We start from the raw sequence: 68,112 nt of genomic DNA, 5'->3' as shown, positions 1-68,112 counted from the left end.
CTGCCGATGTGACGGAAGCACGCCAGGGTGCTATGCATGGTACCTCATTTTACATTGCACGCATACGCATTGGCCTGGCCGGCCACCGGATGGCTGAAATATGACGATGGGACCTGGAGAGGCACCGATTTCGAGTGGGGTCAATGGGAGTGATCACGCTGGAGAGTGGAGCCAGTCCATCGGGTGAAATGTCGATCACAATGATTCCGGCGAGGCGGGAGGACGGCCGAAACCGCATTGGAAAACGACGGGGAGCAGGGAGGGTTCGAGTGGTGGCAGGAAGATGGAAATAGCACCGCACGTGGATGCCTGCTCAGACTGACCGTCCTAGTACAATCGAGGCAGAGCTCCCGCACGAGAGGAAATGCCCTCCCAATCAGCTGCTACCCGTTGGATTGGAGGAACTCGGGGTTATTTGACCAAATGATCTATATAAGCAAAAAAAAAAATCTGTAACATAATGCACCAAAAAATCGGTATTTATCAGGAGGCCGGGCATTGTGCAAGCTGAGGTAGGTGTGCGGATAGCAATGCTCGCAAACATCTGCAGCATCAATCGAACGGGACGGGAAGATTCGGCCCTTGCCTGCTCTGCGCCTGACATGGAGATGGAGGCGCTAAAGCGAGGAGACCCATCGTGCTGTCCACGTACGCTGCTCTCGGTACGCTTCCAAAATCATGGCCGAGGTAAGAGGATCTCCACCGGTAGCCCTAAATAGAAGCCGGCACCTCCATTTGGGGCGATCAGCAGATCATTTATTTGGAGAGGCTGCTCCCACACCGATGCCTCCTAAACAACGGTCCTCAATTTTTTTCTTTTTACAATATTTTGAAACAACATATCAATCACATTTTATTCATACAATCACACAAATAAATTTAAAATATTCATACAATCAATTAAACAAATATAATTAAAATTTTCATACAATCAATCAAATAAATAATACTTCAATTATTCATACAATCCAACAAACAAATAATACTTAAATTATTCATAGAGGCAAACAAATAGAAATAAAATCATGCATTGTTGGCTGCTCCTCTCCTCGCCCATAAATGCGCAACTAGATCCGCCTTCAGTTGTGCATGGACACCTGCATCTCGAATTTCATTGTGCATATGAAGAAAAGCAGCAAATTCTTGGGGTACATGCTCTACCTCAGCTAGTGGCCCTTGATAATCAAATGGATGATCATCCTGCACAGGTGCGTCGCGCTCGCTCTCAATGATCATGTTGTGAATGATCAAACAGACGTTCGTCACCTCTCACATCTGTGCCTCAGACCAAGTGAGAGCAGGTACCTGACAATGGCGAATAGCTGCTGAAGCACCCCAAAAGCACGCTCAACATCCTTGCGTGCTGCTTCCTGGCATGTTGCAAAATAGGCTTTCATATCGTTTGATGGAGAGGGAATTGTCTTCATAAATGCAGCATGCGTCTGGTAGATACTGATACGCGTACAACACGCGTCCGTTGGGAACCCCAAGAGGAAGGTGTGATGCGTACAGCGGCAAGTTTTCCCTCAGTAAGAAACCAAGGTTTATCGAACCAGTAGGAGCCAAGAAGCACGTTGAAGGTTGATGGCGGCGAGATGTAGTGCGGCGCAACACCAGGGATTCCGGCGCCAACGTGGAACCTGCACAACACAAACCAAGTACTTTGCCCCAACGAAACAGTGAGGTTGTCAATCTCACCGGCTTGCTGTAACAAAGGATTAGATGTATAGTGTGGATGATGATTGTTTGCAGAGAACAGTAGAACAAGTATTGCAGTAGATTGTATTTCAGATGTAAAGAATTGGACCGGGGTCCACAGTTCACTAGCGGTGTCTCTCCCATAAGATAAATAGCATGTTGGGTGAACAAATTACAGTTGGGCAATTGACAAATAGAGAGGGCATGACCATGCACATAGATGATATGATGAGTATTGTGAGATTTAATTGGACATTACGACAAAGTACATAGACCGCTATCCAGCATGCATCTATGCCTAAAAAGTCCACCTTCAGGTTATCATCCGAACCCCCTCCAGTATTAAGTTGCTAACAACAGACAATTGCATTAAGTATTGCGCGTAATGTAATCAATAACTACATCCTCGGACATAGCATCAATGTTTTATCCCTAGTGGCAACAGTACATCCATAACCTTAGAGGTTTCTGTCACTCCCCCAGATTCACGGAGACATGAACCCACTATCGAGCATAAATACTCCCTCTTGGAGTTACTAGCAAAAACTTGGCCAGAGCCTCTACTAATAACGGAGAGCATGCAAGATCATAAACAACACATAGATATAAATTGATAATCAACATAACATAGTATTCTCTATTCATCGGATCCCAACAAACACAACATATAGCATTACAGATAGATGATCTTGATCATGTTCGGCAGCTCACAAGATCCGACAATGAAGCACATAAGGAGAAGACAACCATCTAGCTACTGCTATAGACCCATAGTCCAGGGGTGAACTACTCACTCATCACTCCGGAGGCGACCATGGCGGTGTAGAGTCCTCCGGGAGATGATTCCCCTCTCCGGCAGGGTGCCGGAGGCGATCTCCTGAATCCCCCGAGATGGGATTGGCGGCGGCGGCGTCTCTGGAAGGTTTTCCGTATCGTGGCTCTCGGTACTGGGGGTTTCGCGATGAAGGCTATTTGTAGGCGGAAGGGCAGGTCAAGGGGCGTCACGAGGGGCCCAGGAGACAGGTCGGCGCGGCCAAGACCTGGGCCGCGCCACCCTACCTCCTGGCCACCTCGTGGCCCCACTTCGTTGACTCTTCGGTCTTCTGGAAGCTTCGTGTGAAAATAGGCTCCTGGGCGTTGATTTCGTCCAATTCCGAGAATATTTCCTTACTAGGATTTCTGAAACCAAAAACAGCAGAAAACAGCAACTGGCTCTTCGGCATCTTATTAATAGGTTAGTTCCAAAAAAATGCATAAATATGATGTAAAGTACGCATAAAACATGTAGATATCATCAATAATGTGGCATGGAACATAAGAAATTATCGATACGTCGGAGACGTATCAGCATCCCCAAGCTTAGTTTCTGCTCGTCCCGAGCAGGTAAACGATAAAAAAGATAATTTCTGGGGTGACATGCCATCATAATCTTGATCATACTATTGTAAGCATATGTAATGAATGCAGCGATCAAAACAATGTAAATGACATGAGTAAACAACTGAATCATATAGCAAAGACTTTTCATGAATAGTACTTCAAGACAAGCATCAATAAGTCTTGCATAAGAGTTAACTCATAAAGCAATAATTCATAGTAGAGGTATTGAAGCAACACAAAGGAAGATGAAGTTTCAGCGGTTGCTTTCAACTTATAACATGTATATCTCTTGGATATTGTCAACATAGAGTAATATAACAAGTGCAATATGCAAGTATGTAGGAATCAATGCACAGTTCACACAAGTGTTTGCTTCTTGAGGTGGAGAGAGATAGGTGAACTGACTCAACATAAAAGTAAAAGAATGGTCCTTCAAAGAGGAAAGCATCGATTGCTATATTTGTGCTAGAGCTTTGATTTTGAAATCATATAGAGAGCAATAAAAGTAAAATTTTGAGAGGTGTTTGTTGTTGTCAACGAATGGTAGTGGGTACACTAACCCCCTTGCCAGACAAACCTTCAAAGAGCGGCTCCCATTTTATTTTTATTTTTGTGTGGCACTCCTTCCAACCTTTCTTTCACAAACCATGGCTAACTGAATCCTTCGGGTGCCTGCCAACAATCTCATACCATGAAGGAGTGCCTTTTTATTTTAGTTTTATTATGATGACACTCCTCCCCACCTTTGCTTTCTCAAGCCATGGCTAACCGAATCCTTCGGGTGTCGTCCAACAATCACATACCATGGAGGAGTGTCTATTTTTTGTTAATTAATTTGGGACTGGGAATCCCATTGCCAGCTTGATACGTCTCCGACGTATCGATAATTTCTTATGTTCCATGCCACATTATTGATGATATCTACATGTTTTGTGCACACTTTATGTCATATTTATGCGTTTTCCGGAACTAACCTATTGACGAGATGCCGAAGGGCCAGTTGTTGTTTTCTGCTGTTTTTGGTTTCAGAAATCCTAGTAAGGAAATATTCTCGGAATCGGACGAAATCAACGCCCAGCATCCTATTTTTCCACGAAGCTTCCAGAACACCCGAGAGTCGCCAGAGGGGAGCCCTGGTGGGCCCAGGAGGTAGGCCGGCGCGGCCCAGGCCCTGGCCGCGCCGCCTTACCCTCTCACCGCCTCTTCGACCCTCCGACTCCGCCTCTTCGCCTATATAAAGGTCCTCGACCTAAAACCTCGATACGAAAAAGCCACGGTACGAGAAACCTTCCAGAGCCGCCGCCATCGCGAAGCCAAGATCTGGGGGACAGGAGTCTCTGTTCCGGCACGCCACCGGGACGGGGAAGTGCCCCCGGAAGGCTTCTCCATCGACACCACCGCCATCTTCATCACCGCTGCTGTCTCCCATGAGGAGGGAGTAGTTCTCCATCGAGGCTAAGGGCTGTACCGGTAGCTATGTGGTTAATCTCTCTCCTATGTACTTCAATACAATAATCTCATGAGCTGCCTTACATGATTGAGATTCATATGATGATGCTTGTAATCTAGATGTCATTATGCTAGTCAAGTGGATTTTACTTATGTGATCTCCGGAGACTCCTTGTCCCACGTGTGTAAAGGTGACAGTGTGTGCACCGTGTGGGTCTCTTAGGCTATATTTCACAGAATACTTATTCACTGTTATGAATGGCATAGTGAAGTGCTTATTTATATCTCTTTATGATTGCAATGTGTTTTGTATCACAATTTATCTATGTGCTACTCTAGTGATGTTATTAAAGTAGTTTATTCCTCCTGCACGGTGTAATGGCGACAGTGTGTGCATCGTGTTAGTACTTGGCGTAGGCTATGATTGTGATCTCTTGTAGATTATGAAGTTAACTATTGCTATGATAGTATTGATGTGATCTATGCCTCCTTTCGTAGCGTGAAGGTGACAGTGTGCATGCTATGTTAGTACTTGGTTTGGTTATGTTGATCTGTCATGCACTCTAAGGTTATTTAAATATGAACATCGAATATTGTGGAGCTTGTTAACTCCGGCATTGAGGGTTCGTGTAATCCTACACAGTTAGTGGTGTTCATCATCCAACAAGAGGGTGTAGAGTCTAGCATGTATCTATTTATTCTGCTATGTGATCAATGTTGAGAGTGTCCACTAGTGAAAGTATGATCCCTAGGCCTTGTTCCTAAATACTGCTATCGCTGCTTGTTTACTGTTTTACTGTCTGCAATATTACCACCATCAACCACACGCCAGTCTTGGGCAGCCAAGCACTTTTCTGGCGCCGTTACTACTGCTCATACTTATTCATACCACATGTATTTCACTATCTCTTCGCCGAACTAGTGCACCTATTAGGTGTGTTGGGGACACAAGAGACTTCTTGCTTTGTGGTTGCAGGGTTGCTTGAGAGGGATATCTTTGACCTCTTCCTCCCTGAGTTCGATTAACCTTGGGTGATCCACTTAAGGGAAATTTGCTGCTGTTCTACAAACCTCTGCTCTTGGAGGCCCAACACTGTCTAGAAGAATAGAAGCTCCCGTAGACATCAAGCACTTTTCTGGCGCCGTTGCCGGGGAGGAAAGGTAAAAGGCACTCATACTTCGGTTCCGTGTAACAAGATTTTCTGGCGCCATTGTGTTTGTGCTCGAAACTATTTCCTTTAGATCCTGCAATTGCATCTTTTTGTTTCTTGTTTACACTAGTCAGGCATAATGGAAAACAACAAAAATATGAGAGATCTTTATGAACTTTATCTTGAATTAGGACATGATGTGTTTGAAGAGAGAATTAAAAAACCCATGGAACTTTATATGCATGCTAATGGGAATGTTATTAATATGAATGCTTTGAACACTATTGTTGCTAATGCTATGGAAAATTCTAAGCTTGGGGAAGCTGGTTTTGATGAGCATGATCTTTTTAGTCCCCCAAGCATTGAGGAGAAAATTTACTTTGATGATACTTTGCCTCCTATTTATGATGATTATAATGATACTAGTCTTTTGGTACCACCTGTTATGGAGGATAAATTTGATTATGATTACAATATGCCTCCTATATTTGATAGCTACTTTGTTGAATTTGCTCCAACTACAACTAATAAAATTGATTATGCTTATGTGGAGAGTAATAATTTTATGCATGAGACTCTGATGGCGTGTAACTCACACGTTCGTTGGGAACCCCAAGAGGAAGGTATGATGCGCACAGCAGCAAGTTTTCCCTCAGAAAGAAACCAAGGTTTATCGAACCAGGAGGAGCCAAGAAGCACGTTGAAGGTTGATGGCGGCGGGATGTAGTGCGGCGCAACACCAGGGATTCCGGCGCCAACGTGGAACCTGCACAACACAACCAAAATACTTTGTCCCAACGAAACAGTGAGGTTGTCAATCTCACCGGCTTGCTGTAACAAAGGATTAACCGTATTGTGTGGAAGATGATTGTTTGCAGAAAACAGTAGAACAGTATTGCAGTAGATTGTATTTCAGTAAAGAGAATTGGACCGGGGTCCACAGTTCACTAGAGGTGTCTCTCCCATAAGACAAACAGCATGTTGGGTGAACAAATTACAGTTGGGCAATTGACAAATAAAGAGAGCATGACCATGCACATACATATCATGATGAGTATAGTGAGATTTAATTGGGCATCACGACAAAGTACATAGACCGCCATCCAACTGCATCTATGCCTAAAAAGTCCACCTTCAGGTTATCATCCGAACCCCCTCCAGTATTAAGATTAAAAGCAACACACAATTGCAAAAAGAATGGAGCGTAATGTAATCAACAACAACATCCTTATACATAGCATCAATCATTTATCCCTAGTGGCAACAGCACAAAACAACCTTAGAACTTTCTCACATCCGTCCCTGTGTCAATGCAGGCATGAACCCACTATCGAGCATAAATACTCCCTCTTGGAGTTACAAGCATCTACTTGGCCAGAGCATCTACTAGTAACGGAGAGCATGCAAGATCATAAACAACACATAGATATAACTTTGATAATCAACATAACAAGTATTCTCTATTCATCGGATCCCAACAAACGCAACATATAGAATTACAGATAGATGATCTTGATCATGTTAGGCAGCTCACAAGATCCGACAATGATAGCACAATGGGGAGAAGACAACCATCTAGCTACTGCTATGGACCCATAGTCCAGGGGTAGACTACTCACACATCACACCGGAGGCGACCATGGCGGCGTAGAGTCCTCCGGGAGATGATTCCCCTCTCCGGCAGGGTGCCGGAGGCGATCTCCTGGATCCCCCGAGATGGGATCGGCGTTGGCGGCGTCTCTGGAAGGTTTTCCGTATCGTGGCTCTCGGTACTGGGGGTTTCGTCACGGAGGCTTTAAGTAGGCGGAAGGGTACGTCAAGAGGCGGCGCGAGGGGGCCAGACCTTAGGGCCGCGCGGCGAGGGCAGGGGCCGCGCCGCCTATGCTCTGGCTGCCTCGTGGCCCCTCTTCGTTTCGTCTTCGGACTTCGGAAGCTTCGTGGCAAAATAGGCCCCTGGCGTTGATTTCGTCCAATTCCGAGAATATTTCCTTACTAGGATTTCTGAAACCAAAAACAGCGAGAAAACAGAATCGGCACTTCGGCATCTTGTTAATAGGTTAGTTCCAGAAAATGCACGAATATGACATAAAGTGTGCATAAAACATGTAGATAACATCAATAATGTGGCATGGAACATAAGAAATTATCGATACGTCGGAGACGTATCAGCATCCCCAAGCTTAGTTCTGCTCGTCCCGAGCAGGTAAAACGATAACACAGATAATTTCTGGAGTGACATGCCATCATAATCTTGATCATACTATTTGTAAAGCATATGTAGTGAATGCAGCGATCAAAACAATGTATATGACATGAGTAAACAAGTGAATCATAAAGCAAAGACTTTTCATGAATAGCACTTCAAGACAAGCATCAATAAGTCTTGCATAAGAGTTAACTCATAAAGCAATAATTCAAAGTAAAAGCATTGAAGCAACACAAAAGAAGATTAAGTTTCAGCGGTTGCTTTCAACTTATAACATGTATATCTCATTGATATTGTCAACATAGAGTAATATAATAAGTGCAATAAGCAAGTATGTAGGAATCAATGCACAGTTCACACAAGTGTTTGCTTCTTGAGGTGGAGAGAAATAGGTGAACTGACTCAACATTGAAAGTAAAAGAATGGTCCTCCATAGAGGAAAAGCATCGATTGCTATATTTGTGCTAGAGCTTTGATTTTGAAAACATGAAACGATTTTGTAAACGGTAGTAATAAAGCATATGTATCATGTAAATTATATCTTATAAGTTGCAAGCCTCATGCATAGTGTACTAATAGTGCCCGCACCTTGTCCTAATTAGCTTGGACTACCGGATCATCACAATGCACATGTTTTGACCAAGTGTCACAAAGGGGTACCTCTATGCCGCCTGTACAAAGGTCTAAGGAGAAAGCTCGCATTGGATTTCTCGCTATTGATTATTCTTCAACTTAGACATCCATACCGGGACAACATAGACAACAGATAATGGACTCCTCTTTTATGCATAAGCATGTAACAACAATTAATAATTTTCTCATTTGAGATTGAGGATATATGTCCAAAACTGAAACTTCCACCATGGATCATGGCTTTAGTTAGCGGCCCAATGTTCTTCTCTAACAATATGCATGCTTAACCATAAGGTGGTAGATCGCTCTTACTTCAGACAAGACGAACATGCATAGCAACTCACATGAAATTCAACAATGAATAGTTGATGGCGTCCCCAGTGAACATGGTTATCGCACAACAAGCAACTTAATAAGAGATAAAGTGCATAATTACATATTCAATACCACAATAGTTTTTAAGCTATTTGTCCCATGAGCTATATATTGCAAAGGTGAATGATGGAATTTTAAAGGTAGCACTCAAGCAATATACTTTGGAATGGCGGAAAATACCATGTAGTAGGTAGGTATGGTGGACACAAATGGCATAGTGGTTGGCTCAAGTATTTTGGATGCATGAGAAGTATTCCCTCTCGATACAAGGTTTAGGCTAGCAAGGCTTATTTGAAACAAACACAAGGATGAACCGGTGCAGCAAAACTCACATAAAAGACATATTGAAAACATTATAAGACTCTACACCGTCTTCCTTGTTGTTCAAACTCAATACTAGAAATTATCTAGACCTTAGAGAAACCAAATATGCAAACCAAATTTTAGCATGCTCTATGTATTTCTTCATTAATGGGTGCAAAGCATATGATGCAAGAGCTTAATCATGAGCACAACAATTGCCAAGTATCACATTACCCAAGACATTAATAGCAATTACTACATGTATCATTTTCCAATTCCAACCATATAACAATTTAACGAAGGAGAAACTTCGCCATGAATACTATGAGTAGAAACCAAGGACATACTTGTCCATATGCTACAGCGGAGCGTGTCTCCCTCCCATAAAGTGAATGCTAGGATCCATTTTATTCAAACAAAACAAAAAACAAAAACAAACCGACGCTCCAAGAAAAGCACATAAGATGTGATGGAATAAAAATATAGTTTCAGGGGAGGAACCTGATAATGTTGTCGATGAAGAAGGGGATGCCTTGGGCATCCCCAAGCTTAGACGCTTGAGTCTTCTTGATATATGCAGGGGTGAACCACCGGGGCATCCCCAAGCTTAGAGCTTTCACTCTCCTTGATCATGTTGCATCATACTCCTCTCTTGATCCTTGAAAACTTCCTCCACACCAAACTCGAAACAACTCATTAGAGGGTTAGTGCACAATAAAAATTAACATATTCAGAGGTGACACAATCATTCTTAACACTTCTGGACATTGCATAATGCTACTGGACATTAGTGGATCAAAGAAATTCATCCAACATAGCAAAAGAGGCAATGCGAAATAAAAGGCAGAATCTGTGAAAACAGAACAGTTCGTATTGACGAATTTTAAAATGGCACCAGACTTGCTCAAATGAAAATGCTCAAATTGAATGAAAGTTGCGTACATATCTGAGGATCATGCACGTAAATTGGCTTAATTTTCTGAGCTACCTACAGGGAGGTGGACCCAGATTCGTGACAGCAAAGAAATCTGGAACTGCGCAGTAATCCAAATCTAGTACTTACTTTTCTATCAACGGCTTTACTTGGCACAACAAAACACAAAACTAAGATAAGGAGAGGTTGCTACAGTAGTAAACAACTTTCAAGACACAAAATAAAAACAAAGTACTGTAGGTAAAAACATGGGTTGTCTCCCATAAGCGCTTTTCTTTAACGCCTTTCAGCTAGGCGCAGAAAGTGTGTATCAAGTATTATCGGAGGGTGGTGCATTCTCAGCGGGGTGCGGAGTGTTCTCAACTATGCATATTATCTTTTCTATGTGAGTTTCAGAGGCTCCCTTTTCATTAGTCTTGGGCTTGCTACTCTCATCAAACAAATCTTCAGGAACAATCCAATCAAAATTCTTTTCTAGTGCCTCACACATTCCCAAGAGCTTGCAAGGTATTGTTGTTTTAATATCCCCCTCATAATTAACTTTATTAGTGTACTTTTGTCTATCCTTTTCCATCTTCTCAAGGGTACTAGCAAAGTTGGTATAAGAACCTAGCATATTATATTTAGTGAAAACTTTTCTAGCTTCTCTCGCTATTCCCCCAAATTCTTTAAGAAGGGTTTCTAATACAAAATCTTTCTTTTCTCCTTCTTCCATATCACTGAGTGTAAGAAACATATGTTGAATCACAGGATTAAGATTAACAAATCTAGCTTCTAATGCGTGTACTAAAGAAGCAACAGCAATTTCATAAGTGGGGGCAAGTTCTGCCAAGTGTCTATCTTCAAAATCTTCGACCGTACTAATATGAGTGAAAAAATCTTCTATATTGTCTTTCCCAAGGATAGACCCTCGACCTACCGGTACATCTTTAAGAACAAACTTAGGAGGAAACATTATGAAATAAGTAAAGTAAATGCATGTAACTAATTTTTTTTGTGTTTTAGATATAGCAAACAAGATAGCAAATAAAGTAAAACTAGCAACTAATTTTTTTTGTATTTTGATTTAGTGCAGCAAACAAAGTAGTAAATAAAACTAAGCAAGACAAAAACAAAGTAAAGAGATTGAGAAGTGGAGACTCCCCTTGCAGCGTGTCTTGATCTCCCCGGCAACGGCGCCAAAAATCTAGCTTGATGGCGTGTAACTCACACGTTCGTTGGGAACCCCAAGAGGAAGGTATGATGCGCACAGCAGCAAGTTTTCCCTCAGAAAGAAACCAAGGTTTATCGAACCAGGAGGAGCCAAGAAGCACGTTGAAGGTTGATGGCGGCGGGATGTAGTGCGGCGCAACACCAGGGATTCCGGCGCCAACGTGGAACCTGCACAACACAACCAAAATACTTTGTCCCAACGAAACAGTGAGGTTGTCAATCTCACCGGCTTGCTGTAACAAAGGATTAACCGTATTGTGTGGAAGACGATTATTTGCAGAAAATAGTAGAACAGTATTGCAGTAGATTGTATTTCAGTAAAGAGAATTGGACCGGGGTCCACAGTTCACTAGAGGTGTCTCTCCCATAAGACAAACAGCATGTTGGGTGAACAAATTACAGTTGGGCAATTGACAAATAAAGAGAGCATGACCATGCACATACATATCATGATGAGTATAGTGAGATTTAATTGGGCATTACGACAAAGTACATAGACCGCCATCCAACTGCATCTATGCCTAAAAAGTCCACCTTCAGGTTATCATCCGAACCCCCTCCAGTATTAAGTTGCAAAGCAACAGACAATTGCATTAAGTATGGTGCGTAATGTAATCAACAACTACATCCTTAGACATAGCATCAATGTTTTATCCCTAGTGGCAACAGCACAACACAACCTTAGAACTTTCATCACTGTCCCTGTGTCAATGCAGGCATGAACCCACTATCGAGCATAAATACTCCCTCTTGGAGTTACAAGCATCTACTTGGCCAGAGCATCTACTAGTAACGGAGAGCATACAAGATCATAAACAACACATAGATATAACTTTGATAATCAACATAACAAGTATTCTCTATTCATCGGATCCCAACAAACGCAACATATAGAATTACAGATAGATGATCTTGATCATGTTAGGCAGCTCACAAGATCCGACAATGATAGCACAATGGGGAGAAGACAACCATCTAGCTACTGCTATGGACCCATAGTCCAGGGGTAGACTACTCACACATCACACCGGAGGCGACCATGGCGGCGTAGAGTCCTCCGGGAGATGATTCCCCTCTCCGGCAGGGTGCCGGAGGCGATATCCTGGATCCCCCGAGATGGGATCGGCGTTGGCGGCGTCTCTGGAAAGTTTTCCGTATCATGGCTCTCGGTACTGGGGGTTTCGTCACGGAGGCTTTAAGTAGGCGGAAGGGTAGGTCAAGAGGCGGCGCGAGGGGCCCAGACCATAGGGCCGCGCGGCCAGGGCAGGGGCCGCGCCGCCCTATGCTCTGGCTGCCTCGTGGCCCCTCTTCGTTTCGTCTTCGGACTTCTGGAAGCTTCGTGGCAAAATAGGCCCCTGGGCGTTGATTTCGTCCAATTCCGAGAATATTTCCTTACTAGGATTTCTGAAACCAAAAACAGCAGAAAACAGCAACTGGCACTTCGGCATCTTGTTAATAGGTTAGTTCCAGAAAATGCACGAATATGACATAAAGTGTGCATAAAACATGTAGATAACATCAATAATGTGGCATGGAACATAAGAAATTATCGATACGTCGGAGACGTATCAGACTCATGATAAGAATGCTTTATGTGATAGTTATATTGTTGAGTTTGCTCATGATGCTACTGAAAGTTATTATGAGAGAGGAAAATATGGTTGTAGAAATTTTCATGTTACTAAAATGCCTCTCTATGTGCTGAAATTTTTGAAGCTACACTTGTTTTATCTTCCTATGCTTGTCACTTTGCTCTTCATGAACTTGTTTATTTACAAGATTCCTATGCATAGGAAGCATGTTAGACTTAAATGTGTTTTGAATTTTCTTCTTGATGCTCTCTTTTGCTTCAAATACTATTTCTTGCGAGTGCATCATTAAAACTGCTGAGCCCATCTTAATGGCTATAAAGAAAGAACTTCTTGGGAGATAACCCATGTGTTTATTTTGCTACAGTACCTTTGTTTTATATTTGTGTCTTGGAAGTTGTTACTACTATAGCAACCTCTCCTTATCTTAGTTTTGTGTTTTGTTGTGCCAAGTAAAGTCGTTGATAGTAAGGTTCATACTAGATTTGGATTACTGCGCAGAAACAGATTTCTTTGCTGTCACGAATCTGGGCAAAATTCTCTGTAGGTAACTCAGAAAATTATTCCAATTTACGTGAGTGATCCTCAGATATGTACGCAACTTTCATTCAATTTGAGCATTTTCATTTGAGCAAGTATGGTGCCTCAATAAAATTCGTCATTACAAACTGTTCTGTTTTGACAGATTCTGCCTTTTATTTCGCATTGCCTATTTTGATATGTTCGATGGATTTTTCGATTCCATTGACTTTCAGTAGCTTTGTGCAATGTCCAGAAGTGTTAAGAATGATTATGTAACCTCTGAACATGTATATTTTTATTGTGCACTAACCCTCTAATGAGTTGTTTTGAGTTTGGTGTGGAGGAAGTTTTCAAGGATCAAGAGAGGGAGATGATACAACATGATCAAGGAGAGTGAAAGCTCTAAGCTTGGGGATGCCCCGGTGGTTCACCCCTGCATATTTCAAGAAGACTCAAGCATCTAAGCTTGGGGATGCCCAAGGCATCCCCTTCTTCATCGACAAATTATCAGGTTCCTTCTCTTGAAACTATATTTTTATTCGGTCACACCTTATGTACTTTACTTGGAGCGTCTGTTTGTTTTCGTTTTTGTTTTTGTTTGAATAAATGCTTGTGTGGGAGAGAGACACGCTCCGCTGGTTCATATGAACACATGTGTTCTTAGCTTTTAATTTTCATGGCGAAGGTTGAAACTGCTTCGTTAATTGTTATCTGGTTGGAATTGGAAAATGCTACATGTAGTAATTGCTATAATGTCTTGGATAATGTGATACTTGGCAATTGTTGTGCTCATGTTTAAGCTCTTGCATCATATGCTTTGCACCCATTAATGAAGAAATACATAGAGCTTGCTAAAATTTGGTTTGCATATTTGGTCTCTCTAAAGTCTAGATAATTTCTAGTATTGAGTTTGAACAACAAGGAAGACGGTGTAGAGTCTTATAATGTTTACAATATGTCTTTTATGTGAGTTTTGTTGCACCGCTTCATCCTTGTGTTTGTTTCAAATAGCCTTGCTAGCCTAAGCCTTGTATCGAGAGGGAATACTTCTCATGCATCCAAATCCTTGAGCCAACCACTATGCCATTTGTGTCCACCATACCTACCTACTACATGGTATTTCTCCGCCATTCCAAAGTAAATTGCTTGAGTGCTACCTTTAAAATTTCCATTCTTCACCTTTACAATATATAGCTCATGGGACAAATAGCCTAAAAACTATTGTGGTATTGAATATGTACTTATGCATTTTATCTCTTATTAAGTTGCTTGTTGTGCGATAACCATGTTCCTGGGGACGCCATCAACTACTCTTTGTTGAATATCATGTGAGTTGCTATGCATGTTCGTCTTGTCTGAAGTAAGGGAGATTTACCACTAAAATGGTTAGAGCATTGCATAATGTTAGAGAAGAACATTGGGCCGCTAACTAAAGCCATGATCCATGGTGGAAGTTTCAGTTTTGGACAAATATCCTCAATCTCATATGAGAAAATTAACTGTTGTTGAATGCTTATGCATAAAAGAGGAGTCCATTATCTGTTGTCTATGTTGTCCCGGTATGGATGTCTAAGTTGAGAATAATCAATAGCGAGAAATCCAATGCGAGCTTTCTCCTTAGACCTTTGTACTGGCGGCATAGAGGTACCCCTTTGTGACACTTGGTTAAAACATGTGCACTGCGATAATCTGTTCACCTATCTCTCTCCACCTCAAGAAGCAAACACTTGTGTGAACTGTGCATTGATTCCTACATACTTGCATATTGCACTTGTTATATTACTTTACATTGACAATATCCATGAGATATACATGTTATAAGTTGAAAGCAACCGCTGAAACTTCAACTTCCTTTGTGTTGCTTCAATACCTTTACTTTGAATTATTGCTTTATGAGTTAACTCTTATGCAAGACTTATTGATGCTTGTCTTGAAGTACTATTCATGAAAAGTCTTTGCTATATGATTCATTTGTTTACTCATGTCATTTACATTGTTTTGATCGCTGCATTCATTACATGTGCTTACAATAGTATGATCAAGTTTATGATGGAGGTAATTGCACCACAGGTACAAGAACTTGCATCTTATGTGCATTTTCATACAACATCTTCCAAAACGTGTTCCACTCATACAACAACTTGTCCAATATGTGCATAGTTCATACAATTGAATGTGGTGGCGACACGTGGCAGTTTAGAGGCGGGAGAGGAAGTTTTGCATCGCAACGTTTGACAAACTGGATAATTACAAAGAGGTCCTCCCACATCTCTGTATAACGAGCACGCAGAAATCACGCGCACGGACGTAGCCTTCCTTCTTTCTGTTCGTCGTGGGTGGCGAGGACGCAGCCGAGTTCGTCGACGGCGGCGGCGGACATGGCGGACGATCCACGCCGGCGAGAGTGGCGAGAGGAACCTCCGCAGTATGGTACGTCTCGTGGCCGTCCTCGTTTTCTGTTTCTCCTCTTCTTCTCCTTGTTTCTCCTCCACGGCCATGGATTTTCGTGGGGCCGATCTAGCCCTGTGTGGACGATTAGCTGCGCAAAATCAGTGGGAGACGTCGTTGTACTGCTTAGGGATGGGTTTGGGGAAGCTTTTGGTCAAGATGGTAGGTGTTCATGTGAGGCGCCAATCTTCTGTTGATCGGAAAAGCTGCGATTTTGTGTGATGAACAAGTCAAATCAGCTCGGACCAATGCTTCTATTCCATTGGTGTTATTGTGTTTGCAACAATGTAGCAGTAATCCATCTAGTTTATGCAGCTTAGGTCCAAATCGAAGCTGCACAAGTTTACTGTTTAACTGTTAACTGAATTTTAACTGCAAATGTAGAGGTGGAAAAGCTGCCATTTTTTATGATGAATAAGTCGAATCAGCTCGGACCAATGCATCTACTCCATTGCTGCTATTGTGTTTGTAACAATGTAGCAGTAATCCATCATGTTTGCTGAAGTTTATGACCAAATGGAAGCTGCACAAGTTAACTGAATTTTAACACTTGAAGTTTTAACTGAATTTTGACACTTCCTGCAGATGATCCAGACAGATTTACTGTTGAGTTTGAGCACAATGGGTTTTTCTATGGTCTGAAGGAGCATTTGGAGTACATTGGTGGGACTGTGGATTTCTTTGACAATTGCAACACTGATACTTTCTCACTTCTCTGGCTTGTGGATTTTCTTAAGCAAGGAGGGAATGAAATGACAGAGAGAACAAAGTTCTACTGGTGTGTTCCTGGGACTGACATGAGAGATGAATTGTGTCTCATTGATAATGATGGTGACATTCTTGCAATGATGGCAGCTGTGAGAGAGGTGAAGACGCTGTCAGTTATGGTTGATCACAACAATTTCTTGCAGGGGCTGAGGACAGATGTTGTGGTGCCAATTCCAAGGAAATACACTGCAGGTGGAGAAGAAACAGAGCAAGAGAAAGAGAATGTTGATGAAGAACCACTGTCATCTGCATGTCTGTCATCAGGAGAACCACAAAGTGAGGATGAGGATGATTCTGACACTGACAGTGACTTCTATGACAGTGATTATGATGCTGAAGATGGTGATGATGATCTGTTTGCAGACAACATTGACAAAGATGTTAATGACCACAATGAGTGCACAGACATTATTGAGTTTGAAGATGATGCTGGGCTTGAACATGATAATCTGAAACTGAGCAATGAGCAGCAGAAGCTTTTGGAATACAGGTTCAAAGAATTCAATCCTGAAGTAGACATGACAACCCCTGTCTTCAAAGTTGGAATGTTATTTTCTAGCATGGCTGAATTTAGGAAGGCTTTGACAGCTTATGGTGTGAATGAGAGAGTAAAGATTAGGAAGTCAAGGAATGAAGCAACTAGGCTTGATGCTCATTGTGAGGAAGGATGTCCTTGGATGATCAAGGTTTCAGAAGAGAGGAGGGAGGGAGCCATTGTAGTGAGACAGCATTGCAGTGAGCACACTTGTGAGAGGTACTGGGAGTTGAAGTCATTGACAGCTCCTTTCCTTACTCAGATCTTCATTGATGAATTCAGAGATAACCAAAAGCTTGGTTTGAAAGCATTTGCAGCAAAAGTACAAAGGAAATTCAATATGTGCCCAAACAGATTTAAGTTGGGAAGGGCCAGAAAGGCAGCACTTAACATAATCCATGGGGATGAAAAGGAGCAGTTTGCCCTGTTATGTGACTATGGGCAGGAGTTGAGGAGAGCAAATCCTGGATCAAGATTCTTCCTGAGCACCAATCAAATTAAAGAAGCTGCAGATGATGTTCCCAAAGAGCATCTAGCCACATTGTATTGGTCATATGATGCATGCAAGAGGGGTTTCTTGGAAGGTTGTAGGCCTCTGATATGCATAGATGGATGTCACATTAAAACAAGGTACAAAGGAAATTTGTTGACAGCAGTAGGCATTGATCCAAATGACTGCATCTATCCTATTGCAATGGGACTAGTAGAAGTTGAATGCACTAGCTCATGGGAATGGTTCCTGACAACACTAAGGGATGATTTAGGGATTACAAACACTGGTCCTTTCACTATCATGAGTGACAGACAGAAGGTATGTCACTATCTACTCAACACTGGTCCTACTTATTCATGCCTTAGAGCATCTCCACTCGTCCCCCCGAACAGGCCCCCGGCGAGCGTTTTTTCCATCCGGACGGCGTAATTCAGCCCAGTCGCGCCCCCGGTTCCTCGTTTTCGTCCGGATTTGGGCCTAAATCCATCCGGCGATCCCACGACATCCCCGGCCCCCCGGGGAGCGCTCGGGGACTCCGGACGAAGCGAAAGCGCGCGTGGCCCCAACTTGTCGGCGACAATGGCCTCCGATCTACGGCAAAACCCTCGTCTTCCCGATCTACGGCAAAACCCTCGTCTTCCCGATCTACGGCAAAACCCTCGTCGAACGAAAGCTTTGAACTCTCAAAGTGGTGCAACATAGATAGATTATATATATATTTCGAATATAATTCGAATAAACATAAAAATTACATATAAAAACTTTAAAACTAAACTACTTCTTCTTCTTCTTAGAAGGCCCCGCCTCATCGTCGTCGCGGCGACGCTTCCGGCTCGCCACCTCCTCGTCGGAGGAAGTTGAGTCCTCGTCGTCGTCCTCATCAGCTTCTTCGTCCTCCTCCCCCTGCTCCTCCTCCTCTTCCTCGGCCTCTTCCTCGGCCTGCTCCTCGGCCTGCTCCACGGCCTCTTCGTCCTCCTCCTCGTCGTCCCACTCGTCCTCGCTGGCCGGCGGGGGGGAATCGTCGCTGCTGGACGATGCAGCTGGCTCCCACCAATGGCGCCATCCAGGCGGCTTCCCCTCGCTGTCGGTGTCCGATGGCCAAGAGATATCGCTCATGGTTGACGGAGGATGGTGACGAGAGAACAGATGAATGGCGTCGCCCGTCGAAAACCGTATATGTAGGTCTCTCGACGACAGAGAGCGCCGGTTGCTCTTCCGCGGAGTTCGTGCTCCATTACGGCGGTTCTCGCATCGAGGCCACTTCGACCGTTCCCGACGAGTCGTTCCGGCTCTCCAGTCCACTTCGCGACGGTTCAATGCGTCGAGGGAACTCCGACGATTGCCCTTCCCGGTGACTGCGCCGTCGCTATGCACGCGGTGGGTGCGCGTCCATGGGCTCGCGGCTGGAAAAATGGGCCTCCCCAGGCCAAAAACTACATCCATCCGGCGCTAAATTTCGCCGGATTTGGGCGTGGGGAGCCCAAACGAGTGGGGATGCTCTTACATTCTTATTCAGACAAACTAGATGATTGAAACAGCAACAAACTAAATGCCTAGTGCTTTAACCTTTCCTATGATAAACTAGGCCCTTGTCCTTGCCTCTACCAATCTTCAGAGCATCTCTCATCTTCTTCATTCCCTTCTTCAGCCAGCACAACATAACTCCAGCCTTCACCTTTTCTTCAAGATTTGGTGACACATGGTACCTTCTTGGCTTGTCTGTTGGTTTTGGTCTGTCTGTTGGAAGTTGGATCACCTGTGTAGTCCTAAAGCTCTCACCTAGCTGCTTCAGTGCAACAGCTGCTTCTTGCTCTTCCCTCAGCCTAGCAGCAGCTTCTTCCTCCTCCCTGCGCCTTGCAGCAGCAGCTTCCCTCTCTTCCAAGGTTCTCCTATGATACACTAGCAAGTGCTTGTCTGCCCTAGCCATGGATGCACTTCTGGACAGAGAGGCATCTCTGGAGCCAAAGGCACCAGTAGAGCCAGTGCTCCTCCTCCAACTAATGGCATTGTCCATCTTTGCTTGCATTTCTGCTTCAGTACATGGATGCCATTTATAGGATGCAGCACAATGGCATCAGCACACAAGCTGAACAGAAGGCACACTTGCTGAACACATGTAGACAAGTCATTGAGTTTGATCTGTTCTGTCTAGCCAGAAAAGGGAAAAGAATATTCTCTATTTGTGCATAATTTACTTTTTCAGTCGACCTGCCATATTCTGAAGAATATTCTCTGATTAACATTGTCTCTACATTACAGGGCCTCATCAATGCAGTGAAGAAAGTTTTCCCTGATTCAGAACATAGGCACTGTGTGAGACACATTTACCAGAATTTTCACAAGAAACACAAAGGGCAAACTCTGAAGAATGATCTATGGGCAGTTGCAAGGTCTACAAATATTCCAACTTGGGAAAGAAATATGGAAAAATTGAAAGTGGACAGTGAAGAAGCTTGGGCATGGGTGGAGGAACTGCAGCCAAATACATGGATTAAAGCTTTCTTCAATGATTTCCCAAAATGTGACATGCTTCTGAATAATCATTCTGAAGTATTTAACAGCTACATTCTTGAGGCTAGAGAGTTTCCTGTGCTATCAATGTTGGAAACCATTTTCAGCAAAATCATGCATAGAAATGTGGCAAAGCAAAAAGAGGCAGATACATGGGCTGGTACTATTTGCCCCAAGATAAAGAAAAAAATAGATAAAATGACAGAATGGGCAAAGAATCTAGGAGCATCACATGCTGGAAATGGTGTCTACCATGTCACATCAAATGAATATGAGAAAACCTACAATGTTGACATGGTCAGCAGGCAATGTGATTGCAGGAGATGGCAACTTACAGGGATTCCTTGTCATCATGTCATTGCTTGTTGCAGAGCAGATAGACTCCAAGTGGACAAGCTTGTGCATAGCTGTTATAGCATAGACACATTCAAGAAAGCTTATGCATACAATTTGACTCCTCTTAGATCCAGGGTTCATTGGGAAAAAATGAATGGACCAATTGTGCATCCTCCAATCTACACAAAGGTCATGGGAAGTCCAAAGAAGAACAGAAGGAAAACTCCAGAGGAAAAGGAGGAACATGGAGTCAAATCCATCACAAGAGCAGGTGTGACTATGCACTGCTCTGTGTGTGGAAACCCCAACCATAATAAAAAAGGACATGCCAAGTGGGTATTGGATAACCTAAATGGAGCTACCAATGTGGAAGATGATGATGTGGATGATCCTTCTGTCATGCAGCACTTAATGCCTATCACTCCTGACCCTAGAAATGATCCAATGCATCAAATGAGAACACTGGTGCATCAAATGGGCATAGAGGTAACTCCATGATCCAAGCCTAAATTTTCAATCTATGTTATTTGATTCAATGTTTCTCTGTACCAATGTGTCAACAAATGTTTCAACAGGCAGCAGCTCACTTCCCTCTACCAAGAGTGCAACAACCATTACCTGAAGAAAGTGCCTTTGTAGTGTCTGCAAGAGAGGAACTACCACCTACAAGGCTAACCACTGCAAGTGCAAGTGCAAGAGGAAGAGGAGCTGGAAGAGGAGGAGCAAGAGAAGCTGGAAGAGGCAGAGCTAATGCACAAGCAGATAGAGGAAGAGCAAGAGGAAGAGGAGGAGGCAGAGGAGGAGCAAGTGAAACAGGAAGAGGAGGAGGAAGACAAGCTGGCAGAGGAGGTGCAAGTGCAAGAGGAAGAGGAGCTGGCAGAGGAGGAGCAAGTGAAACAGGAAGAGGTAAAGGAAGGAAAAGAAAAGAGCCAAATATGGCAGAGGAGGCCAGTTCATCACAGCCAACTGTGCCAACTTCATCAAATGCAAGAAGAAGAGGTTACAACACAGGTCCAGGATCAACCTACTACTTGCTGTTTGGTGATGACCAACCCAGAAATGAGCAACCCAGAAGTGAGTTGCCTGATTTGAATGAGGCATTCCCAAGTGACAATCCAGAAGAAATTCCAGTTAGTCAGACAGCACCTCAGTGATGAATTTGTAATGTTCTAAGTGAATGATGTTTAGGATCATATTTATATTTGTAAACACTTGAATGCTATCAGTGCTACTGAAATGATGTTTGAACCCTACAATTTGTCTTCCTCTGTTACTGATGCCTGAATGCAAAGCAAGTACTTGTTGGAATTGAAGCAAAGATTGATATTTATTCCATAAACAGAGTTGATTACAAGCATGGTTTTCATCTAAACAAGCATGGTTACAACCCTTGTTTTCATCTAACCAAGCATGGTTACAAGCATAGTTGCTTACAAGCATAGTTCATATTTATTCCAACTACATTTCCCAATTCTACCTCACACTGATCATAGCAACAAACACTAAGCAGACAGAGAACAAGCACACCATTAGACATTCCCTCCAATCCCTCCTTCTAAGCTCCTGCCTATGTTTCTTCAGCAACTTCTTGTTCTCTGCCTTCCTCATCTCTAGTTGTAGCTCCAACCCCTTTAGCTCCATCAGCAGCAATGCATTCTCCTCTTGAAGTTTCTTCTTCTGCACAAACATCAACATCAACCAAGTCAGCAGCAAAGCAAGAACAAACATCAACCTAGTCTAAACTGAATTTCAGTTAACACACCAATTTCAGTTAACACAGAAAATTGACTCACCATTGTAGATGGAGACGATGATCCTCCTGCTGTCTTCCAGAAGTACTCACCTGTGATCGTCGCCCACGGATCTCCCTCCTTCCAGATGTGCATGTCCTCATCCTTCAGTTTGCTGGGGGTGGTGGCGGGGGAGGCTGCCGCAGGCTGGCCAGCTGAGCCTCCATGGCGCCAATCTGCTCCTCCAGATTGCTTGGAATTGCCGGCCGCCAGCAATTGGGCTCTGCCATGGCCGCCCTCTCCTCCTCCGATGCTAGAGTGCAGTATAGGAGCATGTACTTCTGGACTAGCTTCTCGTACCTCCATTGCCGAGTCTCCTCCGCAACCCTCTCCTCTGTCGCCGCATTGCTGCCATGGCCTTCCTCCGCCACCGCATGTCCCAGCCCTCCGCGACGGCCACGAGCAGGTGCTGGTGCTGGAGCCACGGGCCTGCCCCTCCACCGCAGCCCTCCGCGACGGGCAAACTCTGGCGGCGGCGTCCGGCCCGTGCTGTCCATGCTCCCCTCCCCTTGGTCCGCCATGCATCTAGGGTTTGCTTCTGGTCGCCGCCGTAGAGAGGAGAAGAAAGGGGAACGAGCGGAGAGGAGAAGAAAGTGGAAAGCGACGAGCGGACAGGAGAAGAAATGGCTGCGTCTGGTCGCGCGCGATTGTCGCATTCTGTAAGGACTTTTCTGCAAAAATGGATTGACGGTTGACCAGGGACACGTGGCAGCTCCAGAGACCAGTTGTACCAACGGTGCACATCCAGGACAAGTTGTTGTACCACCTGAACAAACTTTTCAAGTTTTTGTATGAAAATGCACATAGAGTGCAAGTTCTTGTACCTGTGGTGCAATTACCTCTTTATGATGGCATGTCACTCCAGAAATTATCTTTGTTATCGTTTACCTGCTCGGGACGAGCAGAAACTAAGCTTGGGGATGCTGATACGTCTCCGACGTATCGATAATTTCTTATGTTCCATGCCACATTATTGATGATATCTACATGTTTTATGCACACTTTATGTCATATTTATGCGTTTTCCGGAACTAACCTATTGACGAGATGCCGAAGGGCCAGTTGCTGTTTTCTGCTGTTTTTGGTTTCAGAAATCCTAGTAAGGAAATATTCTCGGAATCGGACGAAATCAACGCCCAGCATCCTATTTTTCCACGAAGCTTCCAGAACACCCGAGAGTCGCCAGAGGGGAGCCCTGGTGGGCCCAGGAGGTAGGCCGGCGCGGCCCAGGCCCTGGCCGCGCCGCCTTACCCTCTCACCGCCTCTTCGACCCTCCGACTCCGCCTCTTCGCCTATATAAAGGTCCTCGACCTAAAACCTCGATACGAAAAAGCCACGGTACGAGAAACCTTCCAGAACTGCCGCCATCGCGAAGCCAAGATCTGGGGGACAGGAGTCTCTGTTTCGGCACGCCGCCGGGACGGGGAAGTGCCCCCGGAAGGCTTCTCCATCGACACCACCGCCATCTTCATCACCGCTGCTGTCTCCCATGAGGAGGGAGTAGTTCTCCATCGAGGCTAAGGGCTGTACCGGTAGCTATGTGGTTAATCTCTCTCCTATGTACTTCAATACAATAATCTCATGAGCTGCCTTACATGATTGAGATTCATATGATGATGCTTGTAATCTAGATGTCATTATGCTAGTCAAGTGGATTTTACTTATGTGATCTCCGGAGACTCCTTGTCCCACGTGTGTAAAGGTGACAGTGTGTGCACCGTGTGGGTCTCTTAGGCTATATTTCACAGAATACTTATTCACTGTTATGAATGGCATAGTGAAGTGCTTATTTATATCTCTTTATGATTGCAATGTGTTTTGTATCACAATTTATCTATGTGCTACTCTAGTGATGTTATTAAAGTAGTTTATTCTTCCTGCACGGTGTAATGGTGAGTGTGTGCATCGTGTTAGTACTTGGCGTAGGCTATGATTGTGATCTCTTGTAGATTATGAAGTTAACTATTGCTATGATAGTATTGATGTGATCTATGCCTCCATTCGTAGCGTGAAGGTGACAGTGTGCATGCTATGTTAGTACTTGGTTTGGTTATGTTGATCTGTCATGCACTCTAAGATTATTTAAATATGAACATCGAATATTGTGGAGCTTGTTAACTCCGGCATTGAGGGTTCGTGTAATACTACACAGTTAGTGGTGTTCATCATCCAACAAGAGGGTGTAGAGTCTAGCATCTATCTATTTATTCTGCTATGTGATCAATGTTGAGAGTATCCACTAGTGAAAGTATGATCCCTAGGCCTTGTTCCTAAATACTGCTATCGCTGCTTGTTTACTGTTTTACTGTCTGCAATATTACCACCATCAACCACACGCCAGTCTTGGGCAGCCAAGCACTTTTCTGGCGCCGTTACTACTGCTCATACTTATTCATACCACTTGTATTTCACTATCTCTTCGCCGAACTAGTGCACCTATTAGGTGTGTTGGGGACACAAGAGACTTCTTGCTTTGTGGTTGCAGGGTTGCTTGAGAGGGATATCTTTGACCTCTTCCTCCCTGAGTTCGATAAACCTTGGGTGATCCACTTAAGGGAAACTTGCTGCTGTTCTACAAACCTCTGCTCTTGGAGGCCCAACACTGTCTACAAGAATAGAAGCTCCCGTAGACATCACAGCTCTTTTTGTAAAATTATTGGGTAAGCGGATGAAGCCACTAGTCCATTGGTGAAAGTTGCCCAACAAGATTGAAAGATAAACACCACATACTTCCTCATGAGCTATAAAACATTGACACAAATCAGAGGTGATAAATTTTGAATTGTTTAAAGGTAGCACTCAAGCAATTTACTTTGGAATGGCGGAGAAATACCATGTAGTAGGTAGGTATGGTGGACACAAATGGCATAGTGGTTGGCTCAAGTATTTTGGATGCATGAGAAGTATTCCCTCTCGATACAAGGTTTTAGGCTAGCAAGGCTATTTGAAACAAGCACAAGGATGAAGCGGTGCAGCAAAACTCATATAAAAGACATATTGTAAACATTATAAGACTCTACACTGTCTTCCTTGTTGTTCAAACTCAATACTAGAAATTATCTAGACCTTAGATAGACCAATTATGCAAACCAAATTTTAGCATGCTCTATGTATTTCTTCATTAATAGGTGCAAAGTATATGATGCAAGAGCTTAAACATGAGCACAACAATTGCCAAGTATCACATTATCAAAGACATTATAGCAAATTACTACATGTATCATTTTCCAATTCCAACCATATAACAATTTAACGAAGAAGAAACTTCGCCATGAATATTATGAGTAAAGCCTAAGGACATATTTGTCCATATGCAACAGCGGAGCGTGTCTCTCTCCCACACAATGAATGCTAGGATCCATTTTATTCAAACAAAACAAAAACAAAAACAAACTGACGCTCCAAGTAAAGCACATAAGATGTGACGGAATAAAAATATAGTTTCAGGGGAGGAACCTGATAATGTTGTCGATGAAGAAGGGGATGCCTTGGGCATCCCCAAGCTTAGACGCTTGAGTCTTCTTGATATATGCAGGGGTGAACTACCGGGGCATCCCCAAGCTTAGAGCTTTCACTCTCCTTGATCATGTTGTATCATCTCCCTCTCTTGATCCTTGAAAACTTCCTCCACACCAAACTCAAAACAACTCATTAGAGAGTTAGTGCACAATCAAAATATACATGTTCAGAGGTGACATAATCATTCTTAACACTTCTAGATATTGCACAAAGCTACTGAAAGTCAATGGAATCAAAATATCCATCGAGCATGTCAAAACAGGCAATGCGAAATAAAAGGCAGAATCTGTCAAAACAGAACAGTTCGTAATGACAATTTTATTGAGGCACCAGACTTGCTCAAATGAAAATGCTCAAATTGAATGAAAGTTGCGTACATATCTGAGGATCACTCACGTAAATTGGCATAATTTTCTGAGTTACCTACAGAGAATTTGGCCCAGATTCGTGACAGCAAAGAAATCTGTTTCTGCGCAGTAATCCAAATCTAGTATGAACCTTACTATCAACGACTTTACTTGGCACGACAAAACACAAAACTAAGATAAGGAGAGGTTGCTACAGTAGTAAACAACTTCCAAGACACAAAATAAAAACAAAGGTACTGTAGTAAAAACATGGGTTGTCTCCCATAAGCGCTTTTCTTTAACGCCTTTCAGCTAGGCGCAGAAAGTGTGTATCAAGTATTATCAAGAGACGAAGTGTCAACATCATAATTTGTTCTAATAATAGAATCAAAAGGTAACTTCATTCTCTTTCTAGGGAAGTGTTCCATACCTTTCTTGAGAGGAAATTGATATTTAATATTACCTTCCTTCATATCAATGATAGCACCAACAGTTCGAAGAAAAGGTCTTCCCAATATAATGGGACAAGATGCATTGCATTCAATATCCAAGACAACAAAATCAACGGGGACAAGGTTATTGTTAACGGTAATGCGAACATTATCAACTTTCCCCAAAGGTTTCTTTGTAGAATGATCAGCAAGATTAACATCCAAATAACAATTTTTCAGCGGTGGCAAGTCAAGCATATTATAGATTTTCTTAGGCACAACAGAAATACTTGCACCAAGATCACATAAAGCATTACAATCAAAATCATTGACCTTCATCTTAATGATGGGCTCCCAACCATCCTCTAGCTTTCTAGGAATAGAAGCTTCGCGTTCTAATTTCTCTTCTCTAGCTTTTATGAGAGCATTTGTAATATGTTTCGTGAAAGCCAAATTTATAGCACCAGCATTAGGACTCTTAGCAAGTTTTTGTAAGAACTTTATAACTTCAGAGATGTGGCAATCATCAAAATCTAAACCATTATAATCTAAAGCAATGGGATCATCATCCCCAATGTTGGAAAAAGTTTCAGCAGTTTTATCACAGCGATTTCGAGCTTTAGCGCTTTCAGCAGCTTTTTCGCGCTTTGCATTAGAAGTGGAAACATTGCCAACACCAATTATTTTACCATTAATAGTAGGAGGTGCAGCAACATGTGGAGCATTAGCATTGCTAGTAGTGGTAATAGTCCAAACTTTAGCTATATTATCTTCTTTTTCATTTTCTTCTTTTTCCCACCTAGCACGCAATTCGGCCATCAATATTATATTCTCATTAATTCTAACTTGGATGGCATTTGCTGTAGTAACAATCTTATTATTATGATTTTCATGAGGCATAACTTTCGATTTCAAAAGATCAACATCAGCAGCAAGACTATCGACTTTAGAAGCAAGTATATCAATTTTCCCAAGCTTTTCTTCAATAGATTTGTTAAAAGCAGTTTGTGTACTAATAAATTCTTTAAGCATGGCTTCAAGTCCAGGGGGTGTGTTCCTATTATTGTTGTAAGAATTCCCATAAGAATTACCATAGCCATTGCCATTATTATAAGGATATGGCCTATAGTTGTTACTAGAATTGTTCCGGTAAGCATTGTTGTTGAAATTATTATTTTTAGTGAAGTTTACATCAACATGTTCTTCTTGTGCAACCAATGAAGCTAACGGAACATTATTAGGATCAACATTAGTCCTATCATTCACAAGCATAGACATAATAGCATCAATCTTATCACTCAAGGAGGAGGTTTCTTCGACAGAATTTACCTTCTTACCTTGTGGAGCTCTTTCCGTGTGCCATTCAGAGTAATTAATCATCATATTATCAAGAAGCTTTGTTGCTTCACCAAGAGTGATGGACATAAAGGTACCTCCAGCAGCTGAATCCAATAGATTCCGCGAAGAAAAATTCAGTCCTGCATAAAAGGTTTGGATGATCATCCAAGTAGTCAGTCCATGGGTTGGGCAATTTTTAACCAAAGATTTCATTCTTTCCCATGCTTGTGCAACATGCTCAGTATCCAATTGTTTAAAATTCATTATGCTACTCCTCAAAGATATAATTTTAGCAGGGCGATAATATCTACCAATAAAAGCATCCTTGCATTTAGTCCATGAATCAATACTATTCTTAGGCAGAGATAGCAACCAATCTTTAGCTCTTCCTCTTAATGAGAAAGGGAACAATTTTAATTTTATTATGTCACCATCTACATCTTTATACTTTTGCATTTCACAAAGTTCAACAAAATTATTGAGATGGGCAGCAGCATCATCAGAACTAACACCAGAAAATTGCTCTCGCATAACAAGATTTAGTAAAGCAGGTTTAATTTCGAAGAATTCTGCTGTAGTAGCAGGTGGAGCAATAGGTGTGCATAAGAAATCATTATTATTTGTGGTTGTGAAGTCACACAACTTAGTATTTTCAGGAGTACCCATTTTAGCAACAGTAAATAAACCAAACTAGATAAAGTAAATGCAAGTAACTAATTTTTTTGGGTTTTTGATATAGAGTGCAAACAAGACAGTAAATAAAGTAAAACTAGCAACTAATTTTTTTGTATTTTGATTTAGTGCAGCAAACAAAGTAGTAAATAAAATAAAGCAAGACAAAAACAAAGTAAAGAGATTGCGATGTGGAGACTCCCCTTGCAGCGTGTCTTGATCTCCCCGGCAACGGCGCCAGAAAAAGAGCTGTTGACGTGGGAGTTGAAAATCTTTGTGGTGTAACTTTCCTTTCGTTCCCCGGCAACAGCGCCAGAAAAAGAGCTTGATACGCGTACAGCACGCGTCCGTTGGGAACCCCAAGAGGAAGGTGTGATGCGTACAACGGCAAGTTTTCCCTCAGTAAGAAACCAAGGTTTATCGAACCAGTAGGAGCCAAGAAGCACGTTGAAGGTTGATGGCGGCGAGATGTAGTGCGGCGCAACACCAGGGATTCCGGCGCCAACGTGGAACCTGCACAACACAAACCAAGTACTTTGCCCCAACGAAACAGTGAGGTTGTCAATCTCACCGGCTTGCTGTAACAAAGGATTAGATGTATAGTGTGGATGATGATTGTTTGCAGAGAACAGTAGAACAAGTATTGCAGTAGATTGTATTTCAGATGTAAAGAATTGGACCGGGGTCCACAGTTCACTAGCGGTGTCTCTCCCATAAGATAAATAGCATGTTGGGTGAACAAATTACAGTTGGGCAATTGACAAATAGAGAGGACATGACCATGCACATACATGATATGATGAGTATTGTGAGATTTAATTGGGCATTACGACAAAGTACATAGACCGCTATCCAGCATGCATCTATGCCTAAAAAGTCCACCTTCAGGTTATCATCCGAACCCCCTCCAGTATTAAGTTGCTAACAACAGACAATTGCATTAAGTACTGCGCGTAATGTAATCAATAACTACATCCTCGGACATAGCATCAATGTTTTATCCCTAGTGGCAACAGTACATCCATAACCTTAGAGGTTTCTGTCACTCCCCCAGATTCACGGAGACATGAACCCACTATCGAGCATAAATACTCCCTCTTGGAGTTACTAGCAAAAACTTGGCCAGAGCCTCTACTAATAACGGAGAGCATGCAAGATCATAAACAACACATAGATATAAATTGATAATCAACATAACATAGTATTCTCTATTCATCGGATCCCAACAAACATAACATATAGCATTACAGATAGATGATCTTGATCATGTTCGGCAGCTCACAAGATCCGACAATGAAGCACATAAGGAGAAGACAACCATCTAGCTACTGCTATGGACCCATAGTCCAGGGGTGAACTACTCACTCATCACTCCGGAGGCGACCATGGCGGTGTAGAGTCCTCCGGGAGATGATTCCCCTCTCCGGCAGGGTGCCGGAGGCGATCTCCTGAATCCCCCGAGATGGGATTGGCGGCGGCGGCGTCTCTGGAAGGTTTTCCGTATCGTGGCTCTCGGTACTGGGGGTTTCGCGACGAAGGCTATTTGTAGGCGGAAGGGCAGGTCAAGGGGCGTCACGAGGGGCCCAGGAGACAGGTCGGCGCGGCCAAGACCTGGGCCACGCCGCCCTACCTCCTGGCCACCTCGTGGCCCCACTTCGTTGACTCTTCGGTCTTCTGGAAGCTTCGTGTGAAAATAGGCCCCTGGGCGTTGATTTCGTCCAATTCCGAGAATATTTCCTTACTAGGATTTCTGAAACCAAAAACAGCAGAAACAAAGAATCGGCTCTTCGGCATCTTGTTAATAGGTTAGTTCCAGAAAATGCATAAATATGATGTAAAGTACGCATAAAACATGTAGATATCATCAATAATGTGGCATGGAACATAAGAAATTATCGATACGTCGGAGACGTATCAGATACCATCAACTAGATAGTACCCCTTGTTGTATACGTGGCCGTTTACCTCAAAGTTCACGGCAAGATCTTGTCCCTCAGCTAGCCTGGCAAAAAAACTGGAGAGCGCTGCAGCATGTTGATATCATTGTTTGTTCCTGCCATGCCAAAATATGCATGCCAAATCCAAAGCTCATGGTCTGCCACCGCCTCAAGAATGACACCACACTCACCAGTATGCCCCTTGTAGATCCCCTGCCAAGCAAAAGGGCAATTCTTCCAGCTCCAATGCATACAGTCAATGCTTCCGAGCATTCCAGGAAACCCTCTTGCTGCATTCTTTTGCAGGATCCGAGCTGTATCATCTTCTTTTGGTGCTCTCAAATAGTCTTTAGCAAACACCGCTATGACGGCTCGGCAGAACCTGTAGAGAGTCTTTGTACATGTCGACTCTGCCATCCGTAGGTAGTCATTGACTCTATCTGGAGGGGCTCCGTATGCAAGACAACACATTGCAGTAGTCCACTTCTGAATTGAGGTGAAGCCCCACAAACCTCTGCAATCTTGCTTGGCCATGAAGTACTTGTCGTACTCCCTGACGCCGTGGACAATCTTCAAGAACAACTCGTTCGTTCATCCTAAACCGGCGCCAAAATTCGTTCGGCGAATGAGTCGCGTCGTTGTTGAAGTAGTCGGCGTCAAGCAGCATTGCGCCGGCTTCACGATGTCGGTTGATGTTCTTCCTCTTGCCTGGCTTTGAGCCGCCGCGTCGAGGCATGACAAAGAAAGGATGGCGAACACGCAACATGTTCGTCAGAATCAGCTGCTGCTGTTGCCGCCGAACAGCCTGAGCGTTCTGCTCCTCCGTGAACAGCTGCACCATCATCTCATCGTCGTTGTCCATTGCGGCAATCAGACGAACACCTTGCTGGCGGGACGATACTATCGCGGTGGCGGCGAGCTCTGTTTCGGGCGAAACAGCGACCGCCGGTCGAGGGGGTGGCGGCCGTGTCGATGGACGGCGGTTCCTAGACAGTCGGCTGTGTCTATTGCAAGCTAGGGGGCCGCCGCGGCGACGACGACAGTGGCGATCTAGAGGGGTAGGAGTCGGCTTGGGCGTGTGTAGGAGGTGGGAAATCGGTGTGTCTGGCTGCCAGGCAGTGCCCACGCTCGTTTTCAGATGTGTCGCGAGGTGCCGGTGCGTCCGATTCGCGCCCTTAGCGAAGGGGCCGGCACGAGTTGTTAGCGATTCTATTGGGCTCCAAAATTGACCGGCATTTGGGACGCACCGGTACGAGCCCATTTTCGCTGCTGGTCCCTACAATGCAATCGGGACCGCTACCGGGGCGCAGGTGAAGATGCTCTAATCAGCTATGCCATCATTCCGTCCTTCAGTATGAAAGAAGTGAAAAGGAAAGATAATATCTTGTGATCTTCGATGACACGTGAAGAAACGTTGCTGTGTGCAGGAGTTCAGCTTGACCCTAAATGCGCAGACGATTCATCACAGATGCAGACGAGTACCGCTTGCCGATGCTGTCAGTGTGGCATAGTGGCTACGCACCATTGCAGGAGAGTCGAATCTAAAATCTTTTGGATCACTTGATTTCCTGATCGCGACACCATAATTAAGTAGTACTATATGCGAAAAGAATCTCCTCCCCTTTCTAACAAAAGTCGCTGGCAGAGGCACGTCGTATCTATATCTAGCGGTCTAGCTACATTTCGATTACTATATGGCGATGCTAAATCTATGACGCTAGCATGATTAGAGGTTGGCGGCACGCTAACATAATCTGCATTTGGATAAGTCGTGGGCTAGCCCGGTTAAACAAGATTAGTAGCGGTAGGCAGAATCCTGCCTAAAAATCCCAGCTCTGCCTAAACAAGCAGTTTCAGTCGCGACTTGGGAACCAGGAATCCAATCACACGATGCTCGACTCCGCATCTTGTGCTTTCCGGCCGAACCCCCATGCACCTGCACCTCGGCAGGGCCAAAAGTAGCTTTCCGCGGATAGGCGCTAATACCAGGCTTTTTATTCCTCCTGCCTACCCTTTTGCCTGTACCGTACTCTCTGCAGCTCGATGTATAAACTGACAAGTGACAACCGGGTAGAGGAACAGGTGCAGTACATGCGGTGTGCTGGGAATTGAAATGTTCATGGCGCGATCTGTAGGGCACGCACTGTGTGCGTCCTCCTTTCCAAGCAGGGGCAGGGCCTAGGCGTTCGGTGCAACCTGGTCCTCTCTGCTTGCATCAGTGTGCTTCCAATGTACTCAGGGACGAAGCTAGGAAAAAATGTCACTGGTGTCATGCACATATTCACTCTATTTGACTGGTGTCATCTTATGTAAATAATGACTAGCTAGTGTTAAATAGTGAAGGTTTTGGTTGTTTCCATTGGGGTCAGCCTCTCAAGCAGCTCCGTCCGTGAATGTACTACGTCCCACACTCCGGCTGCTCTCCTCGAATATATGAGTACTGTTTCAATATTACAGAATATCTATGACTATGAGTACTGTTTCCGTTAAAAAGAATCTGCGAGTACTGTTTTAAAGAATTTACATTTTTTGGACAGCCAAATAATCTACCACTAGAGCTATTGTGCAACGCTTAGACTTTCTTTTTTGAAATATATATACTCCGTATGGTATTTTGTGTGGGTACATTAGAAACTTTACTAAACAAGAAGGGTTACAGAACGATCAAGGTCTTAGACTCTTAGTTCCATACAAGCTCCTAGTTCAGCTTCAAATGGTGCTTGGCAATCATGCAGATGATTTACATGGTATTTGACGGTTCTGTTTGCTTCTCTCCCCCCTTTTTTTAGGGGAAAGCCATCCGCCGCATTTTATTGATTACTCAACAAAGTTGCATCATGGATTACATATGGCATGATAAAACTCGATGTATCAGCATCGTAGCTAATTACAGAATTTGATTTATCATCGCTTTCCCTCATTTCTTGAGGGGTGAAAGCTCTAGCTGCGAAAAGAAAGAGGAGATCAATAATCTCAAACAGGCTGAGCCCAGTTAACGTCAAAGATTCCGAGACTCCGAGAGTGGACCCCCGGATCCAATTAATTTTTCCGTTGAGAAAAAACAGGGGTCCAACTAACTACACTCCACGAACAGCTACCGAGCGTCTACAGCCTGGTCCTTCGCGCTACGCGAGCCCAAAAGTTTGAGATCGTCATGTGATGTGATCTATCGCGAGAAAAACCGTGGAGCCCCGCTCAGATCTATGGATCCACCCTACGCACGCATGGAATCCTAGACAAATCACTTGAACCGTGGTCCTTCGTGCCACTCTGGAGTTTGGAGGATCACATTTCCAAACTACTTCCTCCATCTTATCAAACTGTCTGAGATTTATGAAAATTTAGATGTATATAGATACTAGTACTATTTAGTGTTTAGATACATTCGAGTTTAAATAAATTTTAGATAACTTTCGTGAGAGGTAGAACGTAGTTGGAACTAAAACCAGATATTACTACTACCTCCTATCGCTGACATATGCATGTATGTATGCAGTATGCTACTCTCTCCGTCTCAGTTTACTAGACTTCTCCGTATTCCTAGGTCGCCAATTTGATCTATATAATTTAAATTATATAATGTAAAAAATATATCATTAGAAAATAGAACATCTAAACTTTCTAATGATATAATTTTTATAACATATAAATAATGCTAACTTGATCAAATTAGCGACCTAGAGGTACGTGCACGCCTAATAAACTGTGAGAGAGTGAATAGATTACTGGTACTCCCTCAATCCATAAATTATGTCGAAGATTCATCTAAATTCAAGTATATCTATATATTTAAAAGTGTCTAGATACATTGAAATTTAAATAAACTTACGGTTTATGCACACAGCTCGTAGTACAAGAAACTGAAGATAATTTGCCGTCCGTGAACATAGCCATCACCGTGCATTCATTGGTTGCGCGGACCGGAAAGAAGCATCTGCCCGAGCCGTGCAGTTAGTAATGTCAAGCTGTCGGTACAACCGTACAATGCCATTATGATGGGAGAGATCCAATGATTCAGGTCTTGCACGGCCATCTGTTTAATGTGAACAACAGACACGCAGGGACAGCAAATGCACTAGCAGTCAAACACGCGACCTGATTAGCTGTCGAGGGTATGTTTGGGTGGCGACCAAAATCTACCATAGTACCGACGTTTTTGGGAGCAAATTGCAGATTTCACCGGTTTCACCGGAAGTTTAAAAATCACCAGTTTTACAAAAATAAAAACCCGCAGTGGTGAAAACTGCAAAAAAGTTTATTGAACTGGTGATCCTTGCAAAAGGTTACCTGAATCTGGTGCATACCCTCTTTTTGGGAGTGAAATTTCGGAAGACTAGTAAAGATTTTTTTTTTTTGAGATGCATACGTATTTCATTATATCAAACAGGAGTACACAGAACGTACACACCGACACAGAAAGGTCCAGAAGAACACGTAGGCCCGTACATTTTGCAGAAAGAACCCCCAAAAGAGAAAAAATACAGAGTAGTCCTCGGGTCCGATCCGCCGCCGAAACTCCGGCGCCGCCACGGCGACCACCAAGAGAGGGAGCAGCAGAAACCACCATGCCCGAGGTCGACGCAGCTCCATTGCCACACTTGGGCTTTAAGAACCTCAATAGTGGAGCACCGGAGATGCTCACCTTGTCGTTGGGGCTCGTCGGTTGGGGCCCAGCCCCGAGCTCGTCGTCGATCTCCAGATCCAGCCAGCCTCATCGACCAACGTCGAGAGGCAGCACCAAATCCGCCTGCCACGGAACCGCAGCCCAGCACGAACCACGCCACCTCCGAGACCAGCGCCAGCCCGACGAGGCCGGCGAAGAGAACTCCTGTACAGATCTCGTCTTCCCAACGGCGGCGGAGGGGACGCCCGTGACGAGGACGAAGACGAGAAGCAAAATCCCCCGACGAGATCCCCGCCGTCGCCTCGACGATCTCGCCTGGGAAGCCTAGATCCGCGGCTCCTCAGCGAGACACGACGGCGCCGCCAAGACGGTGACCCGGAAAACTTTATTCGCGGCGGCGGCGTCGACACCGACCGAGCACCGCCCGCAAACCCTAGCCTACACCTATCTACACGCCGGCCAAAGACCACCGGGGCTTCCTCCCCCACCCGCCGCCGCCGGGGCGACGAGAGGAGGGGGAGAAAGCCCCTGAAGACTAGCAAAGATGGGAAAATGCTCAGCAGCTCTCTCACCTGAATCTGTTCAGCAGCTCATGGGAAAATGCTCCGGCAGTGATTTTGTTAATATACTACGCTGGCAACAGCTCTGTGCACATGTGTTGGACCAAGAAGACACGGGACCTAAACTAAGGCTGCCTTTGCCACTCGGTATGAGACGGATTATGACAATCCCATATTCTCAAGTCTCAACCACCTTTTGCCTATTTCTCAATTTTTCTATTATTATGGGGCTAATTTTGTAAAGCAGATTATGAAATAAATATATCGTGGTTCAACAAGCGCAAACTGAGCCTAAGGGCGGTAACTCCATTGAAGTTTCGAGCAAGTAAGACTAATGCGACTGAAAAAATGAGATTTACATAATTTACACAAATCCTTCATGGTCCATGCTTCATTCTTCCTTGATCAAATTACTTGGCTCACTCAGAACATACTTCGGTAGTTCGTATTTGGCACCTGCAGCAGAGTTTGGAGGCATTGGTTTGGTTCTGAAAGCATGGATGTAGAGAAGATACACGAGATACAAGAGAGATGCTTTTACCTCTTTCATCGTAGCAAAGTGTCATGTCAGAATTTGTGACGATGATGCCAGCACTGTCCACTATGGTCTGTGCAAGAGATAATTCAGCGTCTGCGGCGGCTCGAAGTGCATCCCAAATCTCTGATGGAAACAGATGACAGTTTGTTATGCAAAGCTAGTGTTTCTTCAACTATTTGGTTGTATAATTTTTGTGCTAGGGGTGTGCTATCATAAGAAAACAAACATGTGTTTTATGAATACGATAAGACAACAGTTCAAGATTTCTCAGACCAACCCTTCGCTGAACCAAAAATACTGCATCGCTCATAAATAGATGTCATTCTAGAAAGTGTGCAGTCAAGCTTGTGTAATTTTGACTATTGAAATATTAAAACTATTCACACTAAAAGGTGATAATTAAATTTTAAGTTTGTCATGAAAAATACTTCCATACCAATACTATTTTCCATATTTCGTAAATAATGGTCGAAGGTGTTTGTTACGGACAGTGGGAGTCTAAAATATGCTAATTGATAAGTATTTTTTTAACGAAATTATGTGGTCATCACAATGACAAACCAGCGGAATGTCAATAGTACGGGGAGAGATTTGTATCAATAAAATCAATGATACCGGCCAGCTTCTGTTCTGCAATTCCTTCATAGTTCATACTGAAGAATGTGTTTTGCTCCTGAAGGACTAGAAGGGGCCGCGACATATATACAATAGTAACAGTGGACTAAACTTCCAAAACAGCAAAATAAACACCATAAGTGTACATGTGCTTCAAAAGTTTAATTTAACAAACTGCCTAGCTGTGCTTCTTCTGAAAAAAAGGGTACTGGTCTAGCAAGCAGTATAAATCAACTGCAGATAAATGTTCACAGTACAACAATGGAAGTTGTATAGTACCTTTCTGTCCACCGTAGTGAGGAGTAGTGTCCCAGAATTCCTCGCGCATCTGTTTGAGTTCTGCTGGTGTTATTGCCTGAGTGTGCTTCCAAGGCTTTGGCTTTTTTAGCTTCTTACTATTATCTGAAATCAACAGAATGTGTTAAGCGTCAGTAACTGAATATATCCAAATGCAGTAACAGGATATAACAGTAAATAAGCAGTGCATTGATCTTAGAACCGAGGCAGGCTGCACATTGTATTAAGCACCGCAGAATTACACAAATTAACAAAAGCACATAATTCAGCTTCCAAGAAATGCCAGGAGTTCTTTTCAACAAACCTGCTGCTCTATAAGCCTGTTTTATTAATGAGTTAAGGCTATTCATGTGCTGAACCGGGCAAAAAAAGGCTATTCATGTGCTGAACCAGGCAACATAAATGTCATATTCACCACCTTAACACATAAAAAGTTTATAGCTTTCTGAACATTTTTAAGTCGTTTAACTAATACTAAGGATGTGACCAGGATCAGGCAAAAAGATTAAATCATGCCATTTTTCACAACTACTCCCTCCGGTCAGATTTAATCGACGCGGAGGGAGACCTGTGCATGCGTGTACTTAGGCTGTTAGGTGCGTCAATTTATTGTGACCGGAGGTAGTATTAGAGAAGTCATGTTAAGCGAGTTCAGTATTAGGGAGAAAAATAAGTACTCATGAAAGAGAGGTCTCCCTGCAATTTAACCAACCTAATGGACTGACACTGATGTCAAAGCCATTTTACTTAGTCAAAAGCTCAGAGCTGATATTTCCTACTACTGAACCCCAATAAGAAACTTCTTTCCTCCTCAGTAAGAATAAACCATCATTTCAATACTTCTTTCGTCATGTCACATCTTTGGTCCAAGGAAGAATAAACCGTCAGTCCAATCGATTTCCTTTATATACGTATCTTCTTCTTCTCCCCACTATAGTTTTCATGTTACAGTGCAGATGAGAATATATCACCCCTCAGTTGCCTTTTCATAGTACACGTATCCTCTCCACCGAAATTTGTATCACCAATATGTCGAGATCATGTCTCTAAAAAAAAAAAAGACATGTCGATCATGGTGATACTAACAACACTTTATGTTTCAAGAATTGTTTGATTTGCGCAAGCTACCAGTATATAAGCCCCTGAGAATGATCACATAGTATCATTGTACAGTATTCCATAAGGAGATGTAACCCCCTCCCTGCTACCCCCGCAGCTGAATTATTGCAGCATGACTCATCACCAATCCCATCCCAGATCACAGTTCTGGGAACCAAATTGCCTGAGATCTCAATCCCATAACTCACTACTATGAGAATATAATACGATAGAGAGAGGCAGGGTAAGAAGAAGATACCATCAGATGTAGGGGTGGATCCGGCGCAGCCCATGGCGACGGCCGATCAGACGATCATCGGCGGCCTCACTTGGAGAAGCTTCTGCAAGCGGATGTGCCCCTCGCGTCTGGACTGCGGGAGAGGGCGGTGGACTGAAAACCGAAAGCGGAGGAGTGGGGGATGAACGTGTGAGGAACTCAGGATGGGGCTATGCTAGCCAACAAAAACCGGTGCGGGTGTAGCTGGCATCGATGGATGCGGTGGTGTTTTTTTTTTTCAGGAGTTGGAGTGGTGTTTTATCACATGGGAGTATATACACTCTCTTTATTTTCAACTGTATTTTAGATACATTTTGAAATGTTAAAAATTGAAATAAATAATTCGCATGTACATCACGTGCTACTTGTTCACGGTTGTTTCGTGAAAACTCGATTTGTTCTGCGACGTGTGTAAAAAGACAAAATTTAATAATAAAAATAAAACTTTTCACAAGATAATTTTTTTACATAGAACATAAAAATATCGATATTTGACGAACACACACATGTTATTATGGAGATGCACATATATAATTTTTTATTAAAAACTTTTAACACTTTAAAATAGTTTTTTAGTAGAGAAAGCATATCCACTCGAGAGCCAAATTAAATTTCCGAAGTTTGAGCCGAAAAGATGGCGCACCCGCTGAATATAAATGTTCATTTTCCGTGCGCATGCTTTTACACTCGTCACAATAGTACACGCATATGCTGCCACTAGTCCACGATTCAAATGCCTGCTCTCTGAGTTTCTGTTTATGCGCTGTGTTGTGCCGGGAGGTTGTTTATGCGCTGTGTTGTGTTGTGCCGGGAGGTTTGGACATATGGTTTACAGTTAGTTTCAGGTTTGTGCTCTTCACCGTTTTAAAAGAATGTTAAAGAATTGTCTAAATTTAGATGTATACATATATATATTAAGATACATCTAAATTTAGAAAAACTTGCAACATTTTTTTGTGAATAAAGTTAGTAATTTAGAAAAAACTTGCGCCATTTTTTTGTGAACAAATTTAGTAATTATTTTTAGAGAGTGGTTTCAGGCTGTAGCTGCCACTTCATTTTAAGCCTTTATTTCATGCCCTCCCTATGTCTCATAAAACATGTCAACAGCAAAGGCCGATACCTGATTGCTGATGGGTCTGGGCCACGAAAATAAGGCCTCTTAAAAGCATAGAGGTTCAAAGTTCATATCTATAACTTGTGCTGACCTGTCGACACTGATATAAATTGTCCAAAGTGTTACCTTGGATCCAAGATAGCACCAGTATATATTATGAGTACTATCCAAAGAGCTGGATAACAACAGGAAACAAAAGAAAAACCACAATCTAGGCTTGAACTTGCAGGCGACAAAATGATCAAAAGTACAAAACACAAAACACAAGCTTGCAGAGACATCATGGTGCCATGAATCCTGATGAGACATCATTCACAAGCAAACTTAGAAATCTACCCTTCAAGGTTCTGCACACAAGCAAGAATACTTGGCGCTGTCAAACTCAAAAACCTTGAACAAACCCTGCACACGATCGTAAATGCATGTTATGTGGTTGTCCGTGGTGTGACCATGTAGTTCGTTCAACAATAGTACATCCAAATGAGACTTGAGGGTACAGAAACTCGGAATACTCACCACTGCAGGCGATCGATCATGGCCGCGGCGCATTTAGCTCAGATGCTCTTCATGGGTTTCTGCGAGTGGTCCCTGCGGCGTGTCTTCACAAGTGAAGTCTCCAACTCCTGCAGGAGAAACAATATAAGATGAGAAACTGTTAGAAGTATAGCCCAAAACTAAATCCTATTTGCATCTGCTTACAAATTTATAAAAAACCATGTTAGCACATCTTGAAATACCAACCAGGTATAAGAAAACTGTAACCATTGGTTTGCATTGTTATCCAATTCAAACTGCCTGAACTACCCTAAGAATTGCAATAAATGCATTGCACAGAACATTTATCTGTATACTTTCACTTTTTATTTCAGTATGTACCCTAAACCAAAGATTACGAGTTGATGAGTCGAGACGAGTCGCTAAGGTACCGACTCATGGACTAGTCGCGCGACTAGTCACGACTAGTCAAGGTTTTTGGTTGGAACCATAGTTGCCAGAAGTTCGGGTCGACCGGGTCCAAGAAGGGGGTCGAGGGTCGAGGATCCCCCCATCCCTGTGAACGAGGTTCGGTGAGGGGTATACATCTCCAGGACACTAATTTGGAATGTGGGTCGTGATGCACTTAATTCTGGGTCGATGGCCCCGGTTTGATGAAATGGAGTACTATTCAAATTCAACTCCAACTCAGAAAAAAATCACAAAAGATAAAAAGGTTGCAAATATAAATAATGGGTCCAACCCACTTACAGCCCAATAGGCCATGTTGCTTGACTCTGGAATCCAACGCATGTCATTCTCATCTTCTTCCCAATTTCACCACCAACGCCGCCCAATTCCCAGTCCAGCGGCTCCAGCCTCTAGCGCATAGGTTTAGCGATACCTCCGACGTCCGATCTCCCCTAGCGACTACCCAGGCGACCAGGCGGCGACGGCAGCAAGTGAAGAACGAAGCAGGACAAGTTGCAGCACGATGGCGGCGTGGGACTGAGACCATCCGGCACTCAGCCGCTGTCCGACGCGGCACAGAGATGGCAGACTGCGGAGGGGAATTTCCTTTTATTTCTGCTGGGTTTCATATCTAGCCTACCCAACTTGCTTGGGAAAAAGGCTTTGATGTTGTATACCATCGTGGCCCAAGGTTCTTCGGTACTCATCAGGGGTCAGCAGACATCGAACAGGATCACGACCTGGCCGCTGACCCACATCGATCGACCCGCTATCGTTCCCGACCCTCGATCTGGGTCGATCAACCCTGGGTCATGGAACGCGGCATTGACCCCGTTTCCGGCTACTATGGTTGGAACACAAGTACCGACAAATTTGACTAATCGAGCGACTCTCTACTTCCTGTCATTTGATAAAATACAATTTTCCTTGGTCTTGAAACAACACAGGATCCTAAATTCACCCCAAGAGAAAGATGCTTAATTTCACATGGCAAATCACTGATCACGTCCATCTTGACTGCTAACTTAAATACCTAATTATCTAAAATTTGCACTATGATTCCTAGCATTCCAGACCATTTTTTTACTGAAGTGTGTGCATAACCGCAATTGCGTAATAACTTTAGTAATATGATGTTTATTAAATAACTAAAATATATTAATGGTGTATTTGCATCTATCAATAATTCGATACACCCAATGTAATTTATTGTGGGAAACAACAAGAAATACAAGCTATATGCTCTGCTGACCTGAGCAGAAATGTTAGGGGACACCGCCTTTGTCCAAACGCTTTCCAGATCATAGTACTCTCTTGCTCTTTCTTCAAGCGCGTGGATGATGATACTTCCTGACATAATATTCGTTAATTGTTCAAAACGACTTCAACTAGAGCAGAACATAGATGGTTAAAACTTGAGCTACTTCAAAGAGTGGTGCACCAACATTAAAAAACTCTAAAACACTTACTAGACTTCAGACCTCAAGATACCAATTTAGACCACATACTAAGAAAGGCACACTGCCATTTCAGAATTCTAAAACTCAAGAAGCTAGTCTTCGGAGTTCAGCCCACGAGATAATGCCATTTCTTGCCTTATTTGCCACTGCTGCGTATGGCCCTTGATTATCTTTTCATTTATACATAGAGAGTAGCTGAAGACACAACCGACATCAGGCATCACAACAGGGAAGAAAGAAGTACTAAACGGCCTGCTGCTATTTCACCGTATAACAACAAAACTAACTGTATAGAACCAGCAAATCTCCACAGCCTGCACATTTCCATGATTTTGATTGCTAGGCATTGAACCCAAGTCCGAAGGTCGAGCACTATTGGACAGTCATTGCAGTGTTTTTAATTGGACAACATAATTAGCAGGACCAAAGTTTACCAGGTCTTCTGTTGAGTTTGCTTGAATCATGACCCAGAAAGGTACCCACCAATCATTTCAGACGGAATGCAATTGTGTCATTAGGTTTTGCTCTTGTATCCAACGCAAAAATTCCCATGAAATTTGTCTTGTGAAGAAGAACGAGGCCAGCAGAAGTGATAGGCTCTTGCTACTGGTACGAAGGGGACACAATGATGATCTTTACAGGGCCTTGTTGCTCAAAACGATCAGCTGTCGAAGAACAGTTCAAGGAAGCTAACCAGCCAAAGTACTTAACTATTAGAGAGGTGCTGCTAATTCCAGATCTACTAGTGCAAACAGCCAAGGTGGAACCCCAGCATAAAGCCTTAAGGAGTACTCTAGAGCTGGACCAACATCAGGCACAAATAATAATGCAGTAGATCTAAAAAACAATGATAATGCAATAGCACTTCTGCTCTAGACTCTGGAGAGAAGACTCTGTCTTGAGTTTCCTTTTCCTTTAAATCTTATAGAAAATCCTTTGGACAGGATCCTTTGGTATGTTTAGATTTGATAGTTAGGGCTCTTATTCAAAATCAAATTTTCCTTATGATATTAGTCTATGTCTCTTCATTTCTAAAATCAATTTCTGCAAAGAAAATTGCAGGGGTGCACATGAGATTTAGATGTTACCAGAATCAATGACGACCCACTTTCCAGCTTGCTGGCCTTCTACACTCGGCATCAATATTCGATCAGAACCCTTTTGTTTCTGCTTTATCTTAAGAAAATAAAAAAAGGACAATTTCAGTACCATATTAGTATGGCCTGTGCACATGATCACAAACTTCAAATGACATGACATCACCACTGAAGTGGGCTTGTAAACTACTCCCTCTGTCCCAAAATATAAGGCACGTTTTTTTTTTCACATGGTCTCTGATGCACAACTTTGACCACAAATAGAGACCAAATTATATGGATTCAAAATATATAAATGGTATCATTACATTCATATTGCAAATATCTTTCCTTTCATATATATTTATAAAAAAATTATGAGAACATTATAAGTACAAATAACAGTGAAAGTTGTACGTTGTTGACCAGCGAAATTTAAGGGCGCCTTATGGACGGAGGGAGTACATGTGAGATATGACACAGGATAGCATATCAACAAAAAAAACATTAAATCACATCAATCATGAAAAAGATTTCAATATAGTGAGGAGGCGGAGAACCTCAGAACTATGTTTACATTTGGTGATTAATGACATAGAGGGAGCAGCATTGCTAATTAAATTTGGCACGCCCTTCAGTCCAATCCACCTTTCAATCACCCGCCAAACAATTTTGAAGCACATCCATGCGGCAAAATTGTCTAACACACTACCACGCCCAAGGAAACACTGTCATACATATATTTATTCAACAGTATTTTACACCAATCTTATGTTTCATCCACATTAGTCACATGCACAATTAATATATACTACTATTGGTCACATTTTTTTCCAAGAATCATCAGCATATGAGTCCACCAAAGCACTCAATACTAAAATTAATAATTAGTTCAATGAGAAATAAAACCTTGGACACTAAGAGATTCCCGGAGCCATAGGTGGACCCAACCATCCCTAAGCCGAGGCTTTCGGCCGGCTGCGCAACTTGTTTTGATAAAAAATTAATGAAAATTTTGATGAAATTTGACCAGGTTTCTAGTGTGCCCGGGCCTAATGAAAATCTTTGGGTACGGTCTGCCACTGCCCGGAGCTAAAACCCGCTAAAATTATGCCTGATTCGTCGCTATTTTACGAAGGGAGGGGGGGGGGGGGGGGGGGGGCCAAAACGGGGGTCAGGGGGCGTGCCTTGTAGAGTATAGCCTGGGCGATATTGCGGACGTGCCAGTCGGAGCGGCCGGTGGCGACAACCATGTAGTCCGCACAGGCGCCGCCGTGGAGTCCGCCCTCACCGACGGGGAACACGCGCACGTCCCCGGCACGGACGTCGCTCAGCACCTTCTCCACCTCCGAGAGCTCGATAAGCTCCGATGGCCGAGCCGGCGAGGCGCTGGCGGACGAGAGGCGGCGTGGGAGAACCGGGCGGCATCCGGCCAGGGCTCGGGATCGCACGGCGGTGAGCATCGGCGGCCGAGGCAAAAGGGGTTCACGACTTCCGTCGGGTTCTATTTCCGTCTATTTTACAGGTTCGGAAGAAAACCCTACCGCTCGGAGCGGCAGATAGTGGACTCCCGCCGCCGGAAGGTGCTATGCACCACCTGGTCGGTGCGGACCGGGCGGATTTCCTATACACCAACCAGGTCGGCGTGGCCAGCCTGTTAACTTTGCTAGATCGATAGGTGTAGGATTTGTGCCGGTAGAGGATGACGAACCTATCGAAAATCAACATGGTGATGATGGCGACGGCGTGAGGTCGAGAGAGGTGGCGGCGGAGCTTCCCGTCGGCACTGCACTAACCCTAATCGGTGGGTCGTCTGGTGGGGCGAGTGGCAGCTCAGGGCAACCTCGTAACCTGTGCCACTGGCCCCCACCACTCTATATAGTGTAGACGACAGGGGCCCACCAACCAGCGAACGGTTGGGCGCCCCCGATCAGGGCGCGGACGAGGTCAAGGGGTCGTGCCAGAGCCGTTGGGCTCTGGTGTGGTGGAGATCAATCCTAACATTCTCCCCCTTGATCTCAAATTTTCTTTTAACTTTATACTTTCACTTTATTCGTTTCATTTTGGATCAGTCCATAGGGCATGTTTCATCGTCACAGCTCTATTGCCGATAGAATCAGACAACCACAATACACTTCTCTGTTTTGAAACAAACTCTTTTACTTTTGAGCCTCTTATGATCCAGGATAGGTAAGACTTTCCCTTAAACCCATGCCGGCTACGTGCTCCTTGAACACGCTGGGTGGTAAGCCTTTCGTTAGCGGATCCGCAAGCATATCTTTTGTCCTTATATGCTCGAGACTTATAGTTTGATCCTGGACATTGTGTTTCACAACATAATACTTAACCTCAATCGGTTTCGTAGCTGTACTCGACTTGTTGTTGTGAGCATAAAATACTGCAGGCTCATGGTCGCAGTACATCTTTAGTGGTTTGTCATTACAATCTACCACTTTCAAGTCGGATATAAATTTCTTTAACCATAATGCCTGCCCCGTGGCTTCATAACATGCTATAAATTCTGCATACATCGTGGATGATGCAACTATGGTCTGTTTGGAGCTTCTCCAAGAAATAGCTCCCCCTCGAGGGTGAATACATATCCAGATGTGGATTTTCTATCATCTTTATCCCCCGCAAAATCTGCATCTGAATACCCTCTTATTTCTAGGAAATCAGATCTTCTGTATGTTAGCATGTAATTCTTTGTGCCTTTCACATAACGCAATGCCTTCTTTACCATTTTCCACTGTTCAAAACCTGGATTTTTTTGATATCTACCGAGTACTCCGGTGATAAATGCTAAGTCAGGGCGAGTGCACACTTGTGCATACTGTAGGCTTCCAATAGCCGAAGCATATGGAACCGCTTTCATTTGATCGAGCTCGTATTGATTTTGGGGACTTTGATGTTTCCCAAAACTGTCGCCCTTGACTATAGGGGCAGGTGTGGCACTGCACTTATGCATATTATACTTACTTAGAATCTTTTCTAAAAAAGCCTTTTGCGATAGTCCTAATACTCCATTGTTTCTATCTCGGTGAATTTCTATGCCCAAAACATATGACGCTTCACCAAGATCTTTCATATCAAAATTTGAGGACAAGAACTTCTTTGTCTCTTGCAGTAGACTAACATCACTGCTGGCAAGCAGAATATCATCCACATACAAGATTAGGAAAATATATTTCCCACTTTTAAACTTTGCATAAACACAACTGTCCTCAATATTTTCTTTAAATCCAAATCTCTTAATTGTTTCATTAAACTTTAGATACCACTGTCTGGAGGCTTGCTTTAATCCATAAATGGATTTCTTTAGGCGGCATCCCATTTCTTCCTTGCCTTCCATGATAAAACCCTTGGGTTGTTTCATGTAGACATTTTCTTCTAAATCCCAGTTTAGAAATGCCGTCTTTACATCCATTTGATGCAACTCTAAATCAAAATGTGCAACTAGTGCCATGATGATTATGAAGGAATCCTTACATGAGACCGGAGAAAATGTCTCATTGTAATCTATCCCTTCTCATTATGTAAATCCTTTTGCCTCTAGAGGTGGATGTTGTTGCTCCCTTTCATGCTCAACAAATGGTTCATTCGGCTCCTGACGAACAGGTTCCGAATTTTCACTCATCGTTGTCATGGGTGGAGTTACAACAGGCGCTTGCACCACAATAGCAGGGATCGTCGGTACAGGTGCACATGGTAGCGCAAAAAATGGCTCCTGAGTCATCGGATTAGGTGCATGCACCCTCTTCTCCTCAAGATCAATTTTCCGAGCTACCATGCTCCCCCTCATCATTTCGTCCTCTAAGAAGACAACATGTCTCGTTTCCACAAACTTTGTGTATTTCTCTGGGCAGTAGAAACAATAACCTTTTGACTTTTCAGGATAGCCAATAAAATGGCAGCTGACTGTTTTGGTATCTAACTTTGTGATATTTGGATTGAATACTTTGGCCTCAGCAGGGCTCCCCCACACTTTCAGGTGGTTTAGAGAAGGCACTCTCCATGTCCATAGCTCATACGGCGTTTTGGGCACCGATTTGCTTGGTACTCTGTTTAGAATGTGAATAGCGTTTTTAACGCCTCAATCCACAATCCCAATGGTAGGGTGGAATAGCTCATCATATTACGCACCATATCCATAAGGGTATGGTTGCGCCTTTTAGCTACCCCATTCTGCTGGGGTTCGCCCGACATCGAGTACTGGGCGACTATTCCAGTCTACTGTAGGAACCCTGCAAAGGGTCCAGGGACTTGGCCATATGGAGTATGTCGACCGTAGTACTCCCCTCCACGATCAGACTTGACTATCTTTATTCTTTTATCATGCTGATTTTAAACTTCAGCTTTGAATATTTTAAATTTATCCAACGCTTCTGTTCTTTCTTTTATTGGATAAATATAACCATATTGGGAGTAATTATTCATGAATGTTATGAATGAATCATAGCCATCCACACTTTTCACAGGAAATGATCCACATATCTCGGAGTGAATTATTTCTGGTGTTGATGTGCATCGATTTGCACCCTTTTTAATCAACCTTTACAAATTTTTCTTTAATGCAATCGATGCGCTGTTCTATGTCTGAGAATTCTAATGGAGGAAGAATACCATTTTTAACAAGTCTTTCTATTCTCCCCCTCGAAATATGGCCTAAGCGACAATGCCATATTTCGACGATTCATCAGTTCTTTTCTTTTCTTTTGTTCTTCGTCCAACGCGGACAACACTTTTTCACTCACATTACACACAGACAACACCCACATAAGCATTATTACACCATATGGCACACTTGCCATGTCCTTCCTGTCCATGTGTACTTTTCTGTCACCAGTTGCTACAGCAGCTGGGTCGCACATATCTTTGAAGAACCAGTGAACTGCTCTTTATTCTTTCAAGATACTTTCCTACGGAAGCACACTCTGCAATTGAGCCCACAATAGCGATCTCAATTGTATTCTTTATATATGGCACTTAGCCACCTTTTATTCTGCCATGCAGCATCATTATCCTTGTCATTTCTGATTGGATCTTTTGGTCAGACCGGCTGTAGGAACCCAGTCCACGTCAGCACAAATCGACCTTCTTTCTCCATTCAGTGTAGTTGTCACCTCTGAGGGTTGGAACATCTTTGATGCAGCTCATCAAGTAGTACCCTCCTTTAAACCACAATGAAATGAGATCATATCAACAATTGCATGCAATAATCCAACGTTGGTCAAAATTAGAACATACAACTGTTTGTGCAATTAAAACTATATCACCGTTGGGCAGAAAATAGAGATAAATGCACACCTTATTGCAACAAATCATGATCATGTCATTAATAACGTTGGTTAAAAAATAACAGGACCATAATTGTCACAATAATCACTTTGATTATCACTTTTGCACATGTTATTACAACAAAACATGATCATGCCATCAGTAACGTTGGTCATAAAATGACATATCATAATTGTTTCAACAATCACTTTTAAGCAACTTTTTTTTTAAAATTTTAATCATCACTTTTGCATTTTTCCAAATTGAAAATGCATCTTAACTGTTTGCAGCGGAAACTTTGAAGTCAAATGTTAAACTTTAAACTTTTCAGAAGCATCTCTGTTACTTTTTATTGCCTAAAACAAATATCTCGTTGGTTCAATTTGTTCAGAAAAAAACTGACAAAAATGCTTCTTTTACTATTGCAGCGGAAACTTTTACTATTAACTTTTGAACTTTCCAGAGGCATATCTTTCACTTTTAATTCCTAAACAAATATCACGTTGGTTCTATTTGTTCAGAAAAAACTTGGACAAAATTAGGCCAAAATTGACCCAAAACTGCCTAAAAATGCCTCTGTAAATGATTAACAGAAAACTGCTAAAAAAACGCAAAATTGGCCGCATGCCATTAACCCGGCCCATGGCCTGCCCAGCATGGGCATTGCTTTTCTTTCGCCGCTCGGGGTGTCACTGTGTGGCCCACGCGGCCCGCACACGCGGCCTGGACATGGCGCCTCCGCGGCCCAGCCAGCGGCCTCTACGCGGCCTGCCACCGCGGCCCGAACGCGGCCTTGAGCCCGCGTCACCCACGCTGTAGGGTTTCGATCCTAGCCGTCGGATCCATCCGACGGTCAGCCTTCACTTTCGCGCCGGTATAAAAAACGTGGCCAACGGCCCAAACCCTAACCCTAGCCACTTTCCCCCCCGACCCTCTCTGTCTATGTTCTCTGTATCCGGTGGCGGCGGAGAGGGTTCTCCTCCCGCGCGTTCTGCCGGCGGACGGCGGCGACCGGCGGTGGCTGTTCAGCCCCGACGAGCTCCCCTCCTTTCCTCTCTGTAGCAGGTAGCTGGGTCGAGCCGAGCCGAGCCCCTCCCCTTTCTTTGTTGTTCCTCCCCACCGAGATCCTCGACCGCCACCCACACAGAGGGCCGACGACGAGCTGGTGTGGCGCCCCTCTGGCCCTTTTGCCGTCGCGTGCGCCCGGTGGGCGCACCGGCGTCAAACGGCTCAGCGGCGGCGCCCTTTGCCGGCGTGCGCGTGCAGCAGCAGCCGGTCACTGTGAGCAGCAACAGCCGGTGGTGGGCTTTTTCTTTCTTTGCCGGCGAGCCACGAGGCTCTGCCCGGTGAGCAATTCTTTCTCCTCTCGTTTTCTGTGCGGATTTTGAAATCGATCTAGGGTTTCTATGAACATTTCTACCCGAAAACATGAGATCTACAACACTAGCAGGCTCTGATACCAATGTTAAATACGCTAGATCATCTAGGTGTAGATCTTAGCCGGGTAGGATGAAATACTGCGGGTCTGTGAGCATTTACCTTATCCCTGGAGGATGACGAACCTATCGAAAATCGACATGGTGGTGATGGCGACGGCGTGAGGTCGAGAGAGGTGGCGGCGGAGCTTCCCGTCGGCACTGCACTAACCCTAATCGGTGGGTCGTCTGGTGGGGCGAGTGGCAGCTCAGGACAACCTCGTAACGTGTGCCACTGGCCCCCACCACTCTATATAGTGCAGGCGACAGGGGGCCACCAACCAGCGAACGGTTGGGCGCCCCCGATCAGGGCGCGGACGAGGTCAAGGGGTCGTGCTCTGGTGCGGTGGAGATCAATCCTAACACGGCCCAGTTCGGGTATTGGGCCAGTTGGTCGTTTTTTCTTAGTCATTTTTCTGTTCTGTTTTTTTTTCATTTCTGTTTCTGTTTCATTTCTGTTTTTTTATTTCTGTTTCTTTTTCGTTTTTAAGATTTAATTTTTTAAATTAACATACTTTTTTGAATGTAAAATGTTCTAACTAAAAAAATTCGAGAAAATTTCAAATTCAAAAATTGTTCAAATGCGAAAATTGTTCAAATTCGAAAATTGTTCAAGTATAAAAATTGTTCAAATTCTAAAACTGTTCATATATAAAAAATAATATTTTTTTTTGGAAAATATTTGTTCCAATTGAAAATTTGTTCTAATTTAAAATTTGTTCCAATTTGAAAATTGTTCCAATATGAAAAATGTTCAAATTTTGAAAATATTTAAATTTCTAAAAAAACTAAAATAATTTAAAAAAATCGGGTCTAAAAAGAATCAGCTTATAAAAAATGTAAAAAGAAAAATTAAACAGAAAAAACAAAAAAGCAAAAAAGAAAACAAAAAAAACCAAGAGTGAGAATGTGTTGGGACGACCCAACAACCCGCCTGGGGTTGTGCGGCGCCTGGTCCGCCCCGACCAGGTCGGCGTACAGCACCCCCCGGACCGGGTGCCGCACACGGCACACCCCAGGGTGGGTGTTGGGACAGCCCAACCACTGTCTTGTTTTTCTTTTTTTCTCCTTTTCTACTTTTTTTTTCTACGATTTGAAAAACTCAAAAAAATTAATCCGAACTTTTTCGTATATACCTTTTGAAAATCTAAACTTTTTAAAAAACTTGAACATTTTGTTAATATGAACATATTTTAAATCAGTATGTTTTCAAAATTTTAAAAAACATTATTTTCAAAATTTTAATATTTTATATATGAAGAATTTTCGAATTTGATCATTTCTAAAAATTTGAACAATTTTTTTTTATATTTTGAACAATTTTTGAATTTAAAGAAATTTCCTACTTGAACAATTTTCGTGTTTGAACAATATTTTTTAATACGAAATTTTTTCAAAATTACGTCTATTAAAATTTGATTTTAAAAAATTATTTTTAAAAAAATATGTATAAATTTTAAGATGAAGATTTTTTATTTCGACAACTTTGAATTAAACATTTTTTAATTTTGAACAAATTTTTAAATAAACATTTTTTTAATTTGAAAAAACTAAATTGATTTTTTTTAAGCTTCAACATTTTTAATTTTTAAATTTTTCCAGATATGAACATTGTTTAATTTGAATATTTCCGTGATTTGAACATTTTTAGATTTGTAATTTTTTTATTTTGAACATTTTTAATATCTTTCTACTTTTCAAATGTGACAATATAAAAGAAAAGGCAAAAGAAAAAGAAAACAAAATCAGGAAAAAAAGAAACAGAAAAGGACAAAACAGAAAACAAAAGAAAAAAAAGGAGAAAAGTGGAATCCCGCACCTAACTGGACCGGCCTGTACCACACATGGGGTGTGCGGCGGGCGATACGCGCCGACTTGGTTGGTGTGCCCCCGCCGCCTCGCGCATGGTTGGATAGTGGCAGCCTTTTTGTTCATCCTGGGCTTCTAGCAGATCTTGCCTCTAGACTCATGATGATTTATCTAACCAAATTTAAATTCCCAAATGCTAAAAAGTGCTTGGAGGCCACGTTGCTCGTCGCAGCCTCCACTTCCTGGCCGTTCGATCGGAAACCGTCCGGGCGATTAAATCCCGCGTCCCGACCGTCTGGCACCTGGGGCCGACAGCGCACGTGGGCCCATCCCTTCGCTTTGGCCGTTCTCTCCCTCACGCCTTCATTTCGTTTTCGCACAGACGCACGCAGCAGAGCTTCTCCAGCACTTCTCCCCCCAAATCCCGCTAGGGTTTCTCCGGCGGAGTGCTCGCCGGCGGCGTTGCATCTCCTGCGCGGACTGATCGAGCACCTTCCCGCCTTCTACTCCCCCGGCGGCCGGTCGACCTCGCGCTCCCTCGATTTTAGGGGCGGTGGTGCGGCGATTTCCGGGTGAAGGGCGGGCGAATCGGCAGCGGCGACGGAGAGCGAGACGCGCGACGGCGGCATCGCAGCACGTGCGTGACCTGATCTAGCGTCCTGCACTCCTTCTACTCCACCGGCGGCCGCTCGTGCTCGCGCTCCTCGGTTTTGGGCGCGGTGATGCGGCGATTTGCGGGTGAAGGGCGAGCGATTCGGGAGCGGCGACGGAGATCGAGTCGGTGGCGTTGCTCTACGGTGAGTAGCGAAGAGGCGGCGTTGCTCTGCGGTGAGTTCAGGGTGGGAAGGCTTGCTGCTAGAGGCGAGGTCAGGCAATTTCGCGGCGGATTTTGGGCTAGGAGGTAATCTATCACCGCATCTACCAATTTTGTGCACGATTCTTCTTCAATAGCGCACGATTTTGTAATGTACCTTTGCAATTTCATGGGGTTTTGTCTTGGATTCATGTTGTTGTGAGATATATCTGTCGGTGACATAGGATGCTCTCCATGTATGAATATCTGGAGCACATGGATTTTGATCTATGTTGTGATTGATCTCGTCTCCATGCTTTTATTCGGTGCATGTGTGTCGAGGTAGTACTGCTTCTCATTTAGGATAGCATTAGCGACCAAGCTCGGATCAGAAGCGATTCACAGTCGATCTCAATGACCCACCACTTGAACTAATATGTATGGTTTTTGGACAGCCATTGGTGTTGCTTAACCGCTGGAAGACATTCTTTGTCACAAATTGCTTGTGCATATATTGGAATTCAATAACTCGCATGTCGTTTTAGTTACTGAATCTGAAATTTTAGTGTTAGAACTGCAGCCATCTTGTTAAGTTTGTCTACTGAATCTTATACTAAGTTGCTATCTGTCAGCATAGTCATCTCAAACAGAACCCATGAATTAGTTTTGCTTAAGTTGTATACTGCAATTGAATTAGGTTTGTTATTACACCTTTGCTTAAGTTTTGGATAGATGTTCCTGCTCATCCTTTTTTGTGTGTATAAGTAGCTCTAATATACATGCTTAATTTGATATCTTACAAGTTGGTCACTGATTTTAATCAAGTTGCCTTTGTCAGTAGGCCTAAGTTGGGTATTGAAATGGGATTAAGTTTTGTTCCTCCAGGATGCTTAAGTTGTGTTTCATACCCTAGTTGGTTTTTTTTCATTTTCTTTTTTCGAGCAAGATGTGCAAGTAGGCTGTATTGGATTACTTAAGTTGTTTTATCAATACGCCTAACTTGGTTACTGGGAGGGATTACTTAAGTTTGGTTCCACTAGCAGCTTTTTGAGCTGAGATGTACTGCCATGTTTTTTTGTGTATAAGTAGCTTTAATAACATGCTTAACTTGTTTTTTCTTTTACAAAGTTTGTTACTATCTACATACATAAGTTGCCTAGTGGTTATTATAAACTTGTTTTCATAAATATAGCTACATTTTTGCAGATATAATGAAGGATTTGACCAAGTGTTCTCGTTTGCGTTTACCACAAACTGCTGTCATTCACAAACTGCTCAGCAGGTAGTTTGTAATTTTTATTTGTTTTATTCATTTTCATTCCAATTTTTTTCTGTTAATTTCATTGTTTTTTTATTGAACTGACTTTTATATTTTTTCTCCAATCATCAGACTGCAGTTGGTAACAATGGTCAGAAAGAGCCGCGCCAAACTGAACCTGAAGTTGATACGGTTGTTGCACCAAAGCGTGCACCTAAACGGCGTCAAAGTGTGTGTTTTTATACTCTTACTATCTATTTGTAGCAAAACCTCCAGCAAAAATAATTATTAACTGGTTTTTTGTCCCCTATTTTTGGTTTATGTTTTTCCAGTTGGGTAGGAATCGCGCATCTCATGCTAGGTTGTTCAAATTGAACGCTCTGCTTAATGATGCCCAGAGAAATCTTATTGAGCAATGGGGTTGGGGAGGCATGCTTAAGGTGATGGCTAAAGAAATGCCTGCTTCTTTGAGCATGTGGGTTCTTGGCTGTTTCGATCCTATCAGAAGTGAGCTCGCTATTCCAGGGAGAGGTAGCATACCAGTGAATGCTGATAGTTACACCAGGGTTTTTGGTTTGCGGAATGAGGGAAGATCAGTGTGTTATGAGATGACTACTGAAGCTATTGCATTCTTCAATGTCGAATATGGTATAGAGAGTGGATCAGCACCAGATTTTACTGATTGGTGCAGAATGATAAAGGACATGAATGGAGCTTCAGATATGAAGTTTCTCCGTGCTTACTTTGCTGGTGTAATCAGTTGCTTCATAAGTCCTTCAACCTCTGCCTCCATCAGTCCCAGGTGTTACCAGTGCCTACTCAATCTTGATGAGTTCAAGAGGACAAATTTTGCCCAATTTGCAATAGATCAAATAATCACAGAAGTCAAGAAGATGGGAGTCAAGAAGAAATCTGTTTGCTGTTGTTTGCATCATCTTGTGGTAATTTACTTCTTCATGTTTTTTCTTCCATTGGTCTGCTACAAACATACATTCTATTTTTTTCTGTTCACCATCAGTGATTAACTTCTTCATTTTTTGCAGATATTATACCTGGATTCACTTGAGGTTGATGAGGATGTGCCATCTGAAGATGATTGCCCCATCCGTGCAGCAGCTTGGACTGACAAACTTATACAAGCTGTTATGCGCAAGGATACCAAAGTCAGCGGGGAGTTCGGCAAGCTTAAAGTAAGTGTCTGATTTTTTTAGTAAACTTTTTTCTTGGCATTTTTTCATGATGAACCTATATTTTTTCAGCCATTCCTCACATATACTGACTAACACCTGTGGTTTCTCTTTTTTGTTCTGTACAATATAGCTCAAACAAGGTGTTGGTGCTAATATTAGAGACAGTCTCTTTGTTGGGATCACGGGTACTGAAGATTTTGTTTCCTCGAAGTTGCCACGGAGCTTCCCAATTCATGTATGAACTTTTTTTTATACCTCAACATTTTGTACTGTAAAAAATGGATAAGTTGGCTGCTTATTTTAGTTAAGCTGGTTCAGTAAAAATGATTTAAGTTGGAAACTGCTATTTTCTGAATTTGTTAACCATTTTTGTTGACTTGTGCACTCATTCCAACTAAGTTGACACTAATGCTTACACTAAGTTGGCTACTGTTTCGATTTACACCTCATTTGGTGTCCACATGCATATTTTTCCATGATTCTTTATCCCTTTTCTCAGTAATGCTCTTTTTTGTACTTTTTTCAACTCACATTACTGAGTGCATATCTATCTATGTAAATGTGCAGAAAAAAATGAAGATTGCTGTCATGATTGGGGAGCTATGCACCGATATTTCAAACAGGATAGGTTCATTTGTTGAACAGTGGGGGCAAATAGAGATTGATGAATCCAGTTCTTGGCATGGCCAGAACAGATTACGCAAAAGGCAGAGGAGAATTGGAAGTGATGAGGGTAGATGCGACGACGAGGATGATGAAGATGACAATGATTATAAAGGTGAATCTGAAGATGAGGATGACAGTGACGATGACAACATTGATGATGATGAGGATGAAGATGAAGACAACCATGGGAATGGAAACAATGATGGTGACAGAGCTTGAACACTGGTCTGGCCTTGGTGGTGAGGATGAGGCAGCTAACAACAATGGCAGCCATCAAGACACAACGCCAAGAAGATCTCGCTAGGTTGACACCCACCAAGAGAAATGAAGGGCACAGCAACTTAAGGAAGAGGTGCATGGATAACAACGGTGATTCCAATGCAGATCTGTCATTCCAGGGTTTGAATCTGTTGTCAAGTACTGCGGAGAAAGAACAGTCTGCAGGGATACATGCAGAGAAAGATAGTTGTACAAGAGGCGCATCCACAACACCAGGCCTGAGTCCATTCTCAGATTTGAGAGAGTATACTGCTGCAGGGGAGAAAAGTGGCATTGACATGAGAAACAGCGAGCCAACTGAGTTGTTTAATGTACAGGAAAAGAGGTGTGCCCGGAATACATTGATGGACAAGTTTAGCAAGGTGCATGTCGGTCTCCTACAAGCTCGTAACCGATAGATCAGTTTGCTAGGGATGATGCAATACGGTTAACTCAAGAGTTCATAGGGTTGGGAAATTTGGAAAAAAAAGATGAAATAACAAGAAATATGACAGTGAAGAAAAAGGTTGTAGTGCACCGTGGTCGGCCAGTAGATTTTGAGTTCAGTTCACAGATTGCAGCCGAAACGGGCATAGCTCCATCATTCGCTCGATCTACAGCTGAAAAACCAGTATTTGCACCTGTTGATGGACCAGGAATTGCTCAAAGAACAGTTGCAACTCAATCCAGTGTGCCTCCGAGTTCAGCTAACAACATCTTCCCGTCTGCAACAGGTGCTTCCCCCCGTGTTCCAAGGCCGTGGGGAGTACCTGAAACCAAAACATCAAATGCAATTCATGCACTCCACTCCAGCCCTGTGCCTGCACCTTCACCGCATTCAACTCAGTCAAGCGTTATGCATGGAACTTCATCACGTCTATCACACTCTGCATCTGGACTTGCAACTTCAACTGAATCATTTCAGAAATATTCTGAACAAAACAGCTTTTTCGTTCATCCAAATCAGAGTACTCGCGACACATCTTACCAAGAAGCAGCCAAAAGTTGGTCACCAATTACACCTACAAGTGGGCATATGAAGCAAGCCAATTTGTCTCAACAAGTTTCACCAGCTCCAACACGGCAGACATGTCCTCCACCCAGACCAAAGGAATTCAAATCTGTTACAAGCAGCCAGAAGATGACAAGAAAAAAGGCTTTGCAAGCAGCTTGCGATCCTCCTTCATTTGATCTTGGTTTTGATAGCCCAAAAAAGGATAGACAAGAATCTTCAGCAGATATGTTAAATGATGACGACTATTGGACTGAAGATATGGAGAAAGAAGCTTACGCCCTTTGCGAACGTGTAGAGTTGGAGAAGCGTTTGAACAGTGCAAATGCTAATATCCAGGAGGAACCGATGCAAAATGATAGTGAATTGCAGACACCAGCAGGAGTGGGAATTGGTGATGCCGCTAACAAAGAAATTTCTGAAAGCAAATCAACATCTTCTTTTGCGCAAATGAAGCAACGAATATCAAGCAAGCACTTTGCAAATTGTCGCCTTACTTGACTTATGTGGATAGAAGCATCTACACCTGTTCAGCTGAAGTAAAGGATTTGTACGCCGCAGTTACTGCACATGGTCGTCGATCAAAAAGGTGTCAAGAGGTGGACAAAAGGTAAGCCAACTTACATAAAGTTGTACTGTATAAAATAGATAAGTTTCATGATGATAGTCACTAAGTTGGTTTTAACATAATTGCTTTTTGAGCAACATATATAAGTTGGTTACTGGTTTAATCAAACTTGTCATTGTCAATAGGCCCAAGTTTGTTTTCTGAAATGAATAAATTTGTTTCCTCCAACATGCTTAAGTTATTTTTTTTTCATACACAATGTGCAAGTTGGCTGCATTGCGTTACGTAAGTCGTATTGTTAATATGCCTAAGTTGGTTAATGTGATTAATTAAGTTTGGTTTTTTAAAATATGTTTGAAGTTCTGGTTTAAAGTCTAGTTGGTTTCCTTTTCCTATTTTTTTTCCGATCAAACATGCACAGGTTGGCTCCCGGGGGTTAATTAACTTGTACTGTCTATATGCCCAAGTTTGGTTCTGAAAAAAATGCTTAAATTCTGTTTTTCCATATACAATGTACAAGTTGGCTGCATTGTGTTACGTAAGTCGTACCATTAATATGCCTAAGTTGGTTACTGAGTTTAATTAAGTTTGTTTTCCAAAACATGTTTAAAGTTATGGTTTAAAGTCTAGTTGGTTTCCTTTCCCTATTTTTTCCAAGCAAACATGCAAAGGTTGGCTACTTGGGGTTAATTAAGTTGTACTGTCCATATGCTTAAGTTTGATAAATGTTTCTGCATGCTTACAAAAAACTTCCTACTATCTACATACATAAGTTTGCTGCATTGTGTTACTTAAGTCCTGTTGTGAAAAATGTCCTAAGTCGGATACTCGAGGTTAATTCAGTTGATCCCTCTGCATGCCTATCTTGTTTTTTATTATAGCATTTTTTGGCTTTGGTATTATGCCATTTTTTTATTAATTGCTCTGTTTTTCCTTTTTCATGTAATGCGATAGCCCAATACTCGTCAGCTACGACAATTTTTATGTTACACTTAAAGAGCTTGCAAACTCGATGATGCCTTCTGGATCATTGAAGAACACTGTCGTTGAACTAGGAATTGAGTCCATAATGTTAAGGAGAGACAGAAAAGATAAAAAATTGGTGATGCCTTTGAGGGTTGCGGTAAGAATATTATATTTTTATTTTTCTTAAATAAGTCGAATATTTTTTTTTCTAGTTTACTGATGTTCCTTCTCTTCTAATAACAGACTCTCTTAGAAGATCTGAATAGGACCAGAAGACTTCTAGAGAAGCACTTCAGCAAGCCCACTGCACATCTTGACAGGAAACACAATGTAAGTGTTTCCTGTACATTCGACATCAATTTCTTTCGGTTATAACATTTTTTGTATACTGTAATTCCAATTTGTTCTGTTTTTTGCAAACATTAGGTAATGTTCCCAGTACTCGAAGATTTGGCACCTAAGGAACAAGATCCTGTGAACCACTACTGGCTTCTTGTGATGAACTTCAGAGAAAGAAGGTTTGAGGTACTGGATTCAGTAAGGTCAATATCAGACAAATCACTTGATCAGAAGGTGAATTTGTTAGTTGGTGCAATCAAGACATTATGGGAACAATACTATGCAAATTCTTCAGTCAAGCTTGCGACATGGGATATTCAAGACATTAAACCGCCAAAGCAAGGGTCAAAGTAATAACCTATGCAGTTATCCTTCGTTATCTCAAGTATCTTTTCATTTTCGAACCTATCATGTATTAACGTGGTTCAAATTTACAACATTTTTACAGATAAAACAAGTTGTGCTCTCAAAGTATGGTTAAGTTTCACTTAATATATTTACTAAGTTGGTTTCTGACATATAAGTTAGTTCTACTCTACTGCTTTTTAAGTTGACTCCACAGTAGGTTAAGTATGATTATTATGAAAATGGCTGTAAAACTAAACCACTTAGGCATTTAAGATGGACTTTAAAATTAGCAAGTAAAAATGCTTTAAGAGAAACCAGTTTTAATAACTATGCACAGTATGGGTTAAGGTGTCTGCACATTTATAATTAAGTTGGCTACTGTTAACTATTAAGTTTGACTTACTTTTTCACTAACTTGGTTTTTTAATTACATATAAGTTAGGTCTACTGCCCCGTATTAAGTTAGCTCCACATGTGTTTTTTAGTATGATCATTATCCTGTGCTAAGTTGCTCTCTGCTAAAGTTTAACTTGTGTAAACAATGATACTAAGTTGCTTTTTCTGAAGCATGATAACTTGCTTTTCCCTCAATTCCATGCATCCTTTTTTTAGTTATTACTTTATGCCCATGTTACTTCATTTCTAATTTTGGTTCTCATTCACACTACAGCAATGAATGTGGAGTTTGCACGCTATTCAACGCCGAACATTGGAATGGTAGGCAACTACCCACATATGGGTCTGAAAACATGCCGAACATTAGGAAGTTGATGGTGCATACATGGGTGACTTCTCCGAAGAATACAGTCAAGTGGATGGACATCATTAAACTAAATTGAGGTATGAAAACATCACATTGACTGCGAAACCGATTGTCCTGTCCCCTCGCCTCCTTATTATGTCCTAGACCAGCTTTACATGTCGCTGCGTTGTGACCTGGCAAGCCACATGTACCACACAAGGTGGTCTTCTTAGCAACCAACTCAATGCCTGATGGGATTCTTCCTTTTTTCCGCCCTTTAGTATTAGACCTGGGAGGGTTTAGGACAACCATACCTTGTCTACTAGATTCACTCAAATCACTAGCCTGTTGCACAGACAACGTTTGGTTTGTAGAAGACGATTTCTTCGCACGTAATGGACGTTGAGGCACAGCATGGTCAGACTTCATTGATGTTGATTGATTTTGGGTGCTTGATGCTTGTTGTTGTGCCGAAAAATGTGCAGAACCTGAAGATGTCCACCCATGGGTATCATCAATGTTTGCAGTGTGTGATGCCCAGGTGGATGGTGCAGGCTGTTGTCCTTTCTGGGAAGCTCCTGCATTTCCTGACTGACACACATTAGGAGCTAAAGTTGACGGGCAATGCACAGTACGCACCGCTCTTTGCTGTGGCAAATTAGGAACTAGTTTTCGCTGAGTCATGCTTGCACTTGCTGTTTGCTGCAGAGCACTAGGAGCTGCTTCTTGCTGATGCATGCTTGGAGTTGCAGTTTGCTGTGTGACATTGGGGTCTTCTGTTTGTTGCGAAGCATTAGGAGATGTTCGTTGCCGGCGCATGCTCGGAGTTGCTGTTTGTTGCGGGGCATTTGGGGCTGCTGTTTGTTGCGGAGCGTTAGGAGCTGCTCTCTGCCTTCGCATGCTTGGAGTTGCTGTTGCGGTTTGTTGCGGCGCACTACTGCTTGGTTGCTGGGCATTCTTCTTCTTTCGAACCTTTTGTAGTTGGACAAACTCTGCTCTCATCTCCTTTATGTGCCTGCGAGCAATAGCTTCCGCTTGATCTGACTCACTACCTAATTTAGCCATTTGCACAAACGATGTCGACAAGTTTGCAAACCGCACTTTCTGACGTGACTGTTCGGGCATCACATCATCTTGTACTGGCCCAGTATGCATAGGCACATACTCTACTGCTTGCTGAGTCCATCTGCGCATGATGAACATCTCCGGTATCGCATTAATTCCTACGTGCGTGAACACTTTTAGCACGTGGCAGCAAAGAATACCATCGCGCTGATACTTGCAGCAATCACAGTTGTAGGCACCACCACTACCATTTACATAGTAGTTTCTGGACCCATAAGGGTAGCATCTAAGGTTGTTAGGAATTAACTCATACATGTTTGTTCCAATCACTTGCACATCGTATCGACCAATAAGTCCAAACTCCAGCATGAACCTGTGGAAGATGTCCCTTGTATAAACTGCCATCGCATGCTTTTCTATCGGGAAAGTTGTTCTTGGCTGAACCTCAAGCTCATCTGTCCTGTAATCATTGTTGCCCTCCTTACCCAATATCTTGGCCTGAATTTTCTCATACTGCCTCACAAAGTGCTTGATTGAATTTTTTGGATTAATGCACCGCTTTAAAACAGCGTTGAATCCCTCGCTTCTTTGAGTTGACTGCAAGAAGGGGAAGAAGCGATCCCTGAAGTAACATGGAACCCATGTATGAGCATTACTCTTCAACCAATTGAATGTTTCGTTCTGCGACAATTCCCATTTCTGAATCAGTTCTGCCCAGTTTGCTTCAAATTCTTCTACAGTCATACTCTCGTCAACACATTCATTGAAATCTTCAGCCAGGCTTGGATGTCGTCCTAGGAATGATCCAAGTTTCTCATTAGCTTTCTTCATTATGTGCCATCTGCAGTTTCGATGGCAACATAATGGAAAAATAGCAGATATTGCATTCCTCATAGCCCAATCTTGGTCTGTAATTATGTTGGTTGGTTGCTTCCCTTTCATTGCTTTCAAAAAGACGCGGAACAACCATTCAAAATTGTCTTCTTTTTCATCTCTTAGGAAACCACAACCCAACATAAATGACTGCCCATGTCTATTTATACCAATGAATGGTGCAAACGGCATGCTAAATATATTTGTACAGAAAGTAGTGTCGAACGAGATGCAATCATGGTATGCTTCTGCATATGCTCTTCTTGCCAAACTGTCAACCCAAAAAATGTGTTCAACTCTGTTTTCTGAATCAAAGGAGAATTCGTAGAAGAATTCTGGGTCTTTTTGCTGCAACTCTTTGAAATACTCAAGTGTGTCACTTATGTCAAGCTCTTTGTTCTCGCTTCTGAATGATGACCTCAAGTTTGATATTGTTCTCGGGCCATAGGGTACAATGCAATCTTCACCATAAAATTCAGACATCACCTCCATCATGCGTCCTGTAAAAAATGTTTTTGCACAGTACAAGTTAATTATGTTTACTTCAATTTATTTTTACGTACCTTTTAACCTACATTGTTCATTATTTCATAAATTCAACTCTACCAAGTTAGAAACTAAATCACATACTACCCGACGCACTGTACTTATCACATGTTCATAAAATCTGCCCAGTTGCATACACATGCACAAGTAAATTACAGACTACTGTTGCCTAAGTTGCATTCCACAGTAAACTAATTTGTTTTTCTTTCCTCATGTTGATGTAGTACTTAGGTTTTGGATAAGTGACGCACTGTACTTATCACATGTTCATAAAATCTGCCCAGTTGCATACACATGCACAAGTAAATTGCAGACTACTGTTGCCTAAGTTGCATTCCACAGTAAACTAATTTGTTTTTCTTTCCTCATGTTGATGTAGTACTTAGTAGCACATATTACTACAAACTATAAGCTCATGAAGGCATAGAGGTTGGCATACAAACCTGTGTCCAAGTTGCAGTTGTGAAGGCATCTTAGAAATTCTTTCTCATCTCTTGGAATTCCTCTGTGAGATCTGATACGTCTCCGACGTATCGATAGTTTCTTATGTTCCATGCCACATTATTGATAATATCTACATGTTTTATATACATTTTATGTCATATTTATGCGTTTTCTGGAACTAACCTATTAACAAGATGCCGAAGTGCCAGTTGCTATTTTCTGCTATTTTTGGTTTCAGAAATCCTAGTAAGGAAATATTCTCGGAATTGGACGAAATCAACGCCCAGCATCCTATTTTTCCCGGAAGCATCCAGAACACCCGAGAGCCGCCAGAGGGGGGCCACAGGGGCCCCAGATGATAGGCCGGCGCGGCCCAGGCCCTGGCCGCGCCGCCCTATGGTGTCGTCGCCTCGTTGACCTTCTGACGCCGCCTCTTCGCCTATAAGAAGTGTAAGGGTACATTGCCCCTATGTGTGGTTTTGGTAATTAATGACAACCCCTATGGACTAATGTTTTCATTGAGTTTATATGAAGGAATATTCCATAGGTACTACTTGCTCTCCATGTGTTGGATTCAAGTATGGATGCCATGAAGATAAAGGTATACCTTGTGTATTGGCATCAAGATCATCGGTATGAAGATATATATGTGATATGATCAAGAAGAAGAAATGAAGATGGAGTTCTTATGTGGAACTCAATATTAGCCATGCTCTATCTTATGTGAGTATGAGAAGATACAAGGTTGAGTTGGGCAAGTTCAAGATGAGCATCTTGAGCGGATCACATGCTTGAAGCTTGCCGTCCATTTGGTGATAGTGGACATGCGAAGATGTGCATCAATGAAGCTTTCCCATCATTGTGTATGGGGGAGCATTTGTGAGTATACACGAAGCGACAATGATCAAGTGATGGGATGCGCAAGGCAAAGGTATGACCTTGATAGGTTTTCCTTTTACCGGTCTCGAGGTGGTTGATGGGAGACCGGATTATAGGATAGATAGCCGCACTATCAAGAGGGGTTTCCGGTTGGGTAACTTGATCACATCATCTTAGGGAGCTCAATCCTTTGCATACTTTGCATATTCTTATTGCTTCTTGGTATTTCTCGGTGTGAGGTTCTTGAGCTTGTTGCTAGCTTTACAACAAGCCCAAGTTCATCGAAAACGGAGTTCACATGCATCTTCTATTGCGTTTTCGAGGTTGGGTGATTTTACCGGTTATTCATGATATAAGGTTCTACCTTTTATATTCATGATAAAATCCCCTCCTACAGATTCTTGGTTTTTCACTTTCTATTAGATAGCATTCGTTGTTATCTTCCAAACAAAATTGGTTTCATGCGATTCGGAGTTCGGGAGCAATTGTTATTAGGGAAAAAGAGAAAAGGATAAAAAGAAAAGAAAAGAGAAAAAAAGAGGCGTGGCAGCCGGCCGCCCGCTCTGCCGGGCCGCGCGCGCCCACCCGGTCACCGACCGGCCTGGTGGCTAGTGCCATCCGGCTGCCTCCCGGGGCATTTTGGCCCACGTCCGGCGGCTGGCCCGGTCACCGACCGCCCGCCGTGTGCCAGCTCCGGCCGGACCGGCCTCCACGCCGGCCGGGCCTTAGCGCCCGCGCGGCCCACCTTCCCCGCGCTGCCTTGATCCGCGCCGCCCGTGCGCAACTGGGCCGTCGGCTCCGCCGGCCCACCCGCGCGCCCTGGCCTGTCGGCCTCGGCCGGTGCCGGGCCTCACCGCCCCGCCGGCCCAGCCCATCGCCTCTCCCCCGCGCGGCCGCAGCCTATCCGCCGCCTGTGAGCGCAGGTTGGCCCGCCCGGTTGCTGGGCCGGTCGGACCGGGCCACCGACCGGGCTCCTCAGTGCCCAGGCCGGTCGGCCAGCCTGGCAAACGGCTGGGCTCTTTTTCAGGGCGTTTTTTATGCGTTTTACACCCCGTTTCTTCCCCAACGGTTATTTTTCTCCCTGGACTATAAATAGCCCTTCTTCCACCTTGAGCAATGAGTTCTTCCCATTTTCTCACCTCCATTGTTGCTATTTGAAGAACTTGCTCTCCCCCTTGATTCCTCCAACCATTCTTGCTCATATTTGAGGATTTGAGAGAGGAGATCTAGATCTACACTTTCACCAAACCGTTTCTTCTCTAAGTGAGGGAATCTCTTGGGATCTAGATCTTGGAGTCTTTGGTTGACTTTCCCCCTTGTTCTTCCTCTCCAATCTCATCCTAGCATTCGTTGCTTTGGTGGGATTTGAGTGTGAAGGACTTGAACACCTCCGGTGTTCTTGCTTTGCATCATTGCATAGTGTTGAGCTCTCCACCACGATTTGTTCGAGTGAGAGACCGTGAGCTTGTTACTCTTGGAGGGTGACCTCCTAGTTGGCTTGGTGATTGGTGCTCCGGTGATCTCTTCAAGAAGATTGTGAAGAGGCCCGGGCTTCTCCTTCGTGGAGCTTGTGAAGTGGTTGTGGAGCTTGCCATCTCCGGAGCGGAGGAAAAGCTAACCATAAGGAAAGGGCCATTATCCTTCGTGGGTGTGGTTCGGAGAATAGGGTGAGCCTTCGTGGCGCGGGGAATCCTTCGTGGGACCTCCACTCCTCCAAACGTGACGTACCTTGTTGCAAAGCAAGGGAACACGGGAATACATCCTCGTCTCCGCGTGCCTCGGTTATTTCTATACCCGAGCTCTCTTTCCTTGTGATAGCCATCGTGCTTGAAGTACATATATCTTGCTATCACTTGTGCTACATATATCTTGTGCCTATCTTGCTTAGCTCTAGTTGCTATTGTTACACTTAATTGAGCTTAGCATATTTAGGGTTTGTGCTTGTAAACTAAACGATAGTTTAATTCCGCATTCATACAAGACAAATCCGCAAGAGTTTGTAATTGCCTATTCACCCCCCCTCCCTCTAGGCGACATCTCGATCTTTCAATTGGTATCAGAGCAAGGTCTCTCCTTGTTTTAGGCTTCACCGCCTTGAGAGTAAAGATGTCGGCTAGTAATTTAGTGCACAATGACACAATTATCTTTGTTGGCACAAATTATCATTTGTGGCGAAATTGCTTGCTTTGTAAACTTCGGACCTTGTGTCCAAACATTGAGCAATTTCTAGATGTCGGTTTTTCTCCTCCGATGGATTCTCAAAATCTATCTTTAGAGGATGAGAAAAACTTACATCTTGAAGCTCAAGTATCTAATGAGCTTTTATTCTCTTTGAGACCCGATTTTCGTAGGTTCTTGATATATATAAAGCGAAAATCGTCTCATGAGATGTGGATCAAGCTTAAGGAAATGTTTGGTGGATCCACTTCTCAATTGGTCGATGGTGACTCCGAGGAGCTCTCTTCCCCTTCACATCATGAAGAGCTCCAAGTTGCTTCCACCTTCGGTCGTGATGAGTTATCATCTTCTTTCACTTCACCAACGTGTAGCAAGACACGAGGTAATGATATGGTGAGTGGTGAGGAAAATTGCAATGTTGATATTGTGCTCAATAGTGATGATTCTTCATCTCTATCCCATTGTAATGCTTCCTCTTTGGACTTGAACACATCTAGCATTGAAAATGACCTACATGCTTGTGTTGATAGTCCTTGCATATCATGTGTAAATTGCTTACATAGATATCATGAAGATATGCTTACCTTGTCTTGCCCCCATAATCAAAATGCTTATATTTCCTCTAGTTGTTTGTTGACTAACAATGTAGAGGAAACCGAACACTCCATGGATCAAGACATGTTTTCAAATGAGGATTCAAGAATATCTTCATCTTCATTCTCCGGTATGCACATGTGCCTTATGGCAAATGGATCAAAGGTATCTCCTACTTTGACTCCTAACACTTCCTCTAATGATGAGAGTGATGATGATGATAATGATGAAGAATATAATACCTTGGTGCATAATATGGCAATGATATATGCTTCTCTTCATGGTAATAAAGAAGCTCGTGCTAATCTCGAACACTCTATGGATATCTTGAATAAATATAAGGAAACCATAGTGAAGTTGGAGTCCCATGTTGAAAATGAGGAAATGAGATTCACTCTCCTCAAGCATGAGCTAAAAGATGAGAAACATACTAATTTTATGCTTACACAAAAAATTGAATCCTATATGCATGAAAATGAGAAAACTATTGTTGATGCTTGTGCTACTAACTCTAATTCTTGTGAAGCATCTACCTTAGAGGAGAATGTTGAGCTAAGGGCTCAACTCGAGTTGCTAACTAGCAATTATAGGGAATTGGAAGAAAGTCATAAAAAGCTCTCAAGCTCTCATGATGATCTTCTAATTTCCTATGATGGGCTAAAGTTAGCTCATGAGGCAAGTATCACTAAGGTAACATCTTGTGAGCCTCATATGGATGTTAGCACAATCTCTACTACAAATGTTATATTGCCATGTGCTAGTCCTTGTAATCCATCTAGTCAAACTAGTGATACACCTTGTGTTGGATTACTCACTTTGCCTTGTTGCTCTAACAATGAAGCTTCTACTTCCTCTAGTACTTGTATTTCTACTAACCATGTAGAGGAAATAAAAGAGCTCGAGGCTCAAGTCCTTTCTTTGAAGAAAGACTTGGAAAAGAGTCATGAAGGGAAATCCGCACTTGACAAGATGCTAAGTGTGCAACAATCCCCCAATGACAAAAGTGGACTTGGATTCAACTCCAATAACAAGAACAAGTCCAAGAGCAAGAGCAACAAGAAGAAGGGCCAAGACAAAGTCAAGGATCCGGCCAAGTTGGTTTGCTTCAAGTGCAAGGTTGAAGGGCATCATGTTAGATCATGCCCATTGAAGAAGAAGAAGCACTTGAGTGAGAAACAACAAGGGAAACGGCCACAAGGTCAAGGTCAAGCTCATGCTCGACCTCAAGTTGAAGATAGGGCACTTCCCAAGAAGAATCAAGATATCATTCCCCAAGAGAAGAAATCAATAAAGAAGAGAAAGGGGAACACTTGCTACTTATGCCGTGAGAAGGGGCACTTTGCTTCTTCTTGCTTAGGTGGTACCTTATCTAACCCTATAATTGTTGATGATGATTATTCTCTAGGGAAGGATAAGGATGGCAATGTGTTTGCCAAGTTTGTTGGAACTCAAAGTGGTTTCAAGAAAAGAACCATTTGGGTTGCCAAGCCTATTGTGACTAATCTCTTAGGACCCAACTTGGTTGGGGACCAACAATCTCAAACTTGATCAATAGGTACAAGTGGAGGTCATTGGAGACTTGGCTACTTCATGAAGAATTAAGGGATCTTCATATATTATATTTTGACCAAGCCAAGTCATATGGATT

The 68,112-nt window shown here is 43.0% G+C and overlaps 2 protein-coding genes across 3 annotated transcripts; both read right to left on the bottom strand.

Moving 5' to 3' along the window:
* Positions 1 to 35,995: 35,995 nt before the first annotated feature.
* Positions 35,996 to 38,744, bottom strand: LOC127344601 (uncharacterized). Its single transcript, XM_051370908.2, has 4 exons — positions 38,569 to 38,744; positions 37,194 to 37,316; positions 36,303 to 36,422; positions 35,996 to 36,217 (listed from the first exon to the last, which is right to left on the bottom strand). Exons 1-4 carry the CDS (start codon positions 38,600 to 38,602, stop codon positions 36,153 to 36,155), a joined length of 342 nt encoding a protein of 113 aa, XP_051226868.1. The 5' UTR covers positions 38,603 to 38,744; the 3' UTR covers positions 35,996 to 36,152.
* Positions 38,745 to 39,809: 1,065 nt separating this feature from the next.
* Positions 39,810 to 44,728, bottom strand: LOC127344599 (protein Iojap-related, mitochondrial). Of its 2 annotated transcripts, none has more exons than XM_051370906.2 (5): positions 44,372 to 44,728; positions 43,197 to 43,284; positions 41,901 to 41,998; positions 40,220 to 40,326; positions 39,810 to 40,105 (listed from the first exon to the last, which is right to left on the bottom strand). In XM_051370906.2, exons 1-4 carry the CDS (start codon positions 44,645 to 44,647, stop codon positions 40,258 to 40,260), a joined length of 531 nt encoding a protein of 176 aa, XP_051226866.1. In that variant the 5' UTR covers positions 44,648 to 44,728; the 3' UTR covers positions 39,810 to 40,105; positions 40,220 to 40,257. The 2 variants fall into 2 exon arrangements, with proteins under 2 accessions (XP_051226866.1, XP_051226867.1); XM_051370907.2 differs by having other exon boundaries at positions 40,223 to 40,326.
* Positions 44,729 to 68,112: the final 23,384 nt, after the last annotated feature.

Source organism: Lolium perenne, chromosome 3 (assembly GCF_019359855.2).
Source record: "Lolium perenne isolate Kyuss_39 chromosome 3, Kyuss_2.0, whole genome shotgun sequence".
In the NCBI taxonomy this organism is placed as follows: domain Eukaryota; kingdom Viridiplantae; phylum Streptophyta; class Magnoliopsida; order Poales; family Poaceae; genus Lolium; species Lolium perenne.
The sequence above is the reverse complement of the archived record's forward strand: the minus strand, read 5'-3'. Positions and strand labels throughout refer to the sequence as shown.

Excerpts from the sequence above, each read along its gene's own strand:
- LOC127344601 (XM_051370908.2), bottom strand. The coding sequence starts at position 38,602 with ATGGGCTGCGCCGGATCCACCCCTACATCTGATG. Across the intron at positions 37,317-38,568 it reads ATCCACCCCTACATCTGATG|ATAATAGTAAGAAGCTAAAA; the intron begins GTATCTTCTTCT and ends TGTTGATTTCAG. Across the intron at positions 36,218-36,302 it reads ACTTTGCTACGATGAAAGAG|GTGCCAAATACGAACTACCG; the intron begins GTAAAAGCATCT and ends ACTCTGCTGCAG.
- LOC127344599 (XM_051370906.2), bottom strand. The coding sequence starts at position 44,647 with ATGCTCACCGCCGTGCGATCCCGAGCCCTGGCCGGATGCCGCCCGGTT. Across the intron at positions 41,999-43,196 it reads GTGGGTCGTCATTGATTCTG|GAAGTATCATCATCCACGCG; the intron begins GTAACATCTAAA and ends ATATTATGTCAG. Across the intron at positions 40,327-41,900 it reads CCCCTAACATTTCTGCTCAG|GAGTTGGAGACTTCACTTGT; the intron begins GTCAGCAGAGCA and ends TTTCTCCTGCAG.